The sequence below is a fragment of the Calonectris borealis genome, chromosome 2, assembly GCF_964195595.1.
Source record: "Calonectris borealis chromosome 2, bCalBor7.hap1.2, whole genome shotgun sequence".
Lineage (NCBI taxonomy): Eukaryota > Metazoa > Chordata > Aves > Procellariiformes > Procellariidae > Calonectris > Calonectris borealis.
In genome coordinates, this window is record NC_134313.1 from 29,287,009 (window position 1) to 29,359,097 (window position 72,089).

General features: G+C 42.9%; 1 protein-coding gene across 1 annotated transcript; it reads right to left on the bottom strand.

Moving 5' to 3' along the window:
* Positions 1-3,582: 3,582 nt before the first annotated feature.
* RIPK2 (receptor interacting serine/threonine kinase 2) lies at positions 3,583-26,437 on the bottom strand. The gene is made up of 11 exons (XM_075141527.1): positions 26,137-26,437; positions 22,507-22,660; positions 21,178-21,333; positions 17,497-17,654; positions 14,257-14,306; positions 13,744-13,905; positions 10,479-10,564; positions 10,076-10,165; positions 9,357-9,462; positions 5,702-5,881; positions 3,583-4,185 (listed from the first exon to the last, which is right to left on the bottom strand). Exons 1-11 carry the CDS (start codon positions 26,322-26,324, stop codon positions 3,860-3,862), a joined length of 1,656 nt encoding a protein of 551 aa, XP_074997628.1. The 5' UTR covers positions 26,325-26,437; the 3' UTR covers positions 3,583-3,859.
* Between the last annotated feature and the right edge of the window lie 45,652 nt (positions 26,438-72,089).

Sequence of the window (72,089 nt, forward strand, 5' to 3'; positions counted from 1 at the left end):
GGTCAGTTCATCACACGTTGTCTCTGCCGCTCCTTCCACCTCACACTCTTCCCCTGCTCCAGCGTGGGATCCCTCCCACGGGAGACAGTCCTCCATGAACTTCTCCAACATGAGTCCTTCCTATGGGCTGCAGTTCTTCATGAACTGCTCCAGCGTGGGTCCCCCACGGTGTCACAAGTCCTGCCAGCAAACCTGCTCCAGCATGGGCTCCTCTCTCCACAGGTCCATGTCCTGCCAAGAGCCTGCTCCAGCGCGGGCTTCCCACGGGTCACAGCCTCTTTTGGGCATGGGCTCCAGCGTGGGGTCCTCCACGGGCTGCAGGTGGAGATCTGCTCCACCGTGAACCTCCATGGGCTGCAGGGGGACAGCCCCCCTCACCATGGTCTTCACCAGGGGCTGCAGGGGAATCTCTGCTCTGGTGCCTGGAGCACCTCCTCCCCCTCCTTCTTCACTGACCCTGGTATCTGCGGAGTTGTTTCTCTCACACATTCTCACTCCTCTCTCCAGCTGCAATTGCACAGGTGTTTTTCCCCCTTCTTAAGTACGTTATCCCAGAGGCGCTACCACTGTTGCTGATGGGCTCGGCCTTGGCCAGCGGCAGATCCGTCTTGGAGCCGGCTGGCATTGGCTCTGTTGGACACAGGGAAAGCTTCTAGCAGCTTCTCACAGAAGCCACCCCTGTAGCCCCACCCTGCTACCAAACCTTGCCATGCAAACCCAATACAGTGGCTCAGGCACACAGCCTCCACCTCCCTTTCTCCATGCCTACCCCAAAGCTTTCTGCTTAGCCCCTCTTCTGTATCCCTCAAGTCCTGAGTGTGGCTGCCCCCTCCTCCATTCCACTCTTGAGGAAATCTGTGCATGCTTAACATGTTGGAGAGGGTGGGTTTATGGATCCTACTCCCTCATGGAGGGAGGCTCAGAGTCCAAGGAAAGAAGAAGTAGATAGGACCGAGTTCTTCTACAGAGAGGCCTCAGGGTTTCCTTGGAGTGCTGGGCTTTGGCTAGAACAACACTCATGGCCTTACAGATGCGTCTGTATTCAGGACTGGGGGTAGAAAATTACTTTTCCTGCAGCTGTGCCACCTCTGGATGAAGAGGGGAAGCCTACAGTGTTTACAGCAGCGTGACAGCACCATTCCTGAATGTGACTCTAGAGACCAGATTTATCATTATCATTATTATTATTAACTGACCCGAAGCTAGTTCCCTACTGTCAGGCAAGAGTCAGCAGCGAGACTTCAGAAAGCAGCAGGATGCTCTTTTCCCTCAGCCAGGTGTCCTACCAGTGGGTCCTCATCTTTTATGTCCAACATTTCCTCTCCACTATGAAGAGACTGGAGGGTGGGCAACTACCACAGTTGCCTTGGCGGCACCTGGAAGGGCTCTGGGGTCTGTCCCATCTGTTTCCCTGGGCTCCTCCACCCACCCACGTGACCTCTGGGGAACAGCAGCTCATGGGGCGCTGGCAGAAAAGCTGCAGCAGGCACACTGGCAGGCTGCAGAACACGTCAGAGGCAAGTGAGTGCAAAGGTGCAGCAGCAGCACCGGGAAGGATCAACAGCACAAATCACAAATTTGGAACGGAGCCTGCCAGCCTGTACAGGCATCATCATGTACTGTGCACAGCACGTAGAGCTAGGAAGCACGGCATCTGTGCTGTGCTCAAGCTCTGTTTGTTCTAAGGCAGAAGTTGCTTTCAGTGAGTTGGGAGATAGGAAGAAGGTGCAGATTCCAGACATGAGACATCAGATGCCACCTGGCAGGCCAATGACCACCCTCAGCCTTTTTTTTTTTCCTCCCCTCCCCCTCCCCCCTGCAGGACTGCCTTTACCTTTTTACACCTAATTTAAAATAATAAATTACGAAGTTTGCAATTCATGCAGACCCTACTACAAGAACAACGTACCAGCTGGTAAAAGGATACCCCTAAAGAAGCCTCTGTTCTTCTAGTTACTAAAGCCACAATTCAGGAAAGCTCTTAATACACCATGAATTTTGGACACACATCTAAGAAATGCAATTTTCCTACCTTGCATGACACAAATCTTTCTTTAGGCACTAGTAATAATAAACAAATGTGGCTTAAAATGTGACGTGCAGTGAAACACACAGTTCTGGCACCAAACTCCCACTGGCAAGGCTGGCAGCTTTCCTCAGAGCCTGTTCCTGCTAGACATCTTCACATCTGCTCTACAAAACCCACAACCATTCATTGCACCATTGCCCTGGTCTCAGCTATCTAGTTTGAATTTTACAGCCTTCACAAAGAAGCAGGATAAAATTCAAATTCCCAATTTATGCCAAAAACTTACTTTAAAAAAAAATCAAAAAAAGCCCCTTTTCTATCCGATAAATTATACATCGTATTCTTGTGATTCAGTTCACAAAATAAGGTAAGACAGATATTGAAAAAATTAAGCTGTTGGCAACTAGTAATGCCCACACTGAAGCTTGAGTCATTGAAATGGAGCAGATCTCACATCTCCATTGGTTTCCAAACAGCCATCACTTAGGATTTCTCATTTATCTGTTCCTTTTTATATAGCAGTTTAGGTAGATTTCAGCTTTCTTGTACCAGAAATTTGGATTTTCCCAAATTTTAGATAGCGTTAGCAGAATTTGTAATTATTTATTGCCTGTGAAAATCATTTGCCTGTGCTGTTTTCTGACAAATTTAAACCAGTAATTTCTTTACTGGGTTTGAAGCCACCTAGGTAAAATCACTAAGTCTTTCTGAAATGAGCTAAAAAATACCACGTACCTTTTACTCTCAGATGGCCCATTTGTGCCTCAACCTGTTAGCACCATCCTTCAGACAAAAAAGGATGGCGGAGATGTTGTTCAGAGAAGATTAAAGCATGTCATGGCAGGAGAAACCAATGCACATCACTTCCAACCTGGCAGGGCAGTGCATGCTTGATCTTTGTACAGACCCAAACTCATCATGTAAATACTAAAAATGAAATTGAATTAGAAGCTTGATCCAGCAACATGACATGAGAAGTATTTATGGCAGATGACAAAGGTAAGGGAAGCATTAACTAAGGAAATGTAAAAGAAGCATTAACTGCGGGTTCCCTTCTATAAGCTGTACGTGGATCTCATCATACTACAATTTCAAGAGGAATTTAAGTAGGTGTAACCAAATGGGTGTAAAAGGCTATAGCTGCACTCTTTCTAATGCATCAGTTCTTAGCAGAACAAAGATGATCAGCACAATGTCCTCCTTTCCCCTGGGCTCCTTTTTGGACTGACATTCTTCTTATGCAGTGGTCTGAAGCACTTGCCCTGGCAACAAAATGGGAAAAACAAAACAAAACATAATAAAAATCCTGTAAAAACTCAATGTAAACTTCCTCCCACCTACTGCTCTTCTCAGGTATCTCAGGAGGAATAACCAGTATGGCTGAAAGAAGAAAATTTGTTATAAACACAGCATACAAGCCCCGAAATAGAGCACCTAGATTTTTTCATCCTCTATGGGAAACACCAGATGGAGGGAGAAAACCAATACGCCAAGTTGAGATGGGTTGTCTCAGTCCTGTGAGGTGAAAAGAAAGGATATGTATAAACAGAAAATATGTAAAACAGGGAACATTTAATGTTTTTTCTTGTCATGTATAAACAAAATACTTGTATGAATTGAGTCAGTAAGTGTCAAGTGTTTGGCTTTATGACTGCACTCCAACTGATTAATTTGTAACTCACCAAACGCAGTCTAGATGAACTCAGTGTCATTTCTGAGACTCTACAAAGGCACAGCAAAGACAAAGCAGTACATATATAAAACTACTATATAGAAACAAGAATCATGTTGTAAGAAATATTCACATGGCTTCATACAGAAAGAATAAATTTAAAGATGCAGTTTTAGAGAATTAGATACAATGTCTGGATAAGGTTGAAGTCCTAGCTGTTTGTTATCTTTCAACTTTTGTATTATAATTCTGGCAAATTCCTCTCCTTGGCTATCTGAGGTATCAAGAAGTTGTCGGACTTTTGATGTCCTTGTAGGTTTGGTGCTTATAAGTTCATAGTCTTCTTTCATGAGCAAAAATCTTGATAGAAGAGCATCCAGTGACTGATTCAAACATGCTTCAGTCATCTGATCAATAATTTCTTCTCTTTTACTTTGGATCCATTGATGAGCTACATTCTGTTGTATGGTTTCCAAGACAAAATCTGAGATTGAAGAGGATTAAAAAAAAAAAATTAGTATTGTAACTGTCTGACCATAAATAGTGCTCTAGAACAAAGAACAAGCTGAGAAAGACCTGTTTAAAACTTGGTTTTGGTCAGAAATACACTAGACTACTAAACACACTTTTTAACATTTCATTTTTAACATTTCATTCCCAAGTAACTAGCGATAGGACGAGAGGAAATGGCCTCAAGTTGCGCCAAGGGAGGTTTAGGTTGGACATTAGGAGAAATTTCTTTACTGAAAGAGTGGTCAGGCCTTGGAACAGGCTGCCCAGGGAAGTGGTGGAGTCACCATCCCTGGAAGTATTTAAAAGACGTGTAGATGAGGCCCTTAGGGACATGGTTTAGTGGGCATGGTGGTGTTGGGTTGATGGTTGGACTTGATGATCTTAGAGGTCTTTTCCAACCTTAATGATTCTATGATTCTATGATTATTTTATTCCACATTTAAAAGGCACTGATTTGTCAGATTTAGTGGTTAGAGTATTTATTTTATCTGAATCACGGAATAATTTAGGTTGGAAGGAACCGTCAAGGAGGTCATCTGGTATAATGGCCTGCTCAGAGCTGGGGCCAGCTTCAGGGATAACTCAGGCTGCTCAGGGCCTTATCCAGCTGAATTTTGAGCATCTCCAAGTGATGGGATTCTCTGTGGGCAACTTGTTCCAATGTTCAACCTGACCTGGTATAAAAAGAGGGAGGTGGTAACTTCACTTTTCAGTGGGATTTCTATTGAAATTTACTGAAAACATCCCTGTAGTTTCCTGCGTATTCTCCTCAAGCTGAGGATTCGCACAGTGAAAAGGTCCCAATTCTCATATTTCCAGAAGAGGGATGAAACGGCAGATATCTATAAAGTTGCATGTTATTGTGTGGCCCATAAAAAAAAAAAATCTCTGAAAAATTCATCATGCATTAAAGTTTCTTTTTGTTATCATTTTGTTGGAAGCACACTTTTATGTGTTATTTGATGTTTAGGAATATCATACGGTGGGCTCTCAGCTAACACAGCAGATCATTAAAGGTGAGAAGTTGACACAGCTGCTGCTTCCCTTTGCCCCGCCATTACTAGGAGGAAGACTGATAAGCCTAAAAAGTGAGAAGTGACAGGCAACAAGACGAGTTAAGCTCGAGCTAACTTTTATTCCTGTTCTGCTGGATTGCAGCACTGCTACAGCAGTAGGAGAAAGGAGAAATAATATGAGCAAAGGGTATGGGATAAAGATGACCCAAGGCAGCAGGAATTAAGTTTGCTTAAAAGGAGAGAAAAAAAGCTAGGAGCTACAGGTACATGTACTAGGTCACATTTTACATTGTTTTACTTACTTTGTAATATAAGGCTACAAGGACAGAATGACTTGCATTCTTAATTTGTAGAATGTTTTGTTTTCATTTTACAAGTGAACAACAGTTCCAATTTCCATTTCATACACACATATATTTGATATTAGGACACTTATTGTGGGTCTTGGAATTAAATCAGTGTTTGCTGTACCTGAAGGAATTGGTGATGACCGCAGCATACATGATGCAGAATTTGAGGCATCTGAAATACTCTTGTCAGGTGAGGGAAAATAGCTGTATGGATGCACAAGGAGTTTGGCGCTCTGAGTTACAGAAATATTTTCATCCGTGCTCTGACTGCTGTGAGAATGTAGATCCCCAGAACTTCCATCTTAAAAAATAAAAGTGGGGAAAAAAAGAAGTGAGCTGTATTATTTCTATGTTCAAATAAAATACAGCCATCAGAGACTATTTAGAGCAATTTCATAAAACAAGTCATAAACAACCTAAATTCACTTCAAATGCAACACATTATTCCTTACACTCAGGTTCTGAGTAATTTTATGTCCCTTATCTTTTACCAGGGCTTGACCATGGGTTTGGGGGTCTTGTTTTATTTTAAAAGAACATTGAGAGAATAAATCCAGTAGATGTGAACTTTAGAAAAGCTTGGTTTGACACAAAATTTTTGTAGGGGCTGGAAGAACAAAATAACTCCTTCAAGTGTTTGGAGAGATAGCTAGGAGTCAGCATGAAAGCCGACTAATTTATTTTGATAAAGTTTGGCAGTGTAACAATGGTGGAAAGATTGAAAGAAAGATTCAGGTGGAGGGAAAGAACATGAAGACCAACGGTGACATTCGGTGGGAAGCCAATGGAAGCTTTTGGTAGTCCATCAAAACAGCATATGACTTCAAGAAAGCTTCATGTAAACATTTGCAAAGAAAGAGAAAAAAAGAGTTTTTATCAGGTGGAAACCTTAATAGTTTCTATTTTTAGGATTTTTTATGGCAGAAAAAGATGATTGATATGAAACCAGCAGTAGGAATGACTCAAAGAAGAGATGACAAATAGCTGATGAGAAACCAATTACAGGGCATATGCCTAATTCTGTGTACAGTTTTCATTACAGACTTGATAAAGAGCTTCAGAGATGTTAACTAAGAACCAGAGATGCAGATGTAAGAATTCAGATGAACATCTAAAGACACAGTAAGAACAGGTAGCCCCCTGGACAGCTCAGGATTTAGAGACACCCATTCAATGAGGGTATTTGAAAGTGTATTCCTAGATCGGAGTGGTGACCTGTGGAAGAATATGGCTATAAGTACAAGGAGCAGGAATAGGAAAATGTGAAAGAAATGACACTCTCATTGTTTAAAAAATGGTGGACTAGAACTCATAGTAACTAGCATTTCATTTCATTAAAGAGAGACAAAGTAAGCTGGACAGAGCTACGTAGTGTGAAGCAGCAGATGTTATCTACTGCACGAATAAGAAAGAATTAGGAGACAACCAGTGTGAGTAAAAGATCATTTTAGAAAAGGATTTTAAACAGCTCTGCTGGGATATATTGTTATAGATCCCTAGGCACACGCAGATCTTTAATAACATTAAAGACAAAACTACTGGGATTGTACTAGTATGAGAGAATGACCTTGACCAGTGACCATAGCATAAAAAATAGAAACATGCTAATGAAATTTGCAGATGTTATTCAGAAAGAACGGTTGACCCAAGTTACTCAGAAAGAACCTAGTTGACCTAGAAGACTGGAGTAACAGAAGTGGAAATTCAGTAGCAAAGATATGAGATCTAAACTTTCTGCTTCAAGCTGGGGCTAATGATTTGGAATTGAGACGAGGGAAAAAAAAAACCCTAGGTAGACTATTCTGTAATGACGGATCTTGTGAGAAAAGGAAAAATAAAATTCTAAGGTATATTAAGTAAAGATTTTTTTTCAGACAGAAAACATTTGTCACACCTCTTTCATAATACTAAGTACAGATGTCTGTTAGCCTTAGTTCAATGACTTAAGTTAATATATGCACAAGGAGGACTAGTAGCATAGCAGGAGAATGAAGAACTTATTTTACAAATGGACTTCAAAAGAACGTATCCTGTTTGTCTAGCAAAACAAAGTGTATTAAAGGATTACTTTCTATATCAGAAATAAAATGGGAAAAGAGCCATTTAAGTTTAAAGCAATGCCCAAGAATAAGTGTGTGTATAAGCTGGTTAGGGAAAAAAAATTAAAGACGCTGAAAGTTAGAATATAATTTCTAACTCTGAAGGAGAAAGTTTCTGAAAAAGCTTTCTAATTGTATTGGTGGAAAAAACAACTCAACTAAAATCTATAGTCATTAACTTCTGCCTTGGTGCCATGCCAAAGTCATCTCTTGCCAACAGCTACCTGGGAGCAGATTTTCACCTGAAACAATTGCATCTAATTTTGGCAAACTAAGAAGAATGTCAGTCTTGCTTTCCATTATAAAACTACCTGATACAGATAGTGGCAAAGTAATAACAAACACTTCCGCTGTAGCATGGTTTTGTAGACACTATTTTCACAGGCTTTACAGTATCTATACATACATGCAACGAAGTCTAAGCAGTGACTCTGTAAAGCACCACCAACTGATCAGTCAGATTAATAGTACCACCACAATCTCATCAATGACCTCCACAGGCAGATATGACAATTTTTAAGAGGAACCAGAAGCAAGAAGGGCTAACATTGATCATTATCTTATCTGATTACACTTACAGTCCATGCTCATATTCAATCTAATATTCCATTTTCTAAAACTCATCACAACATTCCTATTAAGCTTGGAAACCACAAGTTATTCTTAATCTTTAAGATTTTTACGCTATGTGTGTAGATAAATGCTTGGGTTGAGGTACAGCCAAACTACACTACATTCGCTTTTTGCCATTTTCCCCAGTAACTCAAATTCCTTAAGCCTCCCGTAATTTATTTTCCCTGGAATTCCTGCTTTATTTATATCTTTCTAGTACATTGAGAACAAGCCCAGAATTGTGCATGTGTTCTAACAGGAGCTGGAAAAGAAACTGCCTGTGCCCTCCTACCTCTACCAGAATATCTCCAGTTTTGCAGCACCTCAGCACACTTTTTAATGCCCTACCTTATAGCAGTGAAGTCAATCGTCTTGTTTGCTTTCACACCACCTGTCCCTGCAAAGTCAAAGGATGCTCCATTCTTTGGAAATGTATGTTTGCATTCTTTCAAGAGAAGAAACTCAAGTGCAGTTTTAGTTTCACTATGTATTGCTATTCCACTCCCATCGCATTTTTCTGGCTTCTGATGTCAGCAAAATCTCAATATTGAGTTTTGTCTGGGAATTTTGCCAACTTTTATTCAGAAAAGGTGACAGCTACAAAAGGTCTGTGCAGATACTTTCGCAAGGCAATCTATTTATTAAAGCCATTTTATTTATTGAATTAAAAACGATCAAGAGGTTGGGCTGCACTAGAAACTTTCAGTTTACTTAGCTTTAGGAGTGCCTCAAAATGTTTAGCCTTTTTATCTTTAGAAGTAGTTCACAAATGATTAACTAAACTGCCAAGACTCTGAAAGGACAAGTGAATGCTATCTCTGCACTCATGACCCTGAATAGGAAAACTGAAGCTCTGAGCTACCGGGATCTCTCAAGTGACAGGAATAGAAAACCAGAGCTAAAATACTCTAGTTTTTTACCCAGAGCACTAAGTTTACAAAACATATCTCTTTTCTGACATAAAGGAAATCCAACTATCTACTATGCAAATGCAATGTTACAGTGGGAGTGATGGCAAAGCAGTGATGGCAACTGAAATTTATATGAAGTCATTATTGTATCTACCTGATGAGAGGATATTACACCTGGGAACAGACTTGAGTCTTGATATATCTGGAGAGATGCTCCGAAGCGGAAGTGCATCACATTGTATGGAGGCAGAACATGTTTCCTGAAATGATTCCAGTTGTATAATGAAAATGCACATTAAATAAATACAAAGTTGCAATGATTTACAGAGTACTTTCCCATCACTGTCTTTCCCCTACTATCTAAATGCTCAACAGACAGCACAATTAAAATACAGCAAAACAGAAGAAATCTATGTAATCCTAATATTTGTGTTTTTCCAAAGCTGACAGCAATTTTGAATAGAAGTTTATTAGTAAGAATCAAAAGAAGCAGCATTAAGAATCAAAATGTAAAAGCAAATCTATATGACCCTATATAAGCAAGCTCCGTAGAGGTGTAAGGGAGCAGAAGACAGTCTCTTACAAGTTGCAGACATCGTGTGCTGCATTCCTCCTTGAGGGACTGGCTTTCCCACACTTAGCGGATATACCAAACATGCCCTTCTTATTTCTGCTTACCCACCCCTTACTATCTTCACCTATATGGCTATGCATTTGTTACACCACAGCTCAACTAATGCATTTTATGCCTTTCCTGACTGCATAGGAAAGTAAACTGCAGAACAGTTACCCCTTACTAAGTTAACCCCCCTTTAAAGCTCTCGGGATCTTTAATGATGCTGACATACCAAATGCAATATGTAAAATATTTACCTCTTGGGGATTCAGAGGTATATTTAGAGATATCTGCTCCACATTTGCTTTCTTTTCACTCTTGTAAATACATCGTGATTCATATAGTGACTGGAAGAGACATATTTACCTGTATTAGATTTCTGCTGTAAGACAGGATGACAGGTCTGTACAAACACATGCTTCAGCCAGATACAATATTAGATAAATGACAAAGGAGATTACATTTCTTTTAGCAAGCAAAAGTTATAGAATCATAGAATAGTTTGGATTGGAAAGGATCTTTAAAGGTCATCTAGTCCAACCCCCCTGTCATGAGCAGGGACATCTTCAACTGGATCAGGTTGCTCAGAGCCCCGTCCAAACTGACCTTGAAGTTACCAACTTATTTGACCAACTCATGACTGTAACAAAAGCCACTTACCTTTGATCTCTTTAACAGAATTACTGCTTCCAGCATAGCTATTTCATCAAGAGTTCGCAGGACTGGCTCAAGGTCTATTAAGCATTCTAAACAAAGAAAGAATACTTTGCTGAAGGATTTAAGATGGAAATTAAGTTTTCATTTTGCTAAAGCTACTTTCTTACATTTACAAAAATAATTTCTCTATTGATACATACCAAACTGCTTACACTGCTAAACAGAAGTTTGTTGCTTTCACCTGTTACAAATGCAACAGTTTCACATACCAAAACAAACCCTGTCCTGATCTGGCCACCTCAGCACTCTGAGGTATTAAAAGAGATGCAGAACTGTGCCCAACCGCAAGTCTTGCATTCCTGGAATGGATAGATCAGTGGGTTTGCTATATTTCAAGATAGACCCAACAAGACTGGTTTGCTAAATGGGACCAAACAGCACAAGACCTCAGAGTAGGTCGCTGTCTTCCCACTCCAGCAGAGGTGTTAAAGATTTATATGACAAAAAATAAACAAACAACCCCTCACCACAGCAAAATCCAGAATAGATGCTGTGTGGCAGGGCCAGAGAGGATGGTGATAGTCAAGGCACTGACCTATCATGATAGTGTCCTCATGCTCACCAAAGGCGGCAAGTCAGAGGAGCTAAAATCATCTGCTCACATAGGGAGACACACGACAATCCAATAAGCAAGTGATAACCTGTGCTATGATCCCTTGCTTTCCAATGCTGAAAGGTTTACAAAACTAAGTATTTCAAATTTTGAGATGACTGTATTATAAAAATGTCTCTTTGAAACTGTGCTCAAGTACAACAAAACCTCAGGAAAGGATGATAGCATATCATAATTCTACTGCATTTCTATGGACTCACCCATTCGGCAAAACCCTTTTACCGTACTAGCAATCTGTCACACTGCATCCTTATTAACATATTTTTATTTTTTACTATAATTTTACCACAGTTGTCCCATATTGACTTTTTTCCACTAGCATCTTCAAGACACACATTCAATACTGGCATTGTTATTTTCTTGCGTCAACTAAAAGAGAGTTTTACAGGTTTGGCACTCCATTTTCCACACTGAAATACTAGCTTTGTTAATTTTTGTTGATTATAATGAAACTGTAGGTACACACTCCAAGTACATGCAGAAACATGGTGATAAGTAGTCTTTATCCCTTCTTTATAAGGAGAACAGACAGGTTAACCGAGCTTTTCTATTTAAAGTTTATTTAACAAAAAGGGGCTTCGGGTGTTTTGTTTTTTTCCCACCCTGTGCCATGGTAATTGCAAAATTTCCCAATCAGTGAGCTTTACTTCCCTAGTTTTGCAACAGTTTTGCAACTTCCTCTTTCTTTTTATGACAGTAAAGGAGGGGAAAAAGCAATGCATGTTTTCTTCAAAGACCATCTTACTACAGAGACGGCACTAATAACAGAACCCAAGTTAGCTCACACTTTAATACATACCTCAGGTAATTATCCCTTCAGTGTGACCATAGACTTTGATTGCTATTTTGTTTTGGTTAACTGACACAGGAAAACAAGAATACATAAGGAAATATCATGATGTGTCTACTCTTTTTGATGTAAAAAAATATTATAAATAGATATAATTCCTTGCTTGGAAAAAAAAAATCCACAGTTTACAATCATACAAACCAGACTCATGCCAAAATAACCTTACATTTCAAAACGTTCTTAATGCAAAAATAAGAATGTCTCAATGAAGGTCATGTAATTCATTTTGGACTGTAAACTGAACGTGAAGACACTGTATGTGTTTGGATGTGTCCCCATTTTGTCCTCTGCAAAATGATGGAAAAAAATGAAGTTATGAACATTTCTTTTAAGCTATCTGAACAGCAACTTTCTAACTTTCCAGCTCAAAGGAAGTATGCCTATAAAGGTTTTCAAAATAATAAACAAACTTCTGTTCACCAAAGCTAAAAATGAAACATTAAGATTGCGGACCCCTCTACTCATAACATTAAAAAAACAAACAAACAAAACAAACCCTAAAAACAAAACCCACCAAAACCAACGAAAAAAACCTAGTATTTCAGGTTTCAGTCATTGCACCCCCAACCTAAGTGAGAAACTTAAAATATAGAATTGTTTAAGCCAGAGTTTTTTGTACTGTTCTACATTTGAATACTTTCAGTAACTCTCTTATTCTACATTTTTGCCTCTTCAAGGTGATTCAGCTTTCCCTACAGAATTAGGATGATGTTTTCTACAGGTGTAGGGAGGAAGTTTTTAAAGCACACGCAAATTAAACAAGCACAGAGAGGCAGCTGCAGGAATGACTGTTAGCTTCACCACACTGACATATGTGACCACAGCAACACTCGCAAGAGCAAATTTCACAGTTGAAAACAGGTAATCACTTTCTGCCAATTTTGATGGAATTATCTTTACACAATGGCCAAACAAGAGCCAAAAGTCAGCACAAAATTAAGCATGTTAAGGAGAAATTGTTACGGAGGATGAATTTGGACTCAACATACACCAAGTATGTTGGTTAAGTGTGACAAACACAGGTTTGCAAAAATCAAAACAAAACTTTTCCAGTTCACACTATGCCACTCTGATCTACAAGCTCATACTTCAGTCTTATCCTCTAAATTTTGTAATCCACTGTAAAAAATGGCTGAAAGTATCTATATTTGGTCTCGTGGACAAAAAGCTGAACAAAGGAAAGATGTAAAAAGAAAGCTAAGTGCGTGGGTTCAAACCAGTTCCTGCTCAATCTGGGAGGTGGAACAGTCAAAGATAAAATCTCAGTGAAAAAGATTTATACTAGATGCAAACACAAGGTGAAGTCACTATAGCTTATCTGATGTGCAATGATTTGTTGGTGTGTTTGCCAGCTTGCTCATAAATCCCACAGTACTCATTATATACTTCACTTCCCCCCCCTTCTTAAAAAAAAAGTTCCTTTCAACAATAAAAAAAAAACCCAAGTGCAAGTATTTAAACAAAACATGCTGCTTTTTTACAGGTAAATTAGAGATGGCAAATGCAAGAGACTCCAACTAACAACTTGGTTTTATTGCACACACGTAGTTCCATTCATAAAAGTTTGTTTACAGACATGGTGGAAGCAGACAAGCACCTTATCATACGCAACAAGACTGAGCACATGTATCTCTTGATGTCTGTACCATTTCCCTTTTGCGACTATAACCCTGCTCTATAAGTACCATGTTCAACAGAAATCTGGCAATTTAAAAATCTTTTCTCATTATGCAAGGTAAACTCACTTAAGAACGATGGTCTTTCATCTGGGTTTTGTGCCCATCCACTTCCTATCAATTCTATGATGAGCACTCGATGAGGAATGTCCATTGATAAACTTTCTTCACTTAAGTCTAGTCGCTGTCCTTGTGACACACTATACATTATCTGCAAGGGGTTTATAACTTCTGTCAAAATAGACATCGTACATTCATTAGAAATATATGCAATATAAATAGCTTGCTATAGGAAGAATAATTTAGTTTGCAGACACAGTAATTATAATTCACCAAAATAAGGTTATGTTTCTTTTTTTACAAAAAAATGTATTTTTAATTTATCGAACAACACTGTAATTTAAAAAAAAACAATACAGAAAAAGAGTCTAATTTGAAAAGTAACTCAAAGTGTTCTTCAACAAGCTTACAAGTTGAATCATTAAAAAGTAACCCCTAAAATGAAGTCCCCAGGTACCCAGGTCTCAGGTTTAGCGTTTATGTAAGGCTGGAAAAATAAATTAAAGGAAGACATGGCCTTACCTTCAAATGGCTGTTTCCTAGACATCACTTCCCACATAATAATTGCATAACTGTTTAAAGTATAAAAAGTATAGAAGTCGTTATTTTAGATTAGCAACACAATGTGCTCAGCTTTACATTTTATTAAAAACATTTGGCTAAAATGATCCTGCATGCACACATGGAACTGACTATAGCTAACTACAACGATGAATATATGAATATATGAAAACTAGCAGGAATTTTAACAAGTGATTTCAACTAGAACTAGTTAATAATATTAAGTACAGAAAAAGTACACGGCATATAAACTCCTGTTCCAAATCTGTATTAGCTCTGCTCTACTAATACGTTGTGAATTACATACATGTAGTTTAAATCTCAGTACGCAAATTAAAGCGAGCCCCAAAGTCCCTAACTGCTCTGTCCTAACTGCAATACTATGGCATCTCCCCAGTCCACATTGACACTTTCTGACATTCCCATGGGAAGCAGGGTACTAGCAGGGAGGATGGCGTTCACCCACACCTCTATCCCAACACAAAGTCAGAGTCAGGTAAAATACGGACTGGCAAGTACACTCCAGCTTCTTCCCCAGACATATATACTTTCAACATATGCAATCTTCTCTATAGGGAGAGATGTCACTTTTACATACAAGATTCACTTTACAAAAGAGACTCTCAGGAAGACCATCCTGAACTATAGCCAGCATACTGAATGCACATCTGCTTACTCAAACGGGTGACATTTTTTTCAATTCACATCAACATGAATGGGAAGTGGCTAAGTGAATACAAATCTGCTCCATCTTTAGTAGACTAGTCACTCTCTTCAATCATCAGGATATATTAAAAAAAAGGTAACTTTAAACAAGTTTGTAATTTAAATTGGATTAGATTATTTCATCTAAACAAAGTATTGACTTCATTTATAAAAAAAACCAATGCAGTTAAAGCAAATAAAAGAAAATAAAATAAAGTAAAACCCCCAAATCTGGTTTCCCTATTTAAGAATAGGAATTTGGTGTGAGGAATAAATCTAGTAGTTCTACAGCTAAAATGAGAGAGCAAAAATATTTCACTGTTTAAGAACCTAATTTCCAAGGTCAAACATAACCTTGTAAACTTATCTCTGCTCCTTTATTTTTTCAGTAAATAAATTTAAAAATGAATTGAAAAGTTTTTAAAATGCTACTTCAAAAAAATTGAAATTCAATTTCCACTGAAGCAATAAAAATGAAACTATGCAAAGAATTATTTTTTTGCTAAAGAAGAATTACACTTATCAGAATAAATGTTTGCTCAACTACTCAAATAACTGTACACAAAGACAGTATTTTCCTACATCACTAAGAAATACCAAATTTTGCATACAGGTGACATTTAACTGCCTCTAAGCATTATATCATCTAACAGCTACCAGTTACAAAGAATCAAAAAAATTAAGTAAGAACGAAATAACTGATGCTTAAAATCAATCATATAAATTGAGCTTTCCTAACTACTTATTCCGTTCACATTTTAACATTCATCAAGATAAAATTTATTTAAGTAACTTTTAATAAAAGCAGTCCTTCCCGTTAGAAAGCCTGCTTTTGATGAATTCCTGAGAAATTCATGCAGGCTGATTTTTTTGGCATGGCAAATTGTTTCTTTTGTAAAAGTTAATACTGCTTCTTGACTGTTGTTTAAAGGATTTGTTTCTTTAAGAAAGATCCTTTCTCACAAATTAGCTTCAATATCTCAAGAACATTCAGCTATATCTGCTGTGGTCAATTAATCAGACATCCAGCCTTTCATTCAGTTTGGAATCTCTCTACAATTAAAGATTATTTTCTCAGTTCTACAACACTGCAGCGTACCACTTCCTGCTGATTCCCCCTTACACTATTCATGTTTTCCTTTCTTATTTCTGCTTCATAGCATGTCCTTCTGATCCTGAGCACAGATCTCCCTGTGTGACCTTTCTGGTGGTCGTTTCCCTCACTGTCTCTCTACCTTCATGTCTTCCTACCTTGAACTGCCATCCCTCTTTACAATGTTGTCTCAGTTTCTTTTCTCTCTTCCCGAATAATCTCTTTCCTTCCTAATTTCCAGTTTTCTAAGATGTACTGATCTTTTCTCCCTTATTTTCTCCCATTTGGTTGTTAGTCCTCTGCACATATTTTTTTTTTCTTTCTAACATTTGTCTTCCTCATCTCCACTCGTTCATTAAGCCACCGGTTACACTTTCAAATCCTCTAAAATCAGAAACCAGAGGGGATAACCTCACACTGCTACTTCTTTCCCCATAATATACCGTTATTCCTGTTCAATGATTTCCGAGTCCAGATTTTCCCATCAAAGGGAGAGGAAAGCAGGTATGTTACCATCTCTGTTCTTTGGACAGGAATGTCAAGGAACTTCATGTGCCCCTTAAGGGTAAGAGATAATTGAGAGAAATAGTGGTCTCCCTGGAAGTCAGTAAGACCCCCTGAGACTGATTCATCTCTCACCAAAATACAACCCTGTCAAAGATAGCTGAAGGTAAAGGTGGTAGAGTGCAGCAGAGAGATGGACTTTGTCACAGTGATATGCCTCTTCATGCCTCCTCAATCTCCATTTACACGTGAAAATTCCCTCCACAATCGTTCAAGTAATCTTTGAGCTCTCCAAGCCTTTTCAGCTAATTATAACTCTAATATCCTAAGAGCAATTGCCGTTTTGTTATATGGGTCGCCACCACTCTATTACTTCCTATTATACTACTTCTACTACTCAGAACTGACGCAAATCTACCTGAACGTTCATAAAGTAAGTTATTCCTTAAGGAGATCTCTCTAAATACTTCTTCCAATCCCATTACCCTGTTTTTTCCTAACCCCTTTCCAAAAATATGTTTTCTTCTTTCCCCTGAGTACATTCTGCAAATTATGTTAATCTGATGTGCACAAATTACAAGGGTATGTGCACTGAGATAATGGTGTGAATAGGTTTTCCCCTCTCTGTGTGTACACTCATTTATAGAAATCAGTCTCCTCTGTCTGTTTCTGTAGTTCTAGCTTAATTTCTGGAGCATTACACTTGTCACAGTGTTTCCTAAAGAAACACGTGATCAAATCCAGCTACCACTCAATTCTGTTTTCCCCGATTCATTTTGCTTATACACTTACGACACTTCTGAAAGTAATAAAATTGCTGAAAATATGTTAACATCTAAGTTCAGTAAATCAAATTTGAATTCAGATTGCAAAGCCCACTTGAAAACAACATCAGTTACCTGTAGATATCGTGTTTTACACTTGCACGGGTTTTCTGACTGGGATTGTAATCTTCAGGAGGCATGTAGATAATTGTCCCTCCTTCTGGCAAAGAGGTTTCACTTCGTGATTGCGACATGGATATTACACGCCATTTTGACATGCCAAAATCTGCAATCTGGAAAGGACAAATCAGTTGTTCTGAGAAGAAAAACTGGATTTATCTGCTGACTGTAGTTAGAAACTCCTGAAATATGCCTAAAAGAACGGGTCACTAAAAGTCCTTAATCTGACACACAAAAAGTATGTGGTTGTCCTCACAACAGGAAACACCAGCTCCAGAAAGCATTCCCAGGTCATAGAATCATAGAATTGTTTAGATTGGAAAAGACCTTTAAGATCATCAAGTCCAACCATTAACCTAGCGCTGCCAAGCCCATCACTAAACCATGTCCCTAAGCACCACATCTACACGTCTTTTACATACCTCCAGGGATGGTGACTCAACCACCTCCCTGGGCAGCCTATTCCAATGCTTCACAACCCTTTCTGAGAAGAAACTTTTCCTAATATCCAATCTAAACCTCCCTTGGTGCAACTTAAGGACATTTCCTCTTATCCTATTGCTTGTTACTTGGGAGAAGAGACCGACTCCCATCTCACTATAACCTCCTTCCAGGTAGTTGTAGAGAGCGATGAGGTCTCCTTTTCTCCAGGCTAAACAACCCCAGTTCCCTCCGCCACTCCTCATAAGACTTGTGCTCCAGGCCCTTCACCAGCTTCGTTGCCCTTCTCTGGACACGCTCCAGCACCTCCATGTCCTTCTTGTAGTGAGGGGCCCAAAACTGAACACAGGATTCGAGGTGCGGCCTCACCAGTGCCGAGTACAGGGGCACAATCACCTCCTTATTCCTGCTGGCCACACTATTTCTGATACAGGCCAGGATGCCGTTGGCCTTCTTGGCCCCCTGAGCACACTGCCGGCTCATGTTCAGCCGGCTGTCAACCAGCACCCCCAGGTCCTTTTCCTCTGGGCAGCTTTCCAGCCACTCCTCCCCAAGCCTGTAGCGTTGCCTGGGGTTGCTGTGGCCGAAGTGCAGGACCCGGCACTTGGCCTTGTTGAACCTCATACAGTTGGCCTCGGCCCATCGATCCAGCCTGTCCAGGTCTCTCTGCAGAGCCTTCCTACCCTCGAGCAGATCAACACTCCTGCCCAACTTGGTGTCGTCTGCAAACTTACTGAGGGAGCACTCGATCCCCTCATCCAGATCATTGATAAAGATACTGAACAGAACTGGCCCCAACACTGAGCCCTGGGGTACACCACTTGCGACCAGCCACCAACTGGATTTAACTCTATTCACTACAACTCTCTCGGCTCGGCTGAGTTTTGCCCAGCAAAGAATTCACCCGTCCAAGCCATGAGCAGCCAGTTTCTCCAGGAGAATGCTGTGGGAAACAGTGTCAAAGGGTTTACTAAAGTCTAGGTAGACTACATCCACAGCCTTTCCCTCATTCACTAAGCGGGTCACCTTGTCATAGAAGGAGATCAGGTTAGTCAAGCAGGACCTGCCATGAGTCATGCTATCCCTATAGCACTGCCCTATCCTGTTGTTCTTTTAAGGAAGGACTCATGTACTGCATGGCTGGACAATCTGCTACGGCAGTCTGTCCTGTATGAAGAAAATCACTTTCTTTTGTTAAAAAAAGCAAACAAAAAAACATTGAGTACTTCTAGCTCCTTGGTTCTGAAAAAAGCACAAATTTAGTATAAATCATAATAGCTCTACGTAACTTAGCTTGCAGATATCCCGAGACAGTTGGTCTCACGGAAAAACTTTAGGGCATTCCACCTCACCCCCAAAACTATGAAACATTAATCTTGAATTAACAAATTCGATATTCTGAAATTCTGTGCTGCAAAAAGTTGCTGAATATTTTGTTTACTGTGGACTCTGGGGCCTTGTCCCTTCCTACAGAGGTTACAGTACATCTACATAAAGAATTAATTGACTTCAGTTTACATTCCCAGAGATCCACGAGGCAGGGAGCGAGATGTCAGACTAGGTTACGGGTAGGGAGACAAACAGCTAGCAGAATAAGCTTGCTGGCTGAGCTGCAGAGTCTCTGGCATACACGGGAGAAAGACAAGCAGCCAGCTATGAGCTCTGCACTTGCCTAGCATTTGCATGACAGCAAAAACATTTTCAACAAAAATGCCTGTACGAACACTGTGGCAACTCAGATAACAGAAATAAGCTTTCTGGAGAGCATACAGTCAAAATCCACAGTGAAAAACAATCTTTTTTTCTCTACAACTCACTCTCATCAAGTCTTCCTCACTGTAACGGGTTGCGTTATCTTGCTCTTTCAGTAGATCCAGGATAGCCAGAAGCACCCTATGAATGGTGTTACTTTTATACATACGCAATACTTCTATTTGACATGCATGATAACCTTCCTTGCACTTCCTACCAGCTGTCCTAATTTAGAGAATCTTGCTTCACCCCAAAAAACCACTGAAAAACCCTAAAGGACAGTCTTCCAGAGACTCCTCACAGGAGGCAGGGCAGCTATGCAAGAGTTAACCTCTTCCCTTCAATTGCTCCAGCAAAGCAACCGTTTAGATGTCATCAGACAGAGCACCAGACCACACCAATGCTGTTAGGGATTAAAAAAAGAGTGCATAAAAAATTACTTGGGCCAGTTCCCCAATCAGGTTTATCAGGAAGCTTGAGAGGTGGCAATACCAGCACAACTGAGTGGGAGGAGGTACGACCTGCTGAGGGTGTGAGCGGAGACAAAGCTGCGTAAGGCACCTTGCTGCCAAGAAAAATGTCTTTGCAATGGAGAAAGAAGAAATCAGCACTGGATCTTTGATCTTTGCTCAAAGGACTCAAAAAAAGGTCAATTTCATGGTAACAACTGAAGCATTCGCCATTCAAGTATAAATTAAGTGCAAAATATCTTATTTCTCATTTACTTGAATAGTACATTTTATCAATTTTAAAAACAGAGGATCTTTTACCAAAAAAACCCAACTCTAGCAATTATGGAAGCACCTAACCAGTTTGTCTGAAGTACTTTTAGTCTCTTTTTCACATCATGGCAGTGGTATTTTAAAAGGCAGAATTAAAGTTTTAAACTAATATTACTTCTCTATGTATGCTCTAAGGAGCTCCACAACAGCCATCTTCCAACACGTTCAGATTTCGCAGTTACGTTTTACATGTTCTCATACTACACTAACAGAACATATATGTACATATTGCATGATAAATATCAAATGGGGTATTAACATTTGAATTTTATTTACTGTCCTCCACAACTAACTTGTCTGAGCATCCCAGACCGGAATACTTTCTATTTTCTTCTCAGAAAGGGCCAGACATAGCTACCCTTGGAAGGTTGCCATACAAGAGTGTCACTGCTGTTGAGTATCAGCTACTGCTATAGCAAAACCAGCCCAAATTCTGGCTTTCTGGTCTTTTCAGATGGATCAAATCCACACTTGAGCAAAGCCGAGTTTTCAAAAGAAGTTGATAAGTTCCGTCTGCAAGGATAGAAGAAAACATCTGGCATACAGTACAACAATTACATCCCCTCTGTACAGCCTCATCCTCACTCTTCCTCCTCCACAATAATTAAAACACTTTCGCTCATTCTGGATGCTGAGGAACATAAGAATTAAGTAACTCTACCTTGACATGAAACTCATCATCCAGCAAAATATTCTGAGTTTTCAAGTCATGGTGCAGCAATGGAGGATTCATGTTGTGCAAATAGTTTACTCCCAAAGCAATTTCATAAAGAATGCGGAATCTCAGGCACCAGGGAATCTCAGGATATACATCTTTCTGCCAAGATAAAACCACAAAACCAGAATATAATCCTCTGTTCTGATCTAACAGCACTACACAAAGACTTTCATAATAAGAAGATGATGACTTGGACAGCAGTAATCTTTTAAAACATACATTACATGAACTCCTTAAAAAATTGTAACTGAGCATTAAGACTGGTTAGCTGTTAAAACAAATGTATAAATGTTAATCATGCAGTGTTATGTTTCCGTTCCCTAGCATTCACGTAACAGTTCATGACTAGTATACATGATGTAGGACATTTACTATATTACTAATTCATATGGAAATATGATTTACAGATGAACTCCCGTATGAAGCTTGCAACCCACAGATTATAAGTACTACACAAAGGAAGGCAAGAATCATATCTTCAACTGACATTGAAGGAAAAATAAGCTGTGGTGAAACTAAGCACAAAATACTACCTTAGTAAATATTAATTTCTGCCAAGAAAAAGGCAGTAAAATTCAACTGAAATCTTAAAAGTTACATTGACACTAATGCCTTTGTGAAAAACACACAGCTGAGCTCTCTAAGGCATGAGATATGTACTGATTAAAGGCACAGACAAGACTGTAGTGCTGTTGTGACACAGCTGCAGTAGATTTACAATAGCAACACTGGATGCTTAGACCAAGCTAATGGAAGCAGCTGAGAGTTCAGCACAGGAGAACTTAGTCCTGAGTGTAAGATCTGGTAGAAATATCCATATCTGTTTAGATTACCAATATTTGACTTCTATAAACTGAAGTAAAAATCTTCAATTTTTTTTTTTTTAAGATTCAGATTCAGGAAAAAAAAACCTCTTCTTTGTGTGATATTTACATTGGCAATAATTCTGACACCCAGGCTGAAGTAAGCATAAGTATTAGAGAATAACAGAGATTTTTAAAGTGATTGTATATAACAATTCAACATGAAGCCAGTTAGAGGTCATGACATTAAAGGAAAAAGTGTAATAAAACTAAAGTCTGCTGAGTTTGGTTGTCTTTTTGGGATACAGAAAGTCTATCTGAGCACCAAAAACTACTAGTGATAATGACTGTCCTTTAATTTGAAATATTATTAATAATAAACTTTACTATACTACTTCCCTTAAGTATGGAAATCACAATCTATTTGAAACAACCAGGGATTGTATTTAAAGACTCTAAGTACACTTACCCCATGTAAAAGCTGGTTTAATGACCCATTTGTCATGTATTCTGTTACTATCCCCAGAAATTCAGGCTCGTTGCAAATTCCCAAAATTGGCAGAATGTAACTAAACCTGGCTTTGTGTAATATCTCTGCTTCTTTTAGAAGGTGGTTTCTATCACTTAAAGAAAAGAAAACAAACACACAAAAAACGTTACCATAACAATACTAGGAAACTCGAAGCAAATGTTGGGTTCACTATAGTCTCTTAAAAAATTACGTACCCATATGCAGTACCACCACCTTTCACCATTTGTTTCCTACTACGTGTTTTGATAACAAGATACTATAAGACAAATGAGAATCTGCAAATGCAAATACGAGATAGCTTCCCCAGTTTTGTTGTACCACACAAATCTATTTCCATCACACATTTCATCCATGTTTCCAGTAAATAAGGGTACAGTCAGAACTCCAACTTCCACCGTCCTGTGTAACCATAATAGTAATAACCAACTACACTTGTCCTATTTTACCGCCCATCTTCAAACCCGGAGTTTTCAGGGCCCACTTCAAACCCCGAGGCTCAATATTAATCTCCTACAGCGTGGAGATTTTAATACTTGCAATTCTCCAACCATTTAAACTTAGTGGATGCTAACGTGCACTAAAATAATATGGGTTAAAGGAATGCACCTTCAGTTTCTGAAGGAAAAGGAATGACCAACTATGTTTTGTTTTCACATAAATTGTTCCTTCAAATTGGGCCCCTGCTTTGAATCACGCTATGGAAAAAACATTCCCTGGTTGCACGGGAAGCAGGAAGGGACTAGCCTCATGATGTCTGGACACCTGAATTTGGCGGTGTGAAGGCTCTCTGTTACATCAAACCTCCTCATCAACGTGAATTTGATGCATCTTTGCAGCATGTGGATTCGACAAGCTCAAGTTTTATTTAAGAATGAGTATGCTTCTATCCCTAAAAATGATAAACTTTTAGGTATGCCTTATATCTCAAATGTTCTTGGTTTGTTGGCAGTGAGGATACTTGAACCATGAAGGGTAATTCTAAGAAAAAAAGATCTAGATTTTATAGCAGCAGAGACTGGTACAGGAACAAGTATGTGACTAGGATATCCAAATACAGGACTTTTACAGCACATCTAAGACTGATCTTTTAGATGTGAGCCAGTCTGATTCAGAAGCAATACAGCTGTGCTGGGGCACGGCTGTGTACAAGCCAGGGCTATGCCCATCATGATTTGCTCAGCACAGCCCTGTGTTAATGTGGCTACGCAGCTCCTGGGCGAGAGCCGGCTTGCGTCCATCAAGCTCAGGGCGCACACTGCAGAGCTCACGCCAGTCTGGACCCACCGATGCAGATCTAGTCCTCACAAAGAAAAGGCCGTCAGAGAATACGGGGAAAAGAGGAAGCCTACAGAACTAAAGCCTGCTGCTTTTACCACAAGAAAACTTGAAATTTAGATGGATGTGAAATTAAGGGCAATTGTTGGTCCTTATCTATGTGATGGAAAAAGACTTCTATTATAGGAAACTCTAGGAAATGATCAAAGTAAAAAGGCAGCCTTCAAGAAAAGCATGGGACAAAAGACACAACTCCCTCCCTTCCTCCCTCTCTCCAGGAAAGACTAGGTCTGAGAAAGCCAGGGGTTTTCCCAGACTGTGAGGCACATCTGCATGGGATTCAGCTGTAGCCAGGAAACGACTTGCAACATATCGAGGTCTATTCCTGTGTCTGTAAGTCACTTCACCTTTGTCTGCTCCATACCAGAAGGGTTTGAGTAATGCCTAAATTAGTACAAGCCCACAATAGCTTCCAAACTGGCTTTGCTGTTTGGCTGGTCACACACCAAGTTCTGGGATACACAGCACAGGCTTCGGGTTTGGGGAATTAACTGCACTGTGAACTCTTCCCTTTTCTTGACAGCATTTACAGAATGGCATTTTATGTTGCCTACTATATAACTGACAAATCACTTGCTGCAGAGACTCGGGTATAAGAGATTTCTTACAGCTTTCGGTTGTCTGATAGCGTTTCCAAGCTTTGCATGATATATGGTAGGTGGTTGAATTCTTTGGATTACCGCAGTTGCCCTTTTCATCATAATTTCACGGGTTAGACGTCACACTAATCTAAAGGCTAAAAATAATATTTGTTGTTTTCTCCCAACTGAGCTCAGAGGATAAACATTGTATTTCTGACTAGCAGGGATTTAAGCAGACATCTAAATTAAAGAAAAAAACCCCAACAATAAACTTATCAAAGAACACAATATTCCTGCTTAAAAACATAACTGAGATTCCATTTCATTCTGGCAAGATTTCAGAGATAAAGCTTGTGTATACACACCTGGGGAATAAGATATCTTAAAAATGAGATACCTTAAAACAACTTATCTTATATTCTAGCATATTGGGTCACAAGCCTTGTTATTTGAGTGAAGCTATTCTGCCTAAATGCCTAATACTAGATCAAAGAAACCTGAGGCAGTAAAGATTAAAGACACCTAGGTAAGACACAAGAGGCAGGTTTACAGTCAGGCAGGCTTCAGACAGCCTAAGAAGAGGCAAATTTGCACTGATATGATAAAAAACTGGCAATATAGAGAGTGAATGAGGCAGAGATGGATGAAAAATTATTAAATGCTGCACCTTTACATGGAGTGACAGCTCCTGCAATAAACATGCTGTCACTTGGGCCCCAGGAAAATGGGAAACATAACTGCTACAAGTTGAAGAGCTAATCGAAAATATCAGTTGTACGTGGGGGCCTACAAGCCTATTATTTTAAATTGGTTTCTCAGTACTGTGAGATCTGGGGGGAAAAAAATAAAAATCTATCGTGCATTGTCTCAGAGAAGCTTCTTCTAAGAGCCAGAAGCACTCTCTAGTGGATACAGTAATATATTCCTTATATTCTGTGTCTCTCTGTAAAAAACAAATCTATAGTAATCACTGTGTTTTAATATCCCACTGATACTTCAGCAAAACAGCTGGCAAACAACAAACCCAGAAAGAAGCTGAACTGTGCAAATCCCACCTTGAGGAGTGCACTGCAGAAGAAAAAGCCTTCAAAAGAGGCAGCCTGCTTAGTGTCTCACATGCTGAGACTGAAACCACCCACTTTCAACGACCGAAAGAGAGGAAGCTCCGGGGCTGGTACGTGCTTTCTCATGGCTCAAGCTGAATCAGTCTTCGCGGTATCTCCTTTGCCCCTGGATTTAAAGCAGCGCTGCCCAACAAAACACCCACTCTGATCCACCAACCTGAGAAACCCACGCCGGCACCTTCGCCGTGGCAGCTCGGCCCCACGCCAGGCAGAGCCCGGGCTCCACCACCCGTGGCCGCTTTACCCACCGACAGTACGCACTCAAGGTGTCCCGGGCAAAGCAGGAGCGTGGGACCCCCCCCTTCCTGGTTTACGGGAAAGGCGGGTTCAGTTTGGTCCTTTCCCACGGGGGGCGGCCCGGGGCGGGGGGGTGGGGGGTGATGGGGGCGGCGCGGCTGCCAGGTGAGGGGAGTCCCCCCTCACCCGGCAGGTGAGGCGCCCCCATCACCCCCCCCCCCCCCCCCGCCCCGGGCCGCCCCACCTCCGCGATGCCCCATCCCGGCGGTCCCCCTCCTCACCCCCGTTACCTCTCTAGCAGCGGTCCCTGCAGGCATTTGAGGGCCACCGGGACCCTCCAGTCAGCGTGGCGGGCGGCGGACACGGTACCGTAAGCGCCACGGCTGATAAAACGCAAATCTGGGAGTTTGTTGGAGGGGATGGAGGGGAGAGAGTAGCTGATGGCCCCCGCCCGGTCTCCACCGTCCCCGCCGCTCATCCTCGCACTCCGGGGACGGGTCCGCGCTGCCAGGGGCGGCCGCGCCCCGTCTACGCCGCCGGGCGCAGCGCAGCCCAGCGCGGCGCTCCTGTTGCCCTTCTTCCCCGCCTCTTCCCCCCCGCTTCCCGGGCCCGCCTCCTCTCCGGTCCGGCGGCAGCCCCCTCCTCCTTCAGCCCCACGGAGGAGCGACTTCCCTTCCGCGCGGAAAAACGGCCTCCCCCCGGCTTCCCGGGTCGGGGAAGGCGGAGCCGCCGCGATGAGTCTTGCGGGGAGGAGGACGCCGGGAGCGAGCCAGGGAGCGTGGTGTCTGTCCCAGCGGTCCCCGGGAAAGCTGTGCCGGGGCAGCAGCCTCCTCCTTCGGGGGAGCCGGGGCGTGGTGCCGGCAGGCAGCCCCCGGGCCGGGGATCGAGCGTCCCCCCACCCCGTCCGGGGGGCGAGGGGCGTCCCCCGGGCCGGAGGTGAGGGAGAGGAGGGGAAGCATCCCCCTTCGTCCGGGAGGCGGGTGGGGGATGTGCTATTTCTGTTCCCGAAAGATGATGCGGGATGGCGGGGCTGAGCCCGGCCAGGAGCGCCGACCGCCGACCTCCGGGGCTGTGGTTTGTGCTTTTCCGGGCGTACGTCCATTGCTCAGGTGCAGTGAGAGGAGGCTTAGCTCTTGCACTCGCTTGTCTCCTCCGTATCTGTTCTAGGAAGATTTTTCAGGATAGCGGCATTTCAAAAAGGTAATTTGGAAATTCCCAGAAAGTGCAAGTTCATCCTTGCCCCCTCTCAGAGCGAGCTGCCTGGTCGGCTGATGTGTTTGTGATGGCTTTACAGGAGGGTTACGCAGGAATGATTTGCAAGGCCTGTTTACCAAGTTCTCACAGACTAACAAAATGCTTTAATTTAAAGTTAGAAGTCTGTAGCTTTCCAGAAGGAGTGACAGTTCTGCAGGACGAAATGGAGGTAAATAGAGAAAATCCCTCACCTTTCCATGTATATGGCTCTTGGGCTAAACACCTGTGGCTTTTCATCTCTCCTCTTTTCTCCCAGTAATGGCTAGGGACCAGAGAATGAGGGATAGGAGCTAAGTTTTCAGACTATGATATTGTGCGATATTTTACAGCATGCATTTTAAAGCATGGCAGTTATTTTTCAGTTCTGTCTAGGTTCCAGTACTTTAGATAGCTTTGCTTTGTTTTTCCAATTTTCTTACATCTTGGACAATTTATATCCTCCAAAAGCTGCAGCATTACTAACGTACTGAGCAGCCATACGAAGCAAGTGCTGACTTACTCTGTTTTCGGTTTTCATTTAGCCTGTGTCCTTCAGACACACTAGGTGGTTTCCCAGAAGTGTAATTTTGATGCAATGTTTGCAATATGCAGGTTTTGGGTATCTGTTTATGCACATCCCTTTCTGTATTTACCATGTCGGTAGTACTATTTGTCATACTATTTCAACTTTGATATATAAGAAAGATTCTGTTTTTTAAAGAAAATAATATACAATGGACATACACAGTGAGCAATGTACTACAAAATCACTCCGTAAATACATACTGATGGTATTTCCCATTAAGAGATTACGAATGCCCCTATACTAAAAATTTTAAGATACTGTACAAAAAGTTATTTGCGCATCTTGTTGCCATGTGTTGTGTTGATTTAACGTATATTTATAATTTTAAGTATACTAACTTAAAAAACAAGAAAATTACTGTGATTATAAAAAGTGACAGATCGGTAACAGTGCCAAGAGTATTATGATAGTCTTTTATTTAAGTAATTGTTTTGTTACAAAATGTGGAGAGGTTTTGTGGCTTAGAACCTTATATATTGTCTAAAGAGCCTGTCCATTTCCGTTGATGTTAGTGGGTTTTGGACCACACTATGACAGCGCTGGGCCAGTTTCTGCTAGCTGAGTGGAAGCAGTGTTGACATTTTCATCACAGTAAAGGAATACAGGATGAGTTACAGGAATAAGTAGTTAGTTGCTGCTTTCTACAGATCTTTAGGAATTTTGTCAGAGTTGGAAGGCAAGCTTGATAGTAAGGGTGAAAGGGAAGAGGCATGCTCCATTTGATCCAAGTTCTGTGTCTGTAGCGCTGTGGTGAGCTCTGTGTTTTGTTGCCACACCAAAATAGAAGTTCCAAAAAGATAAATTGGTGACTTGGAGTTCCCAAGATAAAGAGGGGCTTCCGAGGGGAAAATTAAACTAAATCATTACTGCTTCTGGAAACCCCCCTTTTTTTTCATTAGTATATTAAAAGACATTCTCTCAAATGATGTCAGTGGCATCACAGCTGGCTTAAGGTTTCATTGTTGACGTTATGTGGCATAAACTGCAGCTAAAATACAAAGTAATTGCAGTGCAAATTAAAGTTTAAAATATTCCTTTGAGATTGTGTTGAAACTGTTACCTGTTGTAAAACTCAAATACAACGTGATGTCAACTGAAGTAGTATATGTGGTGTTCTGATTTCTAGATTGACTGTATAATTGGCTTTAAAACAATGCTGTAATGGCGTTCAGGAAAGCCATGTAACAATACCTGTTGACTTTCTGTTTCCAACTGGAAATTGGGTCACAGCTTCATATCTGAGAGACTTGTATTACCCTCTCTCTTAGTATGTGCAATTGATATTCTTTTTAATCACTTTTAACAATTTTTGAGAAATACTTTCCTAAGTGTATTTCTCAATCAGTATAAAACCTAACTTGTTTCAGCAGTTCATCACATGTAAAAAAATCTAAACTTTATTGTTCTCAGTGTTACTGATTTTTACTTAAAATCCCTTTGGTATCTCTAATTGTAAGCAGGATCCCTTCTTGTAATAAGCGCAAAATGACTTGCAGGAAAAATCAATGGCAGATTTAAGGATAATCAGTGACTAAATGGTGAACTCTGATTAGTTTTTACGCTTTCAGTATGCTGAAGATTGAGAAAATAAGCATTTTCTTGTAAAACTCCATCTGTCTGTCTATGCAACAATAGTGACACGTCAAACTTCACTCACAGAGGAAGTGCAGCTCCCTCATCAGTGAAGAGTACGTGATGGACTTCCCAAAGGTGTGTTCGTTAGGAGAAGAGAAAGGTGATGGAGACAACCTGTAGCGAAGCTGCTTGTGCCAGTGCTAATTTGTGCGTTCCTGTCTAGTGGTGTTAGTGGGATACAATGCTCACCTAGAAGAAACCTGAGCATATCTGTATCTGAAAGCACTGGCATTTTCCACCCCAGTTTTCTGGAATCACATTGAAGAGTTAAATGCGTGGTTGAATTATTTCTATCTGAATAATCCTGGCATAACGAAAGAATACGAACCAGAAAGTCGGAATCTAGGTCCCAGGGCCTGAGCACAGGACTGGGGAGGAAAAGTAGGTTTCTGTTTTCTTCCTGTTCCTGGGGCTGGCTGCCAGACCACGTCAGAACAGCTTTGCTTGTTATTGCAGAGGCCTTTAGCAAAGCACAGACCCGTTAAACTGTAATTTGAAAATGTGCAGTTGACAATAGAGAAGATGCATAGTACGCTAATAAAAACAACTGGTAGAATATCTGATAATCACCTTCAATGTGTTATTTATGCAATAAACTTTTTTGGGGCCTAATTAAATCCACGCTGTTTCTGATAGTGCTGCTGCTACATTTGAAGGAGCAGGTGATGTAATCTGTAATTTGCCATCTGTCTCACTCTGTCAGGTGATAAATGACCTGATACAGCAAGCTGTGCCTTTCATGTTGCTTGTTATCTAATGGAGATAAGAATAAAAAAGCACTCTTCATTCTCAAAGAGAAGTTTCAAAGTCTTTCATTATGATTGTAGAGAGGTTCCCTATTCATGTGGGCTTCCTATGGTTTTGATAAAATGAAAGATTTTGTTGAATACTGTTTCTAAATGATGGAAAGAGTAAACCATGTTTACTCTTGACTTCTTCTTTGAATTTTTAACTTTTGAGAATTCCCACATTGAGCCTTTCATTCTTGTTAAGAAGTCTTTGGTCTGACTCTTCCCTTCACATGGGAATTTTCTGAAGGTCCATGTTGATAATGAGATAATCAAAAGTCCACAGCAAAGAGGATATTTTTTTGTGCGTAATATTCCTCACGGTTTGATTAGTGTTGTAATGAATATAGTTCTCTCTCTTGAATTTAAGAAATATTTGGCGAAACTGGTTTTGAAAGTGTGACAGCTATGTTGATGAGCTTAGTCTTCAGCTTGCGAAATCCAGGAGTGCAGCTACTGTGTGTTCAGTACATGATGATACGGACTTGTAAAATGCTTTTCACGCCTTGTATCGCTGTATAAAAGATCAACTAAAATTAAACACATTTTCCAGACTGAGGTGGTATTTGCTTTCTGACATTCTTCCCTGTGGGCAGCATAGGCTGGAAAGAGCTTTTAGATTTCTGCTGTAAACAGTATTCACACAGATGTTGAGAAGAGGGTACAAAATACAGAAAGATGCTTTTTTTTTCTGGGAAATGTGTATCTGTGGAACTCGTAGCTATCTGAGAGACAGGCCCCCAATACATAGATGTGCATGCACCCCTTTATATTCATATATATGTGTATAAACATGCACACTACATGCATGTCTTTACTAATAGAAAGACTCGTTTTTCTGAAGTAATTTGTTGCATCCTTGTCCCTCCATCTAGAAGAATTTTAGTGCCTTCATTTTTATGGACAGTAAACACCAAATCCAGTTGTGTTGTTTTTAAAATTCACCAGATGAACTGTGTTTCCACAACAGCACAGAAAGTTGTACAGATCTCTTTGTTGTCAAGGCAAGATGTTCAGATTTAAAGAAGCTATGGTTTCATGATGCAATTCTAAAAACTGATTTAATCCTATTCGAAGAGGAGTAATTTTCTCCCTAAATAAGTCAGGTTTCAAATGTCATGGTTGTCGTGGTTTCAAATACTTTCCTTTCAGTGCAGTTTCTCCTTATATGCCAGTTTTTGGAAAGAATAACTTTCTGGTTTGTTCCCAGTTATGGAAGTGTAATTTATACTGCCTATATGCCTTAGGTCTGGCCTTTTTGGTCATTTGTTTCATAAATATATCTGGGTTTAACAAAACAGCTGGAATTACACTGAAAATCAGAGACCAATACCCTTTGCAATCATCTTGTGTAGTCTCCTACCAGCCTGAACCAACCCCTCCTTGTTAGCATGTGCCACACACTAGCTGGGCCGCTCCTGAACATCTGGATTCTTTTGGAAATTATTACCTATTGTTTTAGATTACTGTTTACACAATTTTGCATTAAGAGATCTGCATGAAAGTACTTGTATCCAGCTATTGCGACATGTCGACACTACCCAGCTGACTGAATCAAGGGGCAGAGCTGCTAGGAGCATTTCTAGCAGTTTGGAGGGGAGGGAGGGAGTGCTTGGGAGTACAATACTTCTGAGTCACCTGGGATTTTATTTCCATCTTGTGCTACAGCTGTGGTGGTGCCCATGAGTGATGACACGTCATAAGTATAATGTCAGGATAAACTCTGGTGCTCTCTTGAAGATAAATAATATTTCCTTTCAGCACTAGCAGTTTAACAAAGCCACCCCACACTTGAATCATTTTGATGTTTATTTGCTATTCTCACTGAGCTTCCTCTTTTCCCCTCTTGCTTGTGGGACATGGGCAATTTTATGATGCCTGTCCTCTTCCTAGCCACCTGCTTTGCATGAACTCAGTGAAGCTTTCTGTGTGGAAGTAATGCAGAGGCAAAAGCTCGGTGGAGGAGGAGGAAGGGAAAGAGGGGGAGATTTTGATGGATTCTGCTTGGACACAGTAACACTGTGGTACTTTTCTGTACGTTTCTCAACATGTGCTGTCTTGGATTCTCTGGGGCCACATGGAGCCCAGGTCTCTTGGTACTGAATCCATGCTAATAAATTAAACATGCGCTGGACCATTTCTTAGCAATGAAGCCAGCTAGCATGGGATGACTGTCATCCATCCAAAACAGAGAATGTGCATCAGAAATGCCTGTTAAGAATAGTTCCTGGCTCTAACTCCTGAAGCATGGGGATTGTTTAGGAGAGTGGTATTTCTCATGGGCCAAAAGGGATTATTCTAATAGTCTTCTGACAGAACAATCTTCTGGCAGAAGATCGAGTGCCAGGGCCTGGGAGCATTCCCTGACACCTCTGAATTTACTAGCACAAGTAGTATAAGGTATTCAGTGGTCTGCTGTGTTCAGGATCGGGCTATGTTCTTTTTTTAGGCTGGGGTATTTCCTCAAATGCTTCAGCTTCTCCCTTCCCCCTGCTTCTAGGTTTTAATCTTTATTTTGATTTTCAGTCTAAAATGCTAATGTTCTTGGTGTTTCCCACAAAATTATTTCAGCTGAGAGCAAGCTGAAAGATTTACTTTCAGCAGTGCATTAGAGCAAAATTTATTATTCTCCCTTTTTTCTCTTTTAAAATTTAAACTGTTATACAAGTGTGGCAGATTTGATGCAAAGCACTGCCTAGAGTGTCAAAAATCTTCCAGGTTTGTAGTTACAGTTCCTAGAAGTACATAATTTATTGGAGCTCTGTCCTGTAGCTTGAATAGCTACAATTCTCTCCAAATAGCTGTCAAGCTGTCAGTCATGACAGAGTCATAAAGGATAACATTCGTTACTTTACTACAAGACTGCAAGGAGAGGTCTAGGTAATCAAATCAATGCACAGAACCAGGTGGTCAAGTGGGGGCTGGAAATGTTAAACATTTGCATTTGCTTTTTTTCTGTTTTGTGTTGGCACTTCAATAAGGGTAAAAAATCAGTGTGTTTATTTGACAACATCTATGTGCCTTGAAATCAAATTAAGATGCAGTCTATCTGTAAGTGAAATGAGGAGCTAAGTCTTTTAGGACCTGAGCATACTTAGTACAGTACAAGACTGAATTCTCAATAGAAGCAACAGCCCCAGGTTTGAAACTCTTCAGGCTTGAGCAAGGTCAAATCTTGCCCAAATTCTTTGATTCTGAACCATCTCCAATAGATACTCTTTCGTTTAATGAAATGTCATTTTTCTGGTATGAAACGAATGGTTATGGCAACACTTTTTCTTTTCTTTTCTTTTCTTTTTTTTTTTTTGAGAGAGAAATAAAGCCTCCCTGGTGTTTGTTGACTACAATGTTCAGCCCATTCACTGATAATCCAAGCCTTACTCATTTTGTCAGTAAGTGCAATTAATTCTTGTTTATTTAGGAGCAGGTAATTGCTGATGAGTATTCTGCTGAAGGTCTATGGCTTTTAGCAACAGTACTTACATCTTGAGGAATTTATAGTAAGCCAAAATGAAGCAACCCTGTTAATCATTTCCTTGGTTTTCAGGCATAAATACATGGCCCTCTCTTCCTGTTTGTATTCGTAATTAGCATGTGTCATCTGGGAATAACGTAAGGCATATTTTCAGCACAAAGATAACAGTTTGGGAGAGGGTAAATTCCAGAAAAAGATCTTAAAAAAAAAAAAAAAAAGAAAAAAGATGGTGGAATATTTTAATGAACAATGTATATGTAAAACAGATATTAAATGAGGACCCCATTTACCAACCCACATGTGCAGGGTACCAAACACCACTCCTACAGGTTCAAATTGTCTGAATGCCTATAGGTATTAGCATGATTCTTTCCCAAGTCTCTAGACTGGAGCACACCGACTTCTTCTGTGGGGTCTTCTGTCAGCTTATTGACACTTGGCCAATATATGAAATGCCTCTAAAGATTTAACAGGCCTGGAGTTACCACAGGTCACCATCATACAGGGAAAAATAGCACAGACAGGCTAAGATGGTAGTTGGGACGGGGCAGAAAGACATTTTTTGGGTTTGGGAATGCATTTGAAGTGATCTGCAGAATGAAGGTGTTTCCCTGGAGTGCAATTCAGAAAACTAGACGCGTCGACATGATATACTCTTTATTGGCAATGGTGAAAATGTGATGTTATTGTCTCGGATAAAATGTATGAAAAGAAGACACCCTAACAACTAGCTCCTATCAGTTAACACCTTCACAGCTTTAGTGTCCTTTAGGCGTCCCAAAGACATCTGCTGAATCCACTGAATTCAGAAGTGTGTGAGATAAGTGACAAATTTTTCATTTTACTCAAACAGACATCAGCGTGAACAGGCTCAGACCTTGCATGGTGTAGCACAACAGTACCAGGTGCCATATTTCTGCATTTTAAAATATAGTTTAATGTTTAACAAAAACTTCTAATGAATTTTTCATTAAAATGAAGATTTAGCACACCACAGCTGCATACACAATGGTCTGTCTGGTTCTACGGCTGTTGAATATAAATCATGGAAGAAATTTTCTGAAGTTTACAGTGATTATTCTGTATTTTGCCTCTGTGGGTAACAGACCCAGTGTCTGTGTTAGAATGCCCTAATATACTTTTATATTAGAAAGAATAGTCCCTCCTTGTTAATAAAAGGCTCGTGCACCTTATTCCTTTTCCAATGTAAAAAGCTTGGACTGAAAAACCCCACAAAAAATTTAGACTGCTGCTTAAAACTGAATTTTCAGGTAATGGTCATCCAGTAGAACTGCGTACTAATTTTCTACTGTATTCTTTCAAGTATGTTTATTGTATGTTTCACATGCCACCTTGTGGTCTTTGATGAAAAAGAGAAATTTTGTCTGATTTGGTAAACTGGAAATATGTTTCTGTGTAAATATTTCCAGTAAGTGAAAATCTCTAGTATAGATGCATATCTCAGCAAATTTATCAAAACTAAATTTTCAAAAGTTTTATAAAGAATAAGTTTTAAGAGCATCAAGTACAAATTAGTTTAGAACATGACCTCCAAGCTGACAGTGTTTATGTTGTAGTAATTGCGCTATACACATAGTCAAAATAAAGATGAAATACCAGAGGAAATATGCAGGATGAGAATTCTTTTCATCCCCAGCATAGAAGCATCAATAAGAATATTGTAGATGCTGGCCAAGAAAACAACTGCGACTTAGTCAGTGGTACTGACATTCCAGGAACTGTTCTCATAAGAAGTTAGTTCCGGCAAACTATCAAGATGGTATGATTTTAGAAGATTTTCACTACCTGAAAAATAGTTGTCTTTTCAGATCAGAAAATATTGTGGTTTTAAAACAGTTAAGAAGTTTGTTTTGCGGTTGCACCTTTCCTGAGTGACAAAATGGGAAGTTAATCCCCTTTAAGTTTTCTTCAGTGAGAAGTTCCGAGACAAGTTAGAACGCAATCTGGCCACTGTTGTAAGAGACAACAAAAATGTTTTTACAAATATATTAATGACAAAAAGAGAGCCAAGGAGAATCTCCATCCTTTATTGGATGCGGGGGGGAACATTGCCGTATTCCGCTGACAAGAATAACACTGAGGTACTTAACGCCTTCTTTGCCTCTTTAATAGTCAGAGCAGTTATCCTCAGGGTACTCAGCCCCCTGAGCTGGAAGACAGGGATGGAGGGATGACGAGCAGGATAAACCCCCCATAATCCAAGAGGAAGTAGTTAACGACCTGCTACGCCACCTGGATGCTCAGAAGTCCATGGGGCCGGATGGGATCCACCCGAGGGTACTGAGGGAACTGGCGGAGGAGGTTGCCAAGCCACTCCTCATCATTTACCAGCAGTCCTGGTTAACTGGGGAGGTCCAGGACGACTGGAGGCTTGCCAATGTGAGGCCCATCTACAAGAAGGGCCGGAAGGAGGATCCGGGGAACTACAGGCCGGTCAGCCTGACCTCAGTGCCGGGGAAGATTATGGAGCGGTTCGTTTTGAGGGCACTCACGAGCCGTGTGTGGGACAACCAGGGGATCAGGCCCAGCCAGCACGGGTTCATGGAAGGCAGGTCCTGCTTGACCAACCTGATCTCCTTCTATGACCAGGTGACCTGCCTCGTGGATGAGGGAAAGGCTGTGGATGTGGTCTCCCTGGACTTCAGTAAAGCCTTTGACGCTGTCTCCCACAGCATTCACCTAGAGAAGCTGGCGGCTCACGGCCTAGACAGGTGCACTCTTCGCTGGGTAAAAAACTGGCCAGGCCCAGGGACTTGTGGTCAACGGAGTTAAATCCAGTTGGTGGCCGGTCACGAGCGGTGTTCCCCAGGGCTCAGTTTTGGGGCCAGTTTTGCTCAATATCAGTGATCTGGATGAGGGGATCAAGTGCTCCCTCAGTAAGTTTGCAGACTACACCAAGCTGGGCAGGAGTGTTGATCTGCTCGAGGGTAGGAAGGCTCTGCAGAGGGATCTGGACAGGCTGGATCGATGGGCCAAGGCCAACTGTATGAGGTTCAACAAGGCCAATGCCAGGTCCTGCACTTCGGCCACAACAACCCCAAGCAACGCTACAGGCTTGGGGAAGAGTGGCTGGAAAGCTGCCCAGAGGAAAAGGACCTGGGGGTGCTGGTTGACAGCCGGCTGAACATGAGCCAGCAGTGTGCCCAGATGGCCAAGAAGGCCAACGGCATCCTGGCCTGTATCAGAAATAGTGTGGCCAGCAGGAGTAGGGAGGTGATCGTGCCTCTGTACTCGGCACTGGTGGGGCCGCACCTCGAATCCTGTGTTCAGTTTTGGGCCCCTCACTACAAGAAGGACATTGAGGTGCTAGAGCATGTCCAGAGAAGGGCAACGAAGCTGGTGAAGGGCCTGGAGCACAAGCCTTATGAGGAGCGGCTGAGGGAACTGGGACTGTTTAGCCTGGAGAAGAGGAGGCTGAGGGGAGACCTCATCGCGCTCTGCAACTACCTGAAAGGAGGTTGTAGTGAGGTAGGTGTTGGTCTCTTCTGCCAAGTAACTAGCGATAGGATGAGAGGAAGTGCCCTCAAGTTGCGCCAAGGGAGGTTTAGACTGGACATTAGGAAAAATGTCTTTACTGAAAGAGTGGTCAAGCCTTGGAACAGGCTGCCCAGGGAAGTGGTTGAGTCACCATCCCTGGAAGTATTTAAAAGACGTGTAGATGAGGCGCTTAGGGACATGTTTTAGTGGGCATGGTGGTGTTGAGTTGATGGTTGGACTTGATGATCTTAGAGATCTTTTCCAACCTTAATGATTCTGTGATTCTATGATTCTAAGTTGAGAATGGAAATTTGAATCTAACCTGCTTCTCTAAGTCTGGAAGGATTCAAAGTTCTTGTAGGAAAATACTGTGTTATAAATGTTATTATTTGTTATTTCTTTATGACTCAAAGGTTTAAACTTGGGTTAGAAATATTTGTAAATTAATACGAATTAAAAAAAGATTCTGTTTGCTTAAATAGTGTCAAAACTGATCAAAGATAATTGAAGAGTACAAGGAATAGGTGAGAAAGAGGGAGAAAATAATAAGGACAAGGACAGGTAAGATTACATGGGTTTTATGCATCTGATAGTTAAAAAATCTTTCACGGTTCTGATTATTAATTTATTATGCAATTGTTAGCTGGCTAATATTTTTTAGTATGACCATCGACTCAGACTTGCAGAAGAAGACAGTAGCCTCAGGCTGGCTTATGGAAGGTGTTAAACTCACTGAAGGCTTCTGTGCTTATGAATGAGTGTCATCATACATTGCTCTTCTTGTGACACTAGAAGTGCATACATTGCACTTCAGAGACAGTAAGTCACTGTTTTATGTGCTGTGTCTGCCTGACCATTAAACCAAATTTATGAGCCTCTTCAGGTGTCCAAGTGCCCATACTTCTTTGAAAAACGTGGTCATTATACATTTTTTGCGCACCAGCTGAGATTTTATTTTTATTCTGTTATTGAGTAGGTGCTTGCTTCTAAGTTTTGGATACTTTTGCAGCTTCCCTCTTTTGGTGTCACGCAAAGTACAAATAATCCAGATGATTTATTGCTTTATTGATGGAAATGGTGAGGGTACCTAGAGAGGCACTTACAGAAAAATAAATTGGACTGTACTTGGGCTGGGTCCTTTCAGAAGTACCTTGAGTAATGTTCTTACAGGAAGGAGCTGACGTTGTGGTCTTGCTCTGTGAAAAGGTGTGGTGGGTTGACGTTGGCTGGCCGTCAGGTGCCAACCCAGCCGCTCTATCCCTCCCCTCCCCAGCAGGACAATGGGGAAGAAAATAAGACAAAAAAAACCTCGTGGATCGAGATGAAGGCTGAATAAAGAAAAAGCAAAGGGTGCGTGCGAAAGCAAAGGAAAACAAAAGATTTATTCTCTATTTCCCATCATCAGGCAATGTCCAGCCACTGTCTAGGAAGTAGGGTCTCTGTACGTGTAGTGGTTGCTCCAGAAAACAAGTTGCATGGTGCCTTGGTGGTCCCTTTTTACTTCTGCCTGAACGCTTTCTGCCATTTCTGTCATGGCTTTCAGTTTGCACGCTGCATCTTTCAAACGGCTTTGAAGAGAGCTGATGGCTTGGATGACAGAATTTCGCTCCTCTGCCATTTGCATTAGTTGCCCCTTCAGTTCAGCATTTTCAGCTTGAACCTTCTCTGCCCCGCGCATCTGCTCACGGAGGCGAGAATTTTCTTCAGCTAGTCTGGTCCTTTCATGCGTCATCTGCACAAGCCGCACCTCTAACTCCTCACACCTTTGGCTGAGGGTGCTCACACAAGAGGTGTCTGCAGCCAGTTGGGCCTGAAGCTCCTCAGCCGCCTTCTGTGAGACTTCCTTCTGCTGGTCCTGTGCCAGCAAAACTCTGGCAGGCTCTCTCCTTTCTCCGGCCCTCTGCTGAGGAAAGGACTTCACAGCCGGTTCCTCAGCAGAGCTTTGTATGGGCAGCGGCACTGGAGTATTCATCAGGTGGTCGATGGTGTCCTGCAGCTGCCTGCGTCTTTCTTTCAGCTGCTCGCTGAGGGCAGCTAGCTGAGCATTTTTCTGCTGGAGCCTCTCTGCCACCTTGCACGCTTCTGGAGAGCTGCTCTTTCTCAGGAGGTGGTTCTCCATGTCAAGGGCACCACGTTGCCTCTCCAGGTCTTCCAGGGCACGCTGCAGGCGGGCGTTCTGCTCCAGCAGCCGGCTGCAGGCGCTACCAGGAAGCACCAAGTCTTCCCCCTCAGGCTCCGGCACCCCGAGCAGAGCGTGCGCCACAGGCTGGCACGTCGTCTGCTGCCCAGCGCTGTGGCTTTCGGGGGGTCTCTCCTGTAGCGCCAACGGGAGAGACCGAGGCTCGGGCTGGCAGCTGGCCGCTGCCAGGGCCCGGGGCCCATTTGCCTCAGGGGAGCAGGAGCTCTGCATCTCCTGATGGCCCCGGTGCCCAGGAGGGCCTTCAGGCTGGGCCCAGCGGTGCAGCTCGCGGGAGCGGAGACGCTCGCCCTCCAGCTCAGCCCGCAGCGCCTCCAGCTCCCGCCGGCGCTCCTGCTTCTGCGCAGGGCAGCCGGGGGCCTGCACCGGGCCCCGGCGGGGCGGGGGGCAGCTGCGCGCCACAGGCCCCCAGCCCGCACCCTCGCGCCTCATGGCTGAAGGCATGGGGAGCGGGCTGTCGGCCACCGAACGCTGCTGCCAACAGTCACCACCGGTCGCGTTCCCTGGGTCTGCGAGGGGCGGCAGCCCCCTGACCCCGTGTCGGCCGCTGCCTCCCTTCACCGTGCAGGAGCAGAGACAGCGTCTGCCATGGGCCAGGGTTGGGCAAGCGCGGCCTTATATGTGTGACCTGGCGCCGAGCACTCAATGGAGGGGTGGGGCAGTATGGCCTTATATGGTATGTCCTGGCCCCCCCCGCACACTGTGGAGAGGTGTGGCTGCATGGCCTTTGTGGTGGGTTGACTTCGGCTGGCCGTCAGGTGCCCACCCAGCCGCTCTATCCCTCCCCTCCTCAGAGGGACAAGGGGAAAGAAAATAAGATGGAAAATAACTTGGGGTTCGGGATAAAGGCTGTTTAATAAGGGAAAAGCAAAGGCCGCATGCGGAAGCAAAGTAAACCAAAAAGATTTATTCTCTACTTCTCATCAGCCGGCGATGTCCAGCCACTGCCTGGGCAGGAGGGCCTCAGTACACGTCGCGGTTGCTCCAGAAGACAAATGCCTTAAGGATGAGTGCCCTCTCCCCTCCTCCTTTCTCTTAGCTTTTATTGCTGACCACGACGTCACACGGTATGGAATATCTCTTTGCTCAGCTTGGGTCAGCTGTCCTGGCAATGTCCCCTCCCAGCCTCTTGCCCACCCCCAGTCTACTGGCCTTTTGAGGTGGGGTGGGTTAGAGAGGTGGCCTTCATGCTGTGGGAGCACTGCTCAGCAGTAGCCAAAACACTGGTGTGTCATCAACACCTTTCTAGCTACCAATGCAAAGCAGAGCAGTATGAGGGCTGCTATGGGGAAAGATCACTCCATTCCAGCCAGATCCAATACAGCCTTACACGGTCTCTCCCTTGTGGGCCAGCCTGCCCACAAAGGAGAGGTGCGACGTGTTCCAGAAGATAAAGCTGCAATGTACAGATGTCTTCCAAGACGTGCGCAGTAGAACTTGACTGACAGTGACCTTGCCTGTACAAGTGGGTTTGCTGCTAGAAGAAACCAGACCAAACCATCTAAAAGTGGCAAAGTTGCAACAAAATTGTGCAAACTCAGCTAATAAATATGCATTAAGCATGCTTAGATGGGGGGCTCTGGGTGTACAAATGTTCAAAAGTGAACGGCCAAAGCCAACTGGTTATGTAAACTGTAAAAATGAGTACGTGAACAGTCTTCAGATGCTTATAAGGAATGAAGGGCTGTAAGGTGGGGTCCTACTGGTGCTCCTGGCTGAGAGCCACCTTGATTGCTGGCAATAAAAAAGGGGTTTTAGCTAGTGCCTACTTCCGCTGCCTTCTGTCCGGTACCCACATGCAAACTAGAAGAAAAGAAAAATGCAAGCAAATCCATTTTGGTAACAACGTGGTGACCGAGGTGGGACGCTGCGGGTTCCCGACCTGTTGAACGTGGCTACCGTGTACGACACAGCCGGTACTGGGTGAGTTCACCCGATTGTCCTTGCGGGATCCGCATTGCCTGGGAAGGTACTAAAACTGGGGGCAGCATCAGTCATGGGGGGGGTTCACTAGGTAAGGTAAGATGGGGTTTGCCGCTGGCAGAAGTTCTGGGAAACGGGAAGAAAATTGACGGTACCTCAGGACTCAGTAAAGTTCGAGCTGTAGTAGTTGTCTGTCAGGATGAGTGGCCAGCTGGAACTCGGGAGGGGACACCCTCCGAGCACAGGCCCCTGGAAGGTTCATTTGCTATGAGTAAGCTGACCTTCCTGCCTCATATGTGATACGGTATAAGGCAGAATTGCCTTTGGTGGTAAATCCATGCTGACTACTGCCCATCATCTTCTCGTCCTTCACAGGACAAGTTGGAAGTTGTTTCCAGGATCTGTTGCTCCATCACCTCCCCAGGGCTGGAGGTGAAGCTGGCAGGCCTCGCGAGGGTCATGGAAGGGGACCGCGCGGGAGTATGGTGTGCAATGGTCCAGGAAGGAGGAAAGCCTGGGTGCTCTTTATTTTCTAGGAGGAGCAAGAGGGGCAGACCTGGGCGCGCTCTTTTCCAGAAAAGCTGCGGCCTGTGGAAGAAGCAGTCAGTGAAATGCTCCCAAGGAGCACAAGCAAGAAGCACAGGGGATGTCCTCGAGCACATGCTCCTCGGGGTGCTTTGTGCGTGAGCAGCAATTGCACCCGCACCCGCATGCACGCGCGGCATGCTCCGTTAGCAGTGATACGGCTAGGCCTCGGGCTTCGTGCTCAGAAGTGCTTTAATGGGCAACGCTCGCAGGAGGCCAGCAGAAGCATCTCTGATGCTTTCCCAAAAGACCTGCAGGGCCGGATCAGGCTGGGGAAGGGACGCGGGGATGCTCTGGAAAGCCCGGGCCAAGCCCAGCCCATTCCTTCGGCTTACTTCCAGGGTGCAAACGCAGGGGCAGCAGTGGGTTTGAGGTGCCCCGCAAACATCCTTTCCTGGCGCGTGACCGATGCCTGTGGGGACGGTCCCTTGGGCCATGCTGCTCGCTGTTTCGCTTCTCTCTGCTCTCTGCTCCCCACGGTGAGGACATGCACAGCCACCAGCCCCAACAGGAGGATCCCCATTGCTGCTGGCAGCAGTGGTGCTCTGTCCCGGCAGAGTTGCCCCAGGGGCCTTATGCAGGCTCTGCAGGGGCCCGTTGGAGGCTTCTGCTGCCCTCCACAGGTCCCCCATTCTAAAAAATTCAAAAGTCTAAAAAAAAAAAAAATTACTTTAAAGTATAAATTCACTTCTGTAGCTATTCTGGAGGGTCGTATAGGCTACGTTTATTATAATCCATTGTTTCTGTGCTTTTTAGCCCCTGACACCCACACCTAGATCCTCTTCATCTTCCTCCAAAACAGGCGAGAGACCGAAAATATAATAACGAGGATCATCCCAGTTCTCGTTTTCCAGGTCGTCATCTGAATCTTTGTCAGCAAAATTAGAGGGGATGAATCCTCTTGTGTCATCTGCCAGCTCTCCCACAGACCAACCGTCTTCATTCACCTGTCCAAAGACATGAACATATTGTCCAGCAGTTAGAGGAAGCTCTAGTTCAGGCCGCTCACTGGGACCATCACAAGGATTGTAGCTGTATTGAGTTACGAATGTTCGAAGCTTTCCTGGTTGTTGTCGCAGAGCCTGCAGGGTGATGGACGGTTTGCCTGGTACCGGTTCTTCTGTCTCACTTGGCAGGGTCCTCCTCTGAAAGAAGGCACGACCCAGGACTGTCCCCTGCCCAAGCTGACCCTAAGGGGCTCTCAAACCGATTCTCCAGTTCACTCACCTGGGCTCGAAGCAGTTGCGTGGTGCCTTGGTGGTCCCTTTTTACTTCTGCCTGAACGCTTTCTGCCATTTCTGTCACGGCTTTCAGTTTGCACGCTGCATCTTTCAAGCGGCTTTGAAGAGAGCTGATGGCTTGGATGACAGAATTTCGCTCCTCTGCCATTTGCATTAGTTGCCCCTTCAGTTCAGCATTTTCAGCTTGAACCTTCTCTGCCCCGCGCATCTGCTCACGGAGGCGAGAATTTTCTTCAGCTAGTCTGGTCCTTTCATGCGTCATCTGCACAAGCCGCACCTCTAACTCCTCACACCTTTGGCTGAGGGTGCTCACACAAGAGGTGTCTGCAGCCAGTTGGGCCTGAAGCTCCTCAGCCGCCTTCTGTGAGACTTCCTTCTGCTGGTCCTGTGCCAGCAAAACTCTGGCAGGCTCTCTCCTTTCTCCGGCCCTCTGCTGAGGAAAGGACTTCACAGCCGGTTCCTCAGCAGAGCTTTGTATGGGCAGCGGCACTGGAGTATTCATCAGGTGGTCGATGGTGTCCTGCAGCTGCCTGCGTCTTTCTTTCAGCTGCTCGCTGAGGGCAGCTAGCTGAGCATTTTTCTGCTGGAGCCTCTCTGCCACCTTGCACGCTTCTGGAGAGCTGCTCTTTCTCAGGAGGTGGTTCTCCATGTCAAGGGCACCACGTTGCCTCTCCAGGTCTTCCAGGGCACGCTGCAGGCGGGCGTTCTGCTCCAGCAGCCGGCTGCAGGCGCTACCAGGAAGCACCAAGTCTTCCCCCTCAGGCTCCGGCACCCCGAGCAGAGCGTGCGCCACAGGCTGGCACGTCGTCTGCTGCCCAGCGCTGTGGCTTTCGGGGGGTCTCTCCTGTAGCGCCAACGGGAGAGACCGAGGCTCGGGCTGGCAGCTGGCCGCTGCCAGGGCCCGGGGCCCATTTGCCTCAGGGGAGCAGGAGCTCTGCATCTCCTGATGGCCCCGGTGCCCAGGAGGGCCTTCAGGCTGGGCCCAGCGGTGCAGCTCGCGGGAGCGGAGACGCTCGCCCTCCAGCTCAGCCCGCAGCGCCTCCAGCTCCCGCCGGCGCTCCTGCTTCTGCGCAGGGCAGCCGGGGGCCTGCACCGGGCCCCGGCGGGGCGGGGGGCAGCTGCGCGCCACAGGCCCCCAGCCCGCACCCTCGCGCCTCATGGCTGAAGGCATGGGGAGCGGGCTGTCGGCCACCGAACGCTGCTGCCAACAGTCACCACCGGTCGCGTTCCCTGGGTCTGCGAGGGGCGGCAGCCCCCTGACCCCGTGTCAGCCGCTGCCTCCCTTCACCGTGCAGGAGCAGAGACAGCGTCTGCCATGGGCCGGGGTTGGGCAAGCGCGGCCTTATATGTGTGACCTGGCGCCGAGCACTCAATGGAGGGGTGGAGCAGTATGGCCTTATATGGTATGTCCTGGCCCCCCCCGCACACTGTGGAGGGGTGTGGCTGCATGGCCTTTGTGGTGGGTTGACCTTGGCTGGCCGTCAGGTGCCCACCCAGCCGCTCTATCCCTCCCCTCCTCAGAGGGACAAGGGGAAAGAAAATAAGATGGAAAATAACTTGGGGTTCGGGATAAAGGCTGTTTAATAAGGGAAACGCAAAGGCCGCATGCGGAAGCAAAGTAAACCAAAAAGATTTATTCTCTACTTCTCATCAGCCGGCGATGTCCAGCCACTGCCTGGGCAGGAGGGCCTCAGTACACGTCGCGGTTGCTCCAGAAGACAAATGCCTTAAGGATGAGTGCCCTCTCCCCTCCTCCTTTCTCTTAGCTTTTATTGCTGACCACGACGTCACACGGTATGGAATATCTCTTTGCTCAGCTTGGGTCAGCTGTCCTGGCAATGTCCCCTCCCAGCCTCTTGCCCACCCCCAGTCTACTGGCCTTTTGAGGTGGGGTGGGTTAGAGAGGTGGCCTTCATGCTGTGGGAGCACTGCTCAGCAGTAGCCAAAACACTGGTGTGTCATCAACACCTTTCTAGCTACCAATGCAAAGCACAGCAGTATGAGGATTTCCATGGTGAAAGTTAATTCCATCCTAGCCAGACCCGATACATTCTCCACCCCTTATTCCATACCATTTGCGTCATGCTCGGGTTCCACATAATTTAATACATTTTTACAGCTTCTAACTATCCTTTTGTATCTAATTCTCATTACTGAAATCACTTCTTACCAACACAGCTTATACTACGTAATTAAACCATCTCTGTACCCAACATACAGATTTATACATTCTCATTAACTTCTATGCCCTGTCCCTTAACAGACAGATATTATTCTCCCATTCCATGGGCTTTCTCCATTTCTCCAAATGTTTATAATAACAGGTTATGATGTGGGCCTCATATGTCAGAATGGGTGCTCAGGACAGGAGAAGCAGTATGTTCTAGTGTTGAGTGGCAACACTGGCTTGGTTTGGGTCATTGTTGCAATTGCCCTGTTCCTTGCAAAGCTCACCCTTCGTTGGTTCAGGTCGTTCCTGCTACATTATTTTCTACAACGTACAGCTCACATCACAAATTACTTTTCCCCCAGTGAGGCACAAGGATGAGGGTCTCCCCATCCTTCCGCATTACCCACCAAGTATGCCCAGATCCTTGAGCGAAGACAATCCCATGAATGGGTTTGCCTTTCCCCAAGGGAGGAGCAATCCACACCTCCTTCCCCAGCCACTTTCCTGTGTGCACTACGGAGACCTTATATTCTCCCACCGTATGTAGAGGTTTTGTTTGGGCAGGACCAGGACAGTTAGCAGATCCTCTGGTGTTAACCAGCCAAGTGGCTTCTGCTAAATTTATATCCCAGTGCTTCCATACCCCATTGCCCAGTGCTCTCAACATAATCTTTAGCAGGCCATTATATCTCTCAGACTTTCCAGAGGCTTGTGGGTGATAGGGGATATGATACACCCACTCAATGCTGTGTTTCTTGGCCCAGGTGTTTATGAGGTTATTTCAGAAATGAGTCCCATTGTCTGATTCAATTCTTTCTGGGGTACCATGTCACCACAAAATTTGCCTTTCAAGGCAGCACCTAAGATGGTGTTTCAGGCAGTGGCATGGTTTACAGGGTATGTTTCCAGCCAACCAGTAGTTGCTTCTACTATGGTGAGTACGTAGCACTTGCCCTGGCATGTTCGTGGTGGTGGTCCAATTTGCCAGGCCTCACCATATTATCACAGAATCATAGAATCATTAAGGTTGGAAAAGACCTCTAAGATCATCCAATCCAACCGTCAACCCAACACCACCATACGCACTACACCATGTCCCTAAGCGCCTCATCTACACGTCTTTTAAATACTTCCAGGGATGATGACTCAACCACTTCCCTGGGCAGCCTCTTCCAAGGCGTGACCACTCTTTCAGTAAAGAAATTTTTCCTAATGTCCAGTCTAAACCTCCCTTAGCGCAACTTGAGGCCATTTCCTCTCGTCCTATCGCGCTCTACAACTACCTGAAAGGAGGTTGTAGCGAGGTGGGTGTTGGTCTCTTCTCCCAAGTAACTCAACCCAGTGGTTGAGTCACCATCCCTGGAAGTATTTAAAAGACGTGTAGATGAGGCCCTTAGGGACATGGTGTAGTGGGCATGGTGTGTTGGGTTGACGGTTGGACACGATGATCTTAGAGGTCTTTTCCAACCTTAATGATTCTATGATTCTATGATTCTATGATTCTAGTTACTTGGCAGAAGAGACCAACACCTACCTCACTACAACCTCCTTTCAGGTAGTTGTAGAGCGCGATGAGGTCTCTCCTCAGCCTCCTCTTCTCCAGGCTAAACAGTCCCAGTTCCCTCAGCCGCTCCTCATAAGACTTGTGCTCCAGGCCCTTCACCAGCTTCGTTGCCCTTCTCTGGACACGCTCCAGCACCTCCATGTCCTTCTGGTAGTGAGGGGCCCAAAACTGAACACAGGATTCGAGGTGCGGCCCCACCAGTGCCGAGTACAGGGGCACGATCACCTCCCTACTCCTGCTGGCCATACTATTTCTGATACAGGCTAGGATGCCGTTGGCCTTCTTGGCCATCTGGGCACACTGCTGGCTCATGTTCAGCCGGCTGTCAACCAGCACCCCCAGGTCCTTTTCCTCTGGGCAGCTTTCCAGCCACTCTTCCCCAAGCCTGTAGCGTTGCCTGGGGTTGTTGTGGCCGAAGTGCAGGACCCGGCACTTGGCCTTGTTGAACCTCATACAATTGGCCTCAGCCCATCGATCCAGCCTGTCCAGGTCCCTCTGCAGAGCCTTCCTACCCTCGAGCAGATCAACACTCCTGCCCAACTTGGTGTCGTCTGCAAACTTACTGAGGGAGCACTTGATCCCCTCATCCAGATCATTGATAAAGATATTGAACAGGACCAGCCCCAGTACTGAGCCCTGGGGAACACCGCTCGTGACCAGCCACCAACTGGATTTAACTCTGTTCACCACAACTCTCTGGGCCCGGCCGTCCAGCCATTTTTTTACCCAGCGAAGAGTGCACCTGTCTAGGCTGTGAGCCTCCAGCTTCTCTAGGAGAATGCTGTGGGAGATAGCGTCAAAGGCTTTACTGAAGTCCAGGTAGACCACATCCACAGCCTTTCCCTCATCCACTAGGCAGGTCACCTGGTCATAGAAGGAGATCAGGTTGGTCAAGCAGGACCTGCCTTCCATGAACCTGTGCTGGCTGGGCCTGATCCCCTGGTTGTCCCGCACATGGCTTGTGAGCGCCCTCAAAACGAACCGCTCCATAATCTTCCCCGGCACCGAGGTCAGGCTGACCGGCCTGTAGTTCCCCGGATCCTCCTTCCGGCCCTTCTTGTAGATGGGCGTCACATTGGCAAGCCTCCAGTTGTCTGGGACCTCCCCTGTTAACCAGGACTGCTGGTAAATTATGGAGAGCGGCTCGGCAAGTTCTTCCGCCAGCTCCCTCAGTACCCTCGGGTAGATCCCATCCAGCCCCATAGACTTGTGAACATCCAGGTGGCATAGCAGGTCATTAACTTCTTCCTCTTGGATTATGGGGGGTTTATCCTGCTCGCCGACCCTGTCTTCCAGCTCAGGGGGCTGAGTACCCTGAGGATAACTGCTCTGACTATTAAAGACTGAGGCAAAGAAGGCGTTGAGTACCTCAGCCTTATCCTCGTCCTTGGTGGCAACGTTCCCCTCCACATCCAATAGAGGATGGAGATTCTCCTTGGCTCTCCTTTTGTCATTAATATACTTGCAAAAGCATTTTTTGTTGTCTCTCACGACAGTGGCCAAGTTGAGTTCTAGTTGGGCTTTTGCCTTTCTAATTTCCTCTCTGCATGACCTAACGAGATCCCTGTACTCTTCCTGAGTTGCCTGCCCCTTCTTCCAAAGGTGATAAACTCTCCTTTTTTTCCTGAGTCCCAGCCAGAGCTCCCCGTTCAGCCAGGCCGGTTGTCTTCCCCGCCCGTTCTTCTTACGGCACATGGGGACAGCCCGCTCCTGCGCCTTTAAGACTTCCTTCTTGAAGAATGTCCAGCTTTCCTGGACCCCTTTGCCCTTCAGGACTGTCTCCCAAGGGACCCTCTCGACCAGTGTCCTGAGCAGGCCAAAGTCTGCCCTCCGGAAGTCCATGGGAGCGGTTTTGCTGGCCCCCCTCCTTACTTCACTAAGTATTGAGTATTCTATCATTTCATGGTCTCTAAGCCCAAGCCGGCCTCCGACCACCACATCTCCCCCAGTCCTTCTCTGTTTGTGAACAGCAGGTCAAGCGAGGCACCTCCCCTAGTGGGCTCGCTTACCAGCTGCGTCAGGAAGTTATCTTCCACACACTCCAGGAACCTCCTCGACTGTTTCCTCTCTGCCGTGTTGTATTTCCAGCAGACATCCGGAAAGTTGAAGTCCCCCATGAGAACAAGGGCTAGCGACTGGGAGACTTCTGCCAGCCTCTGGTAGAATATTTCGTCTGCCTCCTCATCTTGATTAGGTGGTCTATACAGACTCCCAGCAGGATATCTGCCTTGTTGGCCTTCCTCCTCATCCTTACCCACAAGCACTCGACCTCATCATCACTACCATTGAGCTCTAGACAGTCGAAGCACTCCCTAACATACAGAGCTACCCCACCACCTCTCCTTCCTTGCCTGTCCCTTCTGAAGAGCTTATAGCCATCCATTGCAGCACTCCAATTGCGAGACTCATCCCACCATGTTTCCATGATGGCGACTAAGTCATAGCTACCCTGCTGCACAATGGCTTCCAGCTCCTCCTGTTTGCCGCCCATGCTGCGTGCATTGGTGCAGATGCACTTGAGCTGGGCTGCCGATTTCTCCCCCGACATTGGCGTGCCTCCCCTAGGCTCTTCTCTAGTGAGCCTGGTTTTATCCCCTTCCCCCTTCGAACCTAGTTTAAAGCCCTCTTGATGAGCCCCGCCAACTCATATGGAAGAATCCTTTTCCCCCTGTGAGACAGCTGAACTCCGTCCATCGCCAGCAGGCCCGGTGCCATGTAAACCTCCCTGTGGTCAAAGAAGCCAAAATTCTGCCGATGGCACCAGCCCCTAAGCCACGTGTTGATCTGATGAGTTTTCCTGTTCCCTTCAGTATTCCTCCCTGCCACTAAAGGGATCGAGGAAAACACTACCTGTGCTCCCGATCCTTCCACCAGTCGCCCCAGTGCCCTGAAGTCCCTTTTGATCCCTTCGGGACTTCTCCCTGCAACCTCCTCACTGCCAGCCTGTATAACCAGTAGCGGGTAGTGATCGGAGGGCTGTACCAGACCAGGGAGCTTCCTAGTGATGTCCTTAACCCGGGCCCCAGGGAGGCAGCAGACTTCCCTGTGGGATGTGTCTGGCCAGCAAATTGGGCCCTCCGTCCCCCTCAGAAGGGAATCACCTATCACAATTACCCTCCTTTTTTTCTTAGCAGAGGCAGTCGTAATGCGTGGGGCTGACTGCCTCGCCCTGGGCAACCCCCTGGATGGGCCTTCATCCGCATCCTCGTTTATCTGGCCCTCAAGTTCCAGAGCCCCATATCTGTTCTGTAAGGGCAACTGGGAAGGTTGAGGTGAGGGAGGCCGGGCGGGGATTTGCCTGGTGCCCCGAGCAGGGACCTGTGTCCACTCCCCCCCATCTCCTGGGTCCCCTCCTTCCGCCTGGTGGCAAGAGGGCCGGGGATCCTCCGCTTCTTGTGGAGCCTCCATGTGCTGTCCTTGCCTCAGGGATGGCAGGGTGCGGCTCCACCAATCTATCTCCCTCTCGCACTCCCTGACACTCCTTAACCTCTCCACTTCCTCCTTCAGCTCTGCCACCAGGCTGAGCAGATCATCCACCTGGTCACAGCGCACACAGGCGTCGTCTCTGCTGCCCTCCGGTACAAGGGACAGGCTCAGGCACTCCCTGCAGCCGGAGGCCTGGACAGATGTGTGTTTGCGTAGGGGCTCCGTCTGGGTCGCCACGTTTCTTCTGGCGATGGCTTTCGGCCGAGTGGATACCATGGCCAGGTCCTCTTCTGGGAGGGCGACGACCACGAGTTGAGCCTCTAGAGCCTGGAGGGGAGGCTGCGCCCTGCCCACTCGAACTGCCGCGCAAACTGCCGCGCCACGCCCTGTTTGCCCGCGCTCCGGGTCGCTCGCGCTCCCTGGGGGCTGCTCTTGTATCCGAGGGGGTTTGGCCGCCGTCCCTCCTGTCCCCGCCCACGCTGAGTCAGAGCTGCCGCTCGTCAGGAGCTCGCTCCTCCGGCTCGGGGAGGGGGGGGGCTGGGGCACCCTCTCGCTCCCTGCGCTTTTGGCTTCGCGGTTTTTGCCGCAGTTTTGCCGCTTTAGGAAGGGTCCCCCGGCGTGATCCTCCGCTCCGGAGCCCTTCGCCTCGGTGGCTTCTTTTCTTTTACTGAAAACCCATCTGCCGCCCTCTATTCCAGGGAGACTTTACTTGTGTGGCTCGCTTGATTGCAGCAATGTTTCACATTCATGAGTGATCTGTGTGATGGCTTCCATGGTCAGGACCACCCCTTGATCATGAGCCCATCTGTATGTTGCATCCTTCCCTAGATGTCCCGATGTTTTGTGGGTCCATCGAGCTACAAATAGCTCACTCTTACATTGCCAGTCCACGTCCACCTGAGCTACTTCAATTTTGACAGCTTTGCCTACCTGTTCATTGTTTCGATGTTCTCCAGTGGTGCAGCTTTTGGGCATGTGAGCATCTACATGACGTACATCAAGAGATAAGCAGTGCAGCCAGCAAAACTCTGTGATCCACGCAGAAGCTTGCCACTTAGTAACTATAGCACGCTTAATACAAAACTGCCGTTGTCTTGAGTTAGGTTTGCGTGGCAAGGTTTTGGTAGCAGGGGGGCTAGAGTGGTGGCTTCTGTGAGAGATGCCAGAAGCTTCCACTGTGTCTGATAGAGCCAATGCCAGCTGGCTCCAAGACGGACCTGCTGCTGGCCAAGGCTGAGCCAATCAGTGACAGTAGTAGAGCCTCTGTGATAACATATTTAAGAAAGGGTAAAAACTGCTGTGCAACAGCAGCTGGAAAAGAGGAGTGAGAATATGTGAGAGAAGCAAAGTCAGTGAAGAAGGAGGGGGAAGAGGTGCTCCAGGCACCGGAACAGAGATTCCCCTGCAGCCCCTGGTGAAGACCATGGTTCTGTTCTGTAGGTTGTCCCCCTGCAGCCCATGGAGGTTAATGATGGAGCAGATATCCAGTCTGCAGCCCATGGAGGTCCATGTGCTGGAGCAGGTGTATGCGTCTGAAGGAGGCTGTGACCCTGTGGAGAGCCCATGCTAGAGCAGGCTCCTGGCAGGACTTGTGGACCCATGGAGAGAGAAGCCCACGCTGGAGCAGGTTTGTTGGCAGAACTTGTGACCTGGTGGGGGACCCATGCTGGAGCAGTCTGTTCCTGAAGGACTGCACCCCGTGGAAGGGACCCATGCTGGAGCAGTTCGTGAAGAACTGCAGCCCGTGGGAAGGACCCATATTGGAGAAGTTCGTGGAGGACTTCCCACGCTGGAGCAGGGGAAGAGTGTGAGGTAGAAGGAGTGGCAGAGACAACGTATGATGAGCTGACCATAACCCCCATTCCCTGTCCCCCTGTGCTGCTGGAGGGGAGGAGGTAGAGAAAATGGGGTGTGAAGTTGAGCCCGGGAAGAAAGGAGAGGTGGGGGGGAAGGTGTTTTAAGATTTGTTTTTATTTCTCATTATCCTACTCTAATCTGATTGTTAATAAATTAAACTAATTTCCCCAAGTCAAGTCTGTTTTGCCCATGACAGTAATTGCTGAGTGATCTGGCTTGTCCTTTTCTCAACCCACAAATCTTTTGTCATGTTTTCTCTCCCCTGTCCAGCTGAGGTGGGGGAGTGACAGAGCAGCTTGGTGGGCACTTGGCATCCAGCCAAGGTCAACCCCACCACAAAAGGTAAGCTTGTACATCCTTTGGGGGCTTGAGAGCCATCTTCCCTCTCTCCTGTGCTGGTTATCTCTGTCAGTCCCCTGGGGTGCTTCAGGGAGGGCACTGTTGCAGGTCTGTGCAAGAACGATCTCAGTTGCAGAAGGACTTCTAATACCTCGGCCTGCTGTATATGTACCAAAGCCCGCCAGCGTTTTTCATCTGCTTAAGTCCCATTGTAAATATCCATTAGTGTAGTGCTCTCAACTAATCTTACAGAAATGCTATGGAAATTGTTTCTTTCCAAGGTAGCACATCAGTGAATAATGACTTGGGGACATCAGAACAAGAAAACAACAAACAAATAAAACAGGACTTTTTTTGCACACTGTGTGTCTTTGAGAAAGGAGTTGCTTATCCACATGGGCTGTTATTATGACTATATAAAAAGAAATTCCTTTTCTGCATTGTTCTTCAAATTCCTCCAAAGTCTCACACCATGTGCAGAAGCTGTTGCACATCATACAGACAAAATACCACTCCCTCCTTGAAATCTGAAGATCAAAGACTTTGCATTGGACTGTTAGCATGTTCCCTCAAAGTACCTCTAGATACTGAGGAGAGCTTTCTGTTAAAGGCATGGCCTGCAGATGCCGGGCACGATATGGAAGTATGTTTGAACAGAGAGTGCATTATTATCCAAGACGTGCTCTGGATGAGAGCTACATGAGTGCAGCCAAACCTGTGAAAAGCTCCAGTGATTTCTGACAGGTTGTCACTGCCAGAAAGTGTCTGCCCTCACAGATAAGGCTACAGCCTTAATATGTAAGCAGCAAGAGCAATAAGGAGAAAATAGTGCTTTTAAATGTAGAAATGAAACAAACTATTAAAAAAAAGTAATAGATAACTGGAAAAGATGGGGAATTTTAGTAGAAGTTATGTCACACTGCTGCCATGGGCATTGGGAAAGGGGTGAAGAAAGAAACAACAGATTAGGAACATAATATGGATTCAATAAGCACCAAAAATAACCACATGAGCATTCATTGACTGTTGAGTGATCTTTGCCCTCCTGCTGTTTAGTGAAGCCCTCTCAGCCATGCAAGGAGCCAAGCATATGGCTCCAGCCAGCTGAGCATGTGCATGATTAACTTTAATTATGCAACTGGTCTCGGTGACTTCATCCGCTGCACTGAGGCTGGCTTCTGAGGCATGAGAGCATTCTCTGGTGTGCTGGTTCTCTGATTATCCAAGCAAGGGGACTGTTTGGAGGGTGTGCTCTGGCACCCATCCAGCCTGCACACACAAATTGTTTTGCAGAGGTATAAAGTATTGAAGAAGCGAGGGCACGTGGGGATGAGTGAGTCTCCCGTCAGTGTAGGGCCAGAGCAAGCACCAGGACCAAGTGGTGGGGAAGCACTTCTGGAGGCAGAAATTAGCCACAGAATTTAGTGCTTATCACACACCTGGCGTTATGCACATGCATAACGTAATGATGTAATGCTTGTATGGTTCAGGCCATTTTCTTCAGTCTTTTCATGCCAGCCTTTTAAGGGTGCAGCCCATCCTGTGGCAGATGCTCTGCCTTTGTATTCTGCTTGTGCTTTTGTCAGTAGATTATGGGCTCTGCTACGTTGTACACAGGATTATGTTTAAAATGCTTGACTGTGAATTTAAACTGCACGTTGACAATTTGTAACGAATTCACCTTTGTAGTTGTTGTACAAGCAGTACTAGTTGATTTAACACTGTACACTATTTGAAGTCTACACATTGGCATTACCATTATAGCAGGGGTTTCATGGCAATACACAGCAGCAATTAACCACGATGACCACTCGATGTCACTGTTGTCATTCAAACTGATACTTGGAAAAGCCTTGTTAGCTGTGTTTTGATATTAGTGAGAACGTGAATGTGACATTTCAGATGAGCAGCATGACACATCTTTTCAAACAGCTGTATAAATAATCAGCTTTATTAAAAGACTCACGGGGATAGATTTTTCTTCTCCATGTTCCTCAAGTACTTGCAGAATATAAATATCATCATATGTTGTGATCTACATTTCTTATTTTACATAAAATCCTTTTAAAATATAGACTAGCTAATTTAAGGTGCCATCTGTATTACAAATCTATGGGTAGATATTTTTACATATCAATATATTTTTAGTGATTATCCATCATACACAAGCACATTTCAAGAGATCTTTCAGTATTTTACTTTTCATAGAGCTGTTTATTTGGTGCAGTTTTAAGTTTTCATGTGCATCTTACAGTGATAGAGGAGAACACATGACTTTTGGTAGAGCAGCTGGACAAAGTTATTATTAGCGTAGGTAATTATTTACCAAAAATTGCTATTAATAATGGTATTTGTGCTTAGAAGATGTGAAAAGTATTTTAAAACAATTGCTCAGATATTATTTCTTTTCAGGTGTGTTATCTGATTTGTATTTGTTTATGAAAAGAAAATCAAAGTAAATGCTGATGGATGCAGCATTTGCATTACTGGGGTCATATTCTGTATTTCTTAACTTCAGGCCAGCACAGAGGGCTTAAGTGGGCAAGAAAGAGATTAAAGAGAAGTCTCCTTCAGTGTACTCATGTTGGTGAAACCCTGCAAACCTGGGGAGCAAGTGCCTGAAAGACAGAGCCATTTAGGTATGATTGTCTAAAGCCCCAAAGAAGCATGGGCTACAAAGGGTGAAGGAATTTCAGACATATATACATTTCTCTGAGTCAGGTATTTCTTTTATGGCCTCTTCAGAAAATTCATGAAGTCTTGAAGACTAGTCGCTTGTTAGCACAATTTGTTCTCTCTCAGCAGAGCTTGAGCTCCTGGGAACCTGTGGAAAAAATGGCTCTGTCCTTCTCTTCCCCTTAGTGCCAAAGCTTGTATGAGAAAGCTTGTGCTGCCTTTGCCAAAGAAGACATACCCTGAAGAGTGGGATTTTTTTTTCTGCATTTTCCATCTTGATCACTGGCAGAACAGCTTGGAAGTCACAGAGGCGTGCAAAGCAAGAACAGCCACCTAGGGAAAGGTGCTAAGTACTGTGGTTTGATGAAACACATCTCTTGAAGGACAAGTCTTTCTGATGAGGCACGTGGTAAAAATCTGTGCTCTGCCTCTCCAGATGCCTGGAAAAGATGAATGCTTTAAGATCAGAAGTCAAATGAGGACCCTTTGAAATTCAGGCAGAGCTGAGTCTTGCAGCAGAGTACAAGTGTTAGTGGCTGTGTTCTGCAGCTCTGCCTCTGTTATTCTTGTACTACCTCCTCCTATAGACCTTGCATAGCCACCGTAGTTGTCTTACAGCAATCTTCACATAAGCAGGTATGCAGCTGGTAGGACCTTTTCTGCTTCAACGCATTTACCCAGGATGAACAAAGCAGGCTGAGGATCTTGTCCAAGGGGTATCACATGGGTGAATTGTGATCAGGCAGTCCTGAAATGCTGAATCATTGTGGCTTTTCTATTATAAAACTAATTTAGAATAGAATCATAGAATAGTTTGGGTTGGAAGGGACCTTTAAAGATCATCTAGTACAACCCCCCTGCCGTGGACAGGGACATCTTCAACTAGATCAGGTTGCTCAGAGCCCCATCCAACCTCACCTTGAATGTTTCCAGGGACGGGACATCTATCACCTCTCTGGGCAACCTGTTCCAGTGTTTCACCACCCTCATTGTAAAAAATGTCTTCCTTCTATCTAGTCTAAATCTACCCTCTTTTAGTTTAAAACCATTCCCCCTTGTCCTGTCGCAACAGGCTCTGCTAAAAAGTTTGTCCCTGTCTTTCTTATAAGCCCCCTTTAAGTACTGAAAGGCTGCAGGGTTTGTAGATAACTTCAGGAGACATCTGCCTCTGCCTCTGAAGGCTCATCCATCATGTAGGTGACTGATCCAGTCCTGGAGCAGTGATTTCCTGCAATTTGTTTCCAACAGATGAGCGACTCCTTTTTCATCCCTGACTCCTTGCTCTCTGGCTGGTGATTTACAGCTCAGCCCTGATGTCTCGTACGGACAGATCTTGCTTGTGTTTGGAAAGCTGGGCTTCTCTTCCCTAGTCATATCCCACATACAGAAGTTTCATTAACCATTGCCCTTTTATGAAATGAAACTGAAAGTCACCATGAACCAGCAAGACCTGGTAATTCTTATTAATATACATTTGTCTCAGGATACCTTGCGACAAGTCTACCATTAATGCACTTTGCCACCAGAAAAATGCTGAGTAAGCTTATGCTGCAACAATGTCCTAGTGTTACACACTATTCCACATCTGTCAGGCAGAAGAACATAACTAAGCTACTGACACAATGCTCAGGCAAGCAACTTTTTACAAGTGAAGTGCTCATGATGATTTACTATGGAGTTATATTCCTTGCTTTGAAACTGTATCTTTGCATATAAAAATGACATTTAAATTATGTCATGCCGCTTCAGGTGAACATCAGAATACCCCTTTGGAAGTCAATTTTTTAAATGAGATCTCAAATTTTTTCTTTATCCTGCATGTCAATAAAGCAGCAGAATTCCCTGAATATTATGAGTAAGTGCTATTGTGAGTTAAATGCTGAATCTACCATTTTGGAAACTGTAAGTCTGACCTGATTTTAAAGACGTTGTTAATAGAAATAGATGAAAATTTACTGTTGTTTATAAAAAAACTACAATGTGGGGGCACTGCCCATACTACATCATTTTATGAGGTACCCTTTTTCCAAGGGGCCAAAAGGGTTTGATCATGTAAATCAGTTAGATTCCCCTTCACTGCAAAGGAAATGTCTCTATTCATAACAGAATTTCTTCCAATGATTTTACAGCATCAAAAATGTTAATGCACTGGCAGTAGGCCCTCAAAAGTACTACTCTATGAAATGGTTCTTTTGGGAATCACGTATATGCTAATCATATAATGAATTCAGGAGTATTTTTAGGAGCTGCCATCACATGAACAGTTATTGCCATGACAGCATGTTCTTAAATATTTTAAAATTTTGCAGATTATAAAAATATTAATGATTTCTTATTATCTCTTCAGCAGCCAAATTGTCTCAGGAGGGTCAATTGAATTTATACAGAGGCTAAGCTGGTAAATATAATATGCCTAGAAATCCAGAGACATAGATTTTTCAGTTCAGACACTGTGGCCTGCAAGCAATCAGCTTAATTTTTCTGTTTGCATGCAAAAGGATTTTAAAATAAGGTGGAGAGATATATATATATATAAAAAATAATATTTTGGCAAACCATATCATGTAACATAAAATACCTGTAGGCAAAAAACATTCATGTCATAAAATTAAAGAGCTGAAAGGCTTTTTCCTTTTTTGGCAATAATATGAAGGAAGGTATTACTGAAAGGGAGATAATGGCACTTCTCTTCTTTCCAGTTTCAGTCTCACTGCTACCTGCAGTGGTGGAGGGAAAGGCTGACGTGTTGGGGCACAGCCCTGTGCTGATGCAGTTACAGGGCTGGGCCAATTTAAGTGCAGCAGGGAGCCCAGTGCACTACGCTCCCCTTTCTGACACAGCCACGCTGCAAAACTGCGAACTCATGCGTATGCATTAGCAAAGCAGCTGAGCAAGCAGTCGATATCCCTGTGACGAACCTGTAAGAAGAGGAAAGATAGGGCATGTTTATAGCCTGGCAGGATTTGGCTGCTGCGGCAAGTGGCAGGGCTGGGAGCTGCTTAGCTTGCATGAGACAAGACTCAGCCCATCAGCTGTCCCCACTGCAGTGACGCTACCAATTAGGAGGTATTTCACTACGGTGACCTCATGCCGGAGTGACTTCATGCCAGTCAGCAAAGTTGCATAACCCAAAGTCACACTTTTGATGGAGCGCCATCCAGAATCGGAGTGCAGGTACACCCGGAAGGGAGAAGGGCAGTAAGGAGATTTTGTGACAGCCGTGAGCTCCATTATAAAGTAAACTTTGTAGATAATGGGATTTACAAATACAGATTAATAGATAGATTCACTTCATAGATATTGCTATATTTTAATGACACTGAGGTTAAAACTATCCTGCTAGAAAAATTATGTGTGATTGGTAGGTATATCTAGCTTTATAGATAACCTCTTTTATTAAAATAAAACTTAGTTATATCTTGAAGTTATTATTCATAAAGTTTTCATAGAGGAAAAAATAATGCAGGCAGACAAACATACAGACACACACCTGCATACGTATGCTTTCTCAGAAGATAACGCAATAACTACATGTAAACTAAAAATTCTTACAGATAACTTTTTAATCAACATTTAAGTTTATATACTTTCATAAAAAAGATTAGAAAGAGAGCTTTTTCTGGGTTCCCCTCATCACTGACCGGCACCGAGGGGGGGCACAGATACAGGCGTCTCCCAGCCTGCAAGTGAACCTGATAATACTGACCATGCCCCGCCAGGAGGGCTCGTGGTGGGATTATAGTACTATTTATACTATCCTTTTGAGAAAACATGGTCTATTAAAACAGAAACTACTTCATGCTTACCAGTTCCGATTTTGTTTTGACTTTTGTTACTTCTCAGAAAACATTGCCTTCCACATAAATTTTAAATACTAACATCTTCTGTACCTAAAATAAGTGGGGACAAGACATACTCTCTCAATCTTGTTGTGAAATACTTTGACCTCTTTATCACAAATGTCTTTTCCTTGGGCTTTAGTTTAAGTTTTGCACAATAACTCCCATCTCCATGTTTTAATAACAGTCCTGTGGATCTTCTCCTTAACTTTTAAAGTATTAAAATTTATTACAAAGTTTTAGTACTGCATGGTAAATTCTTCTGTTTTATGTTTGGTTGACTGAGCTGCATATGCTACATTTCAGCCACATTTTTTAATTGTTGCTCTGAACTATAGATACCTAGGAGAGTTGATAACATACGCTTTCATAATTTAGTGTCCCTTTCAAAGTATTTGCACTTTGGTTTAAATCCATCAGTTTGTTCTTAATTATTTTGTAAATGTGTTTTTCTCATTTATAGATATAATTTCAAACTTTAGTTCAAATGGCTTGTATCCAAACCCCTTTTTCCAGCTGAAGGTGTTTTTTTGTCACATCCTGTATTGCAGGATCACTAAAATTGCAACTGCAATTAGCAAAAAAGCTGATGAATATACCCCTATCACTTCCTCAGTCTCTCCTGGAGAAAGGGTGGCTTTCTTTATAGCACTGTATTTAAATGAAGCATAAACCCTAAGGCACACTTTGAAGGAGGGAAAGGATAACTTATTAATATGGTACTCTTTTTCTTATCGAGGTGTTCAGATGTCCCAAAAGAAAATGTGGTCATATTGTTCTACGTGCATTCAAATGTAGGAAAGGAGGATTTGTGCTCTGAAAAATACAACTCCTGTAGCAATTAATTTACAAATCTATATAGTCTCTATGCACTTTTCCCACATGTATTTTCCATAGTTGATTCTAGGGGAAAATTCAGCCTAAACTATAACTCCTTCTAATTAAAAAAAAACCAAAATTGTGTCTTAGCCATCAGTTTAGATACACGTATATGAATTCAGTAGTAAAACTAAAAAATACAAGAGTTAGTGTAAGTTATTCTCAAAAAAGTAAGAAATAAAAGCAAAGAAAGTTGAACTAATAGAGGTTGGGCACACTGGGGCCTTTTGCTTTGCTATTATATATTTTTCCACAGTACATCACAGTGGAGAAAATGCAGTATTTCATCAGAGCAGAGGTATAAGGAATGAAGGCCATGCTACGCTTTCTCTGAAAATAATATAATTTCTGCCTGACTGGTAGGCGTGCTGTGAAGCTTAATTAAAGTTTATGAAGCACATCAAGATCTTTGGATAAAAGGCATAGTACTATGAACTTGGAAATTTGTGATTTCCAGCACTAAAGAGTGGAAGGCTAAAATACAAATGCTTTTTTCTTGACATGCCATCCTTGGTTTGGTTAGCATTAATTCTGTATGTGGATTTATCCACAAGAAAATACAAAGGGGCTTGTGATTTTTTGGTTTTATTACCATTCATATGAGAGACAATGTTTGTAGTGATAGGGAAGGTATTGTTGGTCTGAAATACCACAGTAACCTTCTCTTTGAGTTTAAAATATGTATTTACTCCATAATTTATTTCATATTCTGTTTTCTTATCCCCTTCAAAGTGTATCATTGAAATAGATAATCAGTATCATTATTCAGCAAATGTTCATATTAGGCTGCAGCAAGTTCTCAGATGTAATTTTTAAGCTCATTTTAAATATTCTCATTTTCTTTTCTGGATATATTTTGAAAGGCTTGTACAGCAGGGAAGTTGCAAGAATTACGATTGTGACTGAAGCTGTGTTTTTTTATGTTTTTATAAACAAATCGTACGACACAGAGTGTAAGCAGGTCGTCCCATGTACATCAGTCTGGCTGTGCAAACTCAGCACATAACAAATAGTTTGGTGTGTTCAATAATCAAATAGCTGAGCATGAATTTTATATGACTCATCCCCTATGCAAACTTGTAAATGCTTAGCCTTCGAAATAATTTTATTCAGTTAAGCCCGTGTTTCATTATTGTTTCTGAGGACAAAAACCCCTGTGATTTTAGTTTTCAAGTATTGACAAATCTCACAGTACCTGGCTGCTTAAGGCAACCTGGACAGGATTGAAACCACTGCAATTTGGTGTGACACGCATCTTCTAAGTAATTATAGATACTTCTTTTCTATATAGAAGGTAAATCAGTGGTAAAGATAACCTCTCTTAATACACTAGTTTGACAGAGACAAATTTATAAAATTCAGTAAAATAAGGTTGAATTTTCAGTAATCTCCTGACCTATTATATCTGATGGCATCATGATATTATAGTCCCAACTGTGACAATATGACCTACAGACAATCTTCTCTTGGTTGTTGACTCAGGAAACAATTATATTACTGAAATTCATTATATTCAAAAAACTTCTATAAATATTAGGAAGATCAACTATCATTGTAGTCTTCTTACCTGTAGTTACCTTTCTTATTTAATTATCATAATTTTAATGTTTCTTTTGTCTTGATGAGAGTTTTACTGTTTTATTGACTTTCATCTTTATGATGTAATAAGTCAGCCTTCATGAACCACAAGACTAGAACTGATCACTCTGGTTCTTGATTGTTTTACTATTTGTTTTAGTTGTGTAATTTTCTGTATAATGTAAATTAATATTTACTCTTAGTTGCATTTTAAATATAATGTAATAAGCCCTTTATCTAGTGTGCGTGTTCCTGTATCTGATATGTTTCTTGTGAGCATTAGTTAAAATACTTATTTTAGCCATTTATTTTTGTTTGGGTTTGGTTTTTTTTTTTCCTGATAACTTATTTTGAATTTTGTGGTTTTCTGACTCCTCTCCTTATGGAATTTTTAAATTATTAAATTAAATCAAATTAAATAAAATAATCAAATCATCATTAATCACCAATGTTTCCAGTTTTAATATAGATTAGTATACACTCAGTCATTTTAGTGTACTAGCAAAAAACCTAAATGAGAAAGTGGTGCCACCCACATAGTGTCTGTTAGATGGGTTTATAAATTCTGCTTGCCCTGTTGTGAGTGTGATCCAAAAGCACCTCTGGATTGCTGAATGGAGGATGCTGGATCCAGAAACATATTGCTGGAAGTTGTCACCACGGGGGTATACGGGACAGATGGACTCTACAGAGCTCCAGGATGGTTCTTGTCATGGGTAATTGTGCCTTTGAAGGTCTCGTTAATCATGTGTGGTACCCACATTTCTTGGGAAAGACTAGGAAGAATAGCTAGTGTCTAGTTGTGTAGTTCCTTGTAGCCTATAGATATGATGTTAATTGGTGCCAAGGGCTGTCAAGTGTTTGGACTTGTGTTTTAAGAGGGTTACTTGGTAATAGCTGGTGATATAGGGAAGAGCTAATCTTTCCATTTCTTTGTTACTTTGAAGAAGTTTGATTTAATGCCTTCAGTCCTCTCTAATGCACAGAGAACCACATTTTCAACTGATGCCACTTTTAAACAGAACATATCTTTTATGTCAGAAATAGCCACTATTTTTGTACTTTTTGTACTGTTTTTCTCCCTTTTTTTGGAGTTGTTTACACTCTAAAAGCAAATTTTTATCTATTAAATTACAGTTATACTTCGTGTAACTCAATATCTTCAGGTTTTTCTGTCTTTACTCTTCAAGCTGTAGTATCTTGTTAAATAAAATTAAAGTATCATCTTCCAAGTTTGTTCTCTATATAGGCTCATAAATTTCATTGAAGCAAAAATTTGGAAATCCCATCATATCTGCTTTTCTGGGTAAGACACGTTTGCCAGTAATATGGAATCAGTCATTCTACTCCACTAAAAGTGTGACTCCAGGTTCAAAACCTTTTTTTTTTTCTAAATTTGAAAGTTGCCATTAATATAAAACATTTTATATTTTATATTTAGCTCTCTGCCCTCCAATCCAAAATTTTTTAAAAAAGTCCTAGAAAAATAGTAAGGTAAATGTCCTGATAAATATCACATTTCAACTGACAAATCATATTGACAAGACACTAAAACTCCTTGTAAGATAGAGTAAAAGGGCAAAAAGATACATTTCTCTGTAGGCTATGCTTAGGGGCTGATTCTTACCTATATTCAAGTATTTTGGATAATTACTTCACTTAGATGATGGTCTTCGCTTGAAGGCCCTTTGAAAATATTGAAGCAACAATGTAAAATATTTTTAATGCAAGTGAGAAAAAGTCTGAATTTCTAATTCCTAGTCTTGTTCCATCAGACATGTATGCAAATTTTTAGTTTTATGCCTATATATAAATCTACTTAGATACATGACTGCCGCATTAAAATAGAAAGTCCCTGTTCTCAGAATGCCTCATGAGTGTCCTCTGGGCAATCAACTGGGCTCTACAATGCTGCCAACTTTTATTTAAAAGATAGAAGTTTCACTCTCAATTTAATCCCATTATTAGTTGTACTGAAGTCAGGCATGACCATAAGAGTTGGGAAAGTTCATTTCTACCTTTTCCATAAGATCTCCAATATTCTTATGTTCATGTAGTAGTTTCAACTAGTAACCTTTTTCATAAATGTGTTGGTGTAGCTACTTCTAAGCCTTTTCATTTTTGCTTTATCTTCCCTTGGTTCCGTGTAAAGTCAGTGCACACAGAGTGTCCGGTCAAGTGTGACTCAGAGCAGATGCCTGACGAAGGTGCCTTAGGTTAGGCTGAGTAAATAATGCTCTTAATTACAAATTTGTTTCCTCCCTAGACCTTGCCCTGTTAGCAGACATCACCCTCAGAAGTTCTCTCACAGCGACAGAACCTCAAGGTGAGTTTCCTATGTAATATAAATCAGAAGCCCATCTAACTACACTCATATATCCCAGCTGAGACTGTGGCCTTTCATCTTTATTTTTGTGCTGTCTTCTTTCTCTTTCCTTTAGAATCAATAAATGAACTTGGAGAAATTTCTGCCTTGCTTAGCAAGTGTAGTTTCTGCAAGTTATTGAGACTACTCAAAGTGTAAATCCAAGTCTGAATGACCACATTTAAAATAACAGCCAAAGATCTTAAAAACCTTCCACACTCCTGAAAACAGTATCTGCATGTACTTATATGCCAGGAAATAAATAGATTAGAGTTGAATAGAGTATACTTAAGTTACACAAAAACCAATGGACAGAGTCAAAGAGTCCATCAAAGACAACTCTGATGCTTCTGATCAAGCCTCTAAGTGAATCTTTTGATCTCTTATTTTGTACTGTGCCTTAATTTAGCATCTTCCCTAGAGCTTTGCTTGTTTCAGTATTTTTGTCTTACCCTTTCAAAATTCCTTAGGATCAATGATACTATTAGTTCTGTATTTGTTTTCATTCTCTTATTTTATTGTGTTTTCTTCCCAGTATTTGTCATCTTGTATTATTTGCCATTTCCAGTATTTGCCTTGTTTTACTATCTGTCGCTTCTTAGGCAGCTCATATTTCCAGTACTTGTCATTTCCCTTTGCATTTAATTTCAATATTTGTGACATGCCTTTTCTTCTTTCCATGACTCATAACTCATTTGCTCCCAGTGCTTCTCCAAATGGCTACAGGATAGATTCATGGATAATGTGGAAGGTTGCAAAGTCCAGAGAGATGGCCCACTATGTTATTAGCGTACATCATCTTGATTTTAACTGAAAGGCAGAGGGGAACAGAATAATTTAATGTATTAGACAATGCAGTTCTGACTTTGACTAGCATTAAATTATTGTCATTGGACAATATTTCTTCATACATTTCCTAGTCATTTCAGAAAGACCTAGTAAGTATTTGATATCTGAATATATTCAGTACTGATTTTCAAAATCCTCATATGCCATTATTCTGCATTATTAAGAAAAGGACATATTTTTAAATACTTTCTCCATTGTGCATATTGCCGAATAAAGTGCAATTAAAGTATACAAGATTTTCAGTTTGCTTGAGAAAGAAAATGAAGGGGATCCTTATGTTTAAATAACTTTTGAGTGTATTACTATACATTGTCTTGCTTCAGAGGCAAGTTTTGTGATGTTTCATAAGTGTAATATATCTTATATGCTTCTTCTTATGAATTTACAGCTAAATTCAATGTGAAAAAACATGGAAGGAGAGAATTTACACTGAAATATACCTGTCTGAGTATCTTATAAAAATGCTTAGCTCCTATATAGTATTTTCTTAAGTGCCCACTGTCTATTTGAAAGGTAGAGGGAGAACGAGGACTGTGTGAGCGAAGACCAAGAAGATGTCGACATCCCCAATGCTGTTGAGGATCCAGTCTTTTGGAGGAGAGGGGCAGTAATTAACTGTGCACCACACGAAGAAAACAGGATATCATGTTTGGATGCTCAAGAGTGATCTGTGTAGGATTTCAGCTTCTTAGCTTACCACTGAGCTAGTTTCACCGTATTTGTGTTTCATTTCAATGCCTCAGGGAGGGAGATGCTGACAGGTCTAGGCATTAGCCTACTGCTACCTCTGCCAGCTTCCATAGACCCCTTTGCCTTCTTGAATTCTTCCCTCCACTGCAGTCTTTTCCTTTCTTTTCATTCACTCCAGAATAGAAAGTGAGCCACAATCTGCTCCCCGTGTATCAGGTGATCTAGTTTCTTTGCCTTTTAAAACACTCTTGAACTTGTGCTCTTCCACTTGAATCATTTATTCTTACGTCAAGAAACATGAGCAAGCCTGCAGTCCTTGGGAGCATACATGATTGAACTCTGGAACGTCTGCTTTTTTTCTGCTTTCCTACTTAGAAATAAAATGTCAAGCTGCTAGGGCCCATACCTAGTGTCATTTTGACATGTTTATTCTTACTCCATATTCAGAAAATTTTCTGAGTACCAGTAGATGTCACTGCAGTCAAAAGAAAGTTCCTAGAGATTTTCATTATGAATAAAATTGTTTTCCTAACAAAATACAAATGATAAACCATTGTTATTTCTAGTACTACTCCCAATTTTTTTATTTGGCAGATCAAATGTTTGAGAGGATGAAATATGCCTCAGGAAGGAATTAAGGATTTAGGTCCAGGTTATTAACTTATTCTGAATGTCAAATGGTTAGAAATTTCTGATCAAAATGTGTTTTCATTGGAAAAAAAGAAACTGTTTCATTGAAATAGTTCGTTGAAGTGTGATGCTCCAATGAAAAAGTTGTTACAAAAAAAACCCACCCCAAATTCTCCAATCTACAGTAGAGGCTGTTCAACATTAGGAAAGGAGATGCAAGGCCAAAATGCTTCAAACTCCTTTGATTAGGAAATACACTTTAAATACAGAGGACTGGATGATCTGGGTAATTCTCCCTTGCTTTATAGACAGTACTTCAACCCATCTCATTGAACAGGAGAAAAGGAGAAACCTTAACAATATAGATGAGGTGAAAGAGCACCTTTCCGTTCAACTCCGATTGTGATATCTTTGGAAGGAAGAACAATTTATGGAAAAGGATAATGTCATAGTTAAGGCTGAGTACTATATATTTAGGTTCTCTTTGCGGTTCTGCAATTGACTTTTTATTTGATATGGAGAACTTATTACCTCAATACTGCATTTTTCTGATCTTCAAAATGAAGATAATACCTACCTCAAGAAATCCATGAAGATGAATTTGTTAACTTTTTTAAAGGAATGTTAGATCTCAAAGGATCATGTGAGTGCAAAACATTGCTGATTCTCCCACTTCTGCATTACAGAAAGTTGCATTAAGCAAGAACTCAGTGAAAAAATCTTTTCCATTTCCGCTTGTGAATTTTTGTACAGATTTGATGTTTTGGGGTGTGTGTGTGTCTATTATACTTTGAAATTACATTAGGACATTTCAAAGTTGTTAGTAAAAAAAGGCAGACCTATCTATCTTATAATATGTAATATTTTGAGAGCTGGCCCACTAGAAATCCAGATCCCTGTTAAAGGCTCTGTTCTGTCCGAACATGCCAAAGGATTTGAACTTCTGTCTTTTTTTCTGTCTACATTTCATTCAATGTGTTTACCTTTCTGTAGGCTATTACTGACAGATATTTGAACCCTGGAATAGTAGATTTTAATCAAATGCCTGAAGCATGTTATTGAGTAAATCTCTGTGTTTCTCTCAGTCATTCCTATTGGAGATACTCCACTTCACATGGATAACTACATTATCTGTTTGGAGAGAGCATAAGGGAAGATGACTTAATAGTCCAGAGAGCAGAAAACCTGCTGGGTATGTGGGAGTGTGAGGTTCAGATCCATGGGCTGAAATAAGCAAAGCAAGAACATCATGGTTAGATTCTTACTCCCACGTGCCTGCCTGAAACTCTTTAAAGGTCAGTGAACATCTGTCTTCCGTCTGAGTTTGACCAGTTAAGTCTTGTCCTTTAAAAGTAGCATGAGTGCTTCTCAGTAATACTTTTCTATTTCGACACATCAACAGTTTCTGACAAACAATTATTTCATCACAAAATTGTCTGCCAGTTTTACTTCAAATAAACCTGCTCTGCAATTAAAAAGCTCAATGGTGTAACGTATGGGGAGTGCCTTGCTGAAGAAAAAGAACATTTGCTTAACCAGTTCTCTCTTGCCCAACATCATGAAGGTTAGAAGTTCCTGGTATGTGGACTGGGGGTCGTCATGGAATCATGTTAAACATAAATGAATGCATCATTTCTGCCTGACAGTGTATTTTCATGAGCAGCAAGCACTTTCCTCCAGGGACCTGCTTTTCAGTTAGAGGATATGAACCATACCTATTGCAGCAGAGAAATTGCTGAGTGAAAAGAGATATGTTCCATGGACGGAGACGTGGCTTTTACTGGCAGTACTTTATTGTGTTATGTGCCTCACGATGTAATGGTGTAAAGATACGGGCGCAGAGGGAAGAAAAGCATTAGACAGACCAACATGAAACATGGAGTAACTGTGGGTTTCACATAGGTGAATATTTGACTCTCTGTTAAACGTAAGTAGTATTTGTACTGGCTATGAAATTAGACTGTTGACAGACTTGGGCTAACAGAGGAAAAAGGGCGATACAAAACACACCTACTCATGGCAAAAGTGAAAAAAGATGCTACTGCAGAAAGCAGTAGATGTAGTAACTGATACTGTGCTTAAGGTCAGACTTTGCTGCAGCAGCTGCCAAGGTGTTGGTGTTGGAAGGTGTTGGAAAAGTGCTGGAACTACAGAAACTTTAGTTGGCTCTGTACCATCTCCTGTCTTCTCAGCAGAAGGAATCCTGCCAATACAAAATAGGTCTTGCATTGGTTCTGAGACAAAACAGCACTACTGAATAACAATTAAATTCACTTAAAAATCCAACTCAAACCAAATGAGTGAGCAGTTTACCTGGAGGTTGTTCTACAATTGCTTGAAGTCACTAGAAAGAATTTCACAGAGTTCAGCAGGTCCTGAATCAGGTCCTTAGCAGAAAGGAAGATGACTCTGTTTTATGGGCTTCAATAAAACCACAGCCAAAGAAATGTGAGAGCTATTGGGTTACAATACCTTAATAATGGTATCTTTGCAATTGAAGGAGGCTGGGAATGTAGTCTCACAGATGTGAATGCCCTAAAGATATGGCTGAGTAGACACTATAGACATAAGGTAGACATATCTATGGACCTTATTGTTCTAGTTTGGATCAGAAGCAAGTTGGTGAATTCCCCCGCTGTCCTCAGAGTTCACACTGTGGAATGGTCTTGGAGCATGCAGACTGCATTTCTTTTTTTATGAAACTAAACCGATAGAAACGCTGCAGAAAGATACCTGCACTCCAACTGCCAACGGGTGTTGAAAGAGCAGGATCAGACTAGATCTAGTTTTCAGCAAAACCTTTAAACTGGATGTGGACATCAAATCCTTGTCACCAACTCTTCTATCTTCCAGATTCTCTCTTTTTGAAACACACTACTTGCTGAGGTAGACATAGCTTAAATGACTTAAATTCAGTAACTTGTCTCCGATCCAAGAGATGCTTGCAAAAGAGACCTGAACACCTATGCATGCATCAAGGTCTGTGAGAAGTCAGCCTTCATTACACCCTACCTTTCCCTATTGTATTTGTGTATCTGGTCTTTATTTGTGACATGTGGAAGCAAACATTCCTTATCACCTCTTATTTTTCTCTATGCTTATTTATGTTGTGATAAATGTAAACCCTTTGTAATTCTGTAGAATGAGCAAAGGCAGATGCTGCTGCAACCTAGATGATGGTGTTTTTTGTCATGTCATTTCCATGTATTGCGTGGCATCCTGCCACTTCCCTTATTGTCTGGTGAGTATTGCTTTTGCCATTGTGCGATTCATTCATTAAGAACAATTTTAATGTCTAACACATACTGACTTCAGTGATTCATCATCAGTTTCTTCATAAGTCTGCCTTCCAGAAATCAACCTTTTATTCCCTAGGCTGATTCATGCAACCATTAGCTGGCAAAGCAGTAAGGCCAAGGACATAGGTCTGATGAAAGTGGTACCCTGAAAGACGAAATTAAAGTAGAGGACAACTGTGGCACCTGAGAAAGTAAGACTTGTGAGATGATGATACCTGTGTAAGTAGCCTGCTCCTCAGTGCTCTGCCAAATGGAATAAGAAATTCCCATTCGTCTTTTTTTTTTTTAAATCGTGATTGATTTTGATTTTTTATTAATTGACAAAAGCAATTTGCCACATGATGGCTAATGTGGCTATAAAGATGTTTAATTCCAAGCAGTTAATTCAAGGGTACAAATTCTTTATGTTTCAAAGATTTTTTCAGCTTTGCATTTGATTCCCCTTTTGTTTTATACTGTGTTGTCGGATCTTGGGTTACAGTTTGTTTTCTATGCCCCAGTTTCCAAATTCAAGCTACAAAACTCCAACTTCACCAAAATGTAGGGAAGTCAGTGCAAGTCTTTCTACTGACTTTAGCTGGTATAGGAAGAACAATATGAGCCATACTGTGGCCCTTCTTTTAGCTATGTTTTTAGTAGTTATCCTTCTGAGTGGTCCCACTGTAACAGGATAGTAATAATCAGGTAAGCACTACTTTGGGGTTCACAGCTGAACCTCCTTGGGGAATGAAAGAGGAGAAAGGAAATTTGAGTTGTGGAAAAACCAGAATAAACTAACTGATAGAGAAGGTCAGGAACAAAAAACCTACCTATGCTCTGACTCCCACTTTCCCAGGTGTGAGAAAGGAGGTGTACCTCCAGAAATTAAATTTTATTTCTATCTCCAGCTTGTGTTTACTGAGCTCCCTTGTTTGTTTCTGTATTCCTGAAAGGATGGGAACTCTTCTATTGGACCTTTTTTCACCAGAACACGGTGCAAAGCGGCACTCGATAGCAGTGCTTTGGTGGACTGAATGCACAAAAAAGCCAATTACATTGATTCTGGAATTAGGTATGGTTTTCTGGACCTTTTACATTCTCAGGAGATCGAAGCTGTTTTTTCTGGGGAGGATATATAATAAAGAAACCCCTAGTTAGAGTTGGAAGCAATGCTAAAGACAAGCTTTTTAATCAGGTCTTTTAAAACTGATGTAACTATCATGAAGAAAATAGCAGAAGGAGTTATCAGTTTCCTTGAAGAGGCACCAAAGCTTATAAATATGCAATGAATCCATAAAAAAATGAGATGTTAGCTTTGTTAACAGAAATGTTACTAGTCTTTTGCTAAGACAAAGCTAAAAGGTCTTCTGAAATAAAGGAAAACATATCGTCCTTCCACCCATACCACCATCCAATCTGAATGTGACTTTAGAGGAGGTCACTTGCCTGGGGTTGAATCCAGTGGCTCTTACACTTTTAAAAGAGTGCTTGGATATGAGATGCCTGCGTGCTAAGCTGGGATTGCTTCAGCAAGCCTGAATTACCTTCTGTACCTGCTGTTCTGCTCTTGGGAGCTGTGAGCAGGAACAGACGGTGATTCAACAGCCTTTTCAAGATACTGTTCACAGTAACACTGCATGACAGAAGAAAACAGCAATAAAATAATCCATACTCTAGATGCTGTAATCTTCCTACACACAATTCAGCACTCTCCAGTTGTTAGCCAAACACAGCTGTCGTCTTCAGACTTCCTCTGCCCTGCCTCTCTGTATCAGGGGAAGCTGCAATAGTTTTATAACTGAACTTTAGTCCTGAGCTCAGTCATCAACATACCTGCTGACATGCTAAATTTGTATCCAGATTTGGCATGTCAACGACCACAAGGTCCAGACATATGGATTCAGTCAGGCACCATCTCAGCTCGGCACCAGAAAGTAAGCAACTGAGATCTGTTGGACCTCAGTGAGCGCTCCTAGTCCATTTCAGGGCAAGGTCAAAGAGAGCTTTCGACTACCCCTGAAGGTGGCTTAAAACACAGCAAAGCAGAGAGAAACATTTGTACCTGTGTACACTTGTTTCAGCTCCAGCAGCCTCTACTCCCAGTGACAGGGCAATAAATATGAGAAGTGATAGCTAGTGTAATTCCTGCTTCCTTTAATATATTCCTACATTCTGTGAGTGTAGCTAGCCTGTTGATTTTGGCCTGGTTCACATGGAGTCAGCTATCAGGTCTCAGGTGGGAGCTGTGACTAACGACTGAGATACCGGAAAGAATAGCTACAGCTCTCTGCAACCAGGATCCTGATCTGCTTCCTCATGTCCAGGTGAGGAGGATGAGGAGGATGGTGGATCAGCATCATGGCTTACATGCTGTCTTACTTTCCCTGGTAAATCCACGCCCATCCTGAACTGGGGCATTTCCCATAAGGATGCTCTGACTCAGCATCGCATTCCTGTGACAACTCGGATTCGCATTCAATCTCCTCCTGAAGCAGCTGCTGTCTCAGGAAGTAGCTTTGTCTTTCTTCCCCCAAAATCTCCTCTCCTGAGGGGACTTTTGAACCTGAGGACCAAGATCTTGAGACCCCAGTTTTCATTTTCCTGGGAAAAGGTAGTCAGGTATAAATTTTCCCACTAATCTCCCAGATATTAAGTATGTTGAAGGTTGTTTTGCAGAAACATTTTATCTCTAAATGTTTTATTTATTGCTTTTTATTTCTACATGGCCATTTATACTTACCTCCTCATAATCACATAAGAACCTCTGGTAAAACAACTGAATACTCAGATGGCACATACAATGCTCACAACTTAATATATTATGGGTTACATTCTCTGTGCACACTGCTATTTTATACTTACTGTTGTGTGTATACTTTGAAATATGCAACTGTGGCAACACACCTTCCTGAGAATTTTTCAAGTATATCCAATATGTATAT

What these genes read in the sequence shown, in the direction of transcription:
- RIPK2 (XM_075141527.1), bottom strand. Translation starts at nt 26,324, where the DNA reads ATGAGCGGCGGGGACGGTGGAGACCGGGCGGGGGCCATCAGCTACTCT. An exon ending in TAAACCAGCTTTTACATGGG is followed by an intron (nt 21,334 to 22,506) that starts GTAAGTGTACTT and finishes TTATCTTGGCAG; the next exon opens with AAAGATGTATATCCTGAGAT. An exon ending in ATGATGAGTTTCATGTCAAG is followed by an intron (nt 17,655 to 21,177) that starts GTAGAGTTACTT and finishes TGTCCTTTCCAG; the next exon opens with ATTGCAGATTTTGGCATGTC.